The sequence below is a fragment of the Chlorocebus sabaeus genome, chromosome 24 (genome assembly GCF_047675955.1).
Source record: "Chlorocebus sabaeus isolate Y175 chromosome 24, mChlSab1.0.hap1, whole genome shotgun sequence".
In the NCBI taxonomy this organism is placed as follows: domain Eukaryota; kingdom Metazoa; phylum Chordata; class Mammalia; order Primates; family Cercopithecidae; genus Chlorocebus; species Chlorocebus sabaeus.
The window spans coordinates 61,720,612-61,792,700 of NC_132927.1; the positions used below are offsets into that span (position 1 = coordinate 61,720,612).

Sequence of the window (72,089 nt, forward strand, 5' to 3'; positions counted from 1 at the left end):
AAAGGACGCGAGGAAATATATTTAAATCCATGCATTGATCAACTCAAAGGTTAAATATGTTAAGCACTTAACCAAAAGTACGTATTGGACTCTGGTTAATTCAGGGATTTTATTAAATCATTTCAGTTTTTTCTTTGGTATTCAAATATGTTAACAATTGTGATTCTGTAAGAAAGCTACTGGTGTCAAATTATGGGTTTCTGATGCCTGCTTGAATATTGTAAAAGTATCTCAAACTCAGCATGACTAAAGTAACCCACCATCCTCTCAATCTGGTCCACTTCTGTCTTGGAGAAGTCATCATGCCATATTTACTTTGCAGGTCACTCTCCCTCATGTGCTGGCCAATATTGGTCCCCTCATTATTCCTGAAAAAATGTCATGTTTCACATAGAGCAGGCTCTGGAGTCAGACTCTACCTGTGTTTAAATCCCCCACTACCCTCAAGAGCTATGTGCTCTCTGCAAAGTGAGTTGACTTCACATTGCCTCAATTTCGCCATAAATAATAAAAGTACAGGGAGAACTCTGTATTTCATACCACCCCAAAGGAGATACAGAAGTAAGAATCACTTTTTAAATTCTTTAAATCAACAGCAAAATATGTGATGTTGGATATTTTCTGTGACATCAGTGTCTTCTCAAACAGATTAACAGCAGCCCCTTTGTCTTGAGTATTAGCGTAGCCAATGTTCTATATTACAGACTATATGATATATAATTATTAATAAATAGTACACATATTGTTACAGAACGTATTATACTCCAGCCCTTATACGCACAAGTTGGTTTGGATCTAAAGAGCCAGCTCAATAAAACAGTAACCCCTATGAATTATAGAGTCGAGTCAAGAAGCAGATACTTGCGCTATAGGATTCATGGGGCAACCAAAGCACAAAGGCATGAATACAGAGTCTTAGTCACATCGGACCCCCTGTATTTTCTCCGTCTCAGTGCTCTCCCCAGCACTGTGTTAGTTGGCAAAGGTATTAGCCTGAGCAATAGAGCAAGGAACGCATCTTTGTAGTACTTAAAATGGATGCTTTGCCTATAGGTAACATGAGGAACTAGGCTGGTCAGATATTCAGTGGCAGGTGCAGTTGTCCCTGAGTGCAGTTCATAGGGGAGGGAAGAGTCTGTAGGAAGTGAACTTCCCTTGAACTGAGACCCAGTCCTGTTTTCATGTACAATACAGTAAAACAGTAGAATGGATAATGTGGTGGGAAGGAATGCATATTTAAATATGCACATATTTAATTCATATGCATATTTGAATAAGTAAGAGGGGATGTATTATTTCTAACTTACTTAAATTTTCAGAAGACTGAATGAGATGATATTAATACCTCCAAAAAAGGTAAACACTTAATAGATGTTAGCAATTTATTTTCTTTCTTACTTATTACCTGTTAGTGGAAGTCCAAAATCTTTCACACAAGACCTTTCTCCTCCTTGATTTTTCATGAACCAAGATTAGTGGCAAGGGAGAGTCACTCCATCAAGCCAGGTGAAGAGAAAAAGCACTCGATAGTCTAATTAGTTTGCTGCATCTTACTATTCTATTTCGGCCAAATGACAACCCTTCTGAATGCGTGTACTACACAGTGAATATTGCTTTACTGGCATGGTGATAGCAGTCTTGTTTGCCCATATTCCTGTATAGTACTTAGTATTACCTGACACTTCATGCTCCAAGATTATAGAAATGTTAGTGCACATTAAAGATGCTCATTTTTTTTTTCCCCAGAGCTAGACATTTTGCTGAATCCAGAGGACCTTCAAACCGGACTCACATTCTATGGCAAACTATCCCTGCTAAAAAATTAACTGTTTAGGTAGTGTGACTTGATTACTGCTTTGATCTTCTCTCCTTCTAATGAGGAATTTTTCTCTGAGGTCCTTTACAGCAAATTGTCTTTGATGCAGTCCCCACAGGTACTGATGTCTATTGCAGATTGTCAAGATAAATGCAGCAGTTGCTTCAATTCCTCTATATATGCCCTTTGTCACTCTTCTATCAAGAGGTGGAATCTACTTCTCCCTCCTTAGACTTTGCAAGCCCTGTGGCTTGCTTTGGCCAACTGAATATTGTGGAAGCAATGCTTTGTGCCTTCTGAACAAGACTTCAGGAGGCCTTATTTATTCTATTTTGAGACACTTGTGTTTGTTTCTACTACAAGAAGAAGCCTGAGCTTGCAATCTGGATGATGAAATGGTATGTGGACAGAAAGACCCAGCTAACAGGCAGCCCCAAACTCCAAACACGTGTATAAGGCTATACTGACCATCCAGTCAAAGTCATGTCAACAGCTGACTACAGCCACATGAGTGATCCCAAGTGAAACCAGCAAGTAGAACCACCAGCTGATCCCAGCTCAGATTTCTAAGAGAATTAGGAGCAATTAAAATGCTGGTGGTTTTATGCTGCTAAGTTTTTGGGTGCCTTCATCACATAACAATAGATGGCTTATAAATGACCTTGGAATCCTGGGAAGAAAATGCTGAAATTTCTATTCTTTTCATTCAAGGAACCTGCCTGGGCTTCTTGTACAAATTAGTTTCCCCTCTTCAAGAGTTCTCCAGGAGGAATAGCATTCTTATGTCAAATCACACCTATTCTTTTACACTCTTCCTCATGGAAAATATTATACTCTGGAACCTATCTATCCGTGTCTATTTATCTATTTAACGAATATAAAAAGACTACACATGTGCCCATTTTTTCTCATGAGACTATCTCCAACTTGAAGATAGAAGTGATGGCCTTAATTATTAAATTATTTTTAAAACTACTTTTTACTATCACCAATACATCATATAGCTGCATCATAATTTATTACATGATTTTCCTATTATTGGATATTTATTACTACTAAAATTCTATTAAGAGTATATTTTATACACATATTTGTTCACATTCCCAGTCTTTTCTTCAATACAGAATCCTAGAAATACCATTACTAGAGAGTATAAATCTCTTTTTAAGATTTTAGTTACAACTAAAGTTGCTTTCTAGATAGGCTCATAGAATGCATATCCTTATCTAAGGTAGGTCAAAATAGCTATCTCAGCATTTCCTTGCCATTATGGACTATTAACTTTGTAAAAAACTGTTGAATGTTTGATAATAAAAAAATAGTATTTTGATTGCTACTGCCACTTCTTTTCGTTTAGCAATGTTTTCATAATATTTTCTTTTTGGATAATTTCCTTCTACTCTTTTTTTTTTTCTATCTCTTTTTTTAGATGTGATCATTCTCTGTTGCCCAGACTGGAATGCAGTTGTGCTGTGCAATCATAGCTCACTGCAGCCTCAAACTCTTAGGCTTAAGAGATCTTCCTGCGTCAAGCTCCTGAGTAGCTAGGACTACAGGTACAAGACACAACAGCTGGCTAATTTTTAAAACATATTTTTGTAGAGATGAGGTCTCTTGATATTGCCCAGTCTTGGCTTAATCTTTTGTATTCAAGTGATCCTCCTGCCTTGGCCTTTCAAAGTGCTGGGATTACAGATGTGAGCCATCACGCCCAACAAATCTTCTTCTACTCTTTATCTACTTGTGGATTAACCTGGAAAGTACTCATTTTTCACATTACTTTGTTAGAATGTTTGATATTTTAATGATAGTTATGTGAAATTTTTCTTCATATTTTTATATATGAAAAATAACATTTAATATTCATAAGAAAAAATGTTGTGGAACGAATATTTATTCTATTGAAGAGCCCACAAGCTCCTCATTTTATCACACCTTGTCTCTTTGACCAAATAAGTATACAAAGGTGTTTTACAGGGTTGAACACAATTTAAATTTTCTTACGGAAATAAATCTTTACTTACCCAGGTGTAAGCTAGTTTGTAATAATAAAAGACTACGAGCCTGGATTTCCAAAAAAAAAAAAAGAAAAAGAAATACTTATGAGAAGCAAATTACATAAGAGACATTAATCTCAAAGCTTATTAGGCAGTTAAATTTCTTCTAAGTAAAGCTGTTTCTCAGCCTTTAAAAAAAAAAATCTGAAGTAATACTTCACAATCAACTGCTAATGGTATCTTTTGGTGTTAGTAGAATTGATAAAATTACGTTTGGGGGCATAACTTCACTGGAGTCTTTGAAAAGAGATTTTAAGCAGTAAGGTCTCTATACCACCAAAAAAAGTGGTAGGGGTGCTTGCTATATAAATCGTCTTACATACAAGCGTTTTTATTCCTAAGCTTCATTCTGGAGTTCAGATCACAATTTCCACAAGAGAAAAGGAAATCTGGTGTTTCTGACCCACAAAATCCTTGGCATCAGAGGTTGGTGGATGAGAGTGGGTAGGAAGTGGTCCCTTCATGTCTGCAGTTCTTGTTGACTTTCCTAGACCAAACTATCCACCCTTCAACTTTGCATCCCATCCATGCGGATGTCTCAATTGATCTTAAATATTAATATTCAGCTTAAAACTCACAACTATGTTTTCTGTAACCAGTCTTCTTTCTCTTTCTGAGGAAAAAAAAAAAAAGTGACTTCAAGAGGGTGGAGGGTAGTATAAAATTTTTGGTGAATGACCTTCTTGCTTCTTGGAATTTTTATTGCCATGGAAACTACAACCACAATCCTTTCAAAGAGTTCTGGCTTAAGCACAGTCAAAGCCAGATTGTTGCAAGGCCCTTTGGAATAACCAGCACCTTTGCACCCTTTCTATTAGCCTGAGTAAAGTTTGAATCCTGGAACTGGGCTTTGTGGAATAGCACAGTGGACATTTTTCAGCCTGCTGTGTTGCCTCTTGTACTATGCAGAGGAGAGTTTCATTGAAATCTTTGAGGTATGACTTTGTACCTGTACAAATGCCCCACATGTTAGTCACTCAATTTTAAATAGAAGTTTTACCTTTTTAAGAAGATCTGTTTCTCCTGTATAAATTTATCACTTGTATTGAAATTAGAGATGCACAAGATTCATTAATTTTGAAATTGTTCTGCAAGTGTATCCTGATTCCCATGGATGATTTTCATCCTCTGCATTTACTTCATCAAAAAACAAATAGCTTGGAAATTGCACACGTGTTTCAAGAAAAGCCCTGATTTTGCTGCTTTATGACTAGGATCATTCAGGATATGAAATAGGAGGCATGAAACAGCTAGAGTTTAAGATAAATAGATGTAGAACTAACAAACAACAAAATTGTGGCCACTATCCTCAAATAAGCATAGGCTGAGATGTATTCCAGAGAATGCCTATAAAATAATTTTTTAAGTTAAATCCCAAGAAATTCACTTGCTGAATTGGAATGCTGAAATAAAGAGATCCGAAAACAGAAAATTTAAGGTTCTAAGACTTTGCTTGCTCTTTTTATCAATACTGCTTAAAATGCTGCAAGTCTCGTTTCCATTACATTAGATTTCTCAGCACTGAAAGGAGATAAGTTGCCTGCTTAAAACCAAAAAATATAGATAAATTGACTATTTCATACAGGTAAGAGTAATTTAAGCCTAAGACCTAAAGTATGGTACTTGTTTTACTTCAATTGTCTTCTTTCCTGTCTAACATTAGAAAATATTAATATATTGGTAATATTTGACTTTTTAGAATATATACTGCAAAGCAATCGTAATTCCCCCACATATTTTTGTACACATCAACTAATGGACATTCCGATCCCTACATAAGATGAAAACAGCTCTCTAAGTATATAAGTAAATTAATAATGATCAAATTCACCCCTGTTTAATCACTCAATTATCAAGTCACTAAGAAAGGCTGAGGAGTTCAGTAAGATAATAAACATATACCCACCCTCTTGGGAAGCTCCAGGAAAGCTATCATGTGCTAGCATGTTGTATTGAACTAAGAAAGCAGCCTCAGAATAACATAGAATGAAAATCATCTCTTCTTACAGTTCACCAAGTTGAGGTGCAAATTACGGTCACACATTTCTAATATTCCTATGATATGATTTTGAATTATCTACTGGCCCTTTTCACACGTTAGATTCCACTTGTCTAATCTCTGTGATACATACCAAAAACTCCAGGAAGCTTAATCAGCCAAAAGGTCAGTGCAGGTTACTATAAATTCACAGGGAATCAATCAGAAAACTTGTTCTGACTGCCTGAAGACCATCTGCTACCATGCTGGCTTCTGTTGGCTCAGCTTGCTGTTGAAATAGGAAGTTCCATTAACTCATGTAATAGTTGTTGAAGTGTTGTTCCATCTACCCGGTGTGCATATGTGCATGTGCACGTGTGTGTGTATGTAAGTGTGCATGCATATGTCTGTGTATGTAGGAAATTCTAAAGAGTTTTAATTTGTGACTTGACAAGTATTAGAGAATGAGGGAGAGAAGGGGTCAGATTGTGGGTGGCCTTGTGGGCCAGGCTCAGGAGCTCTGACTTTGTTACAGGCAACAGAGAGTTTCAAGTGAGGTATGAAAATCAAATTGAGCTTATATAACTTGCTTTGTTGCAATGTGAAAAACGGACTAACGGCCGGGCGCGGTGGCTCAAGCCTGTAATCCCAGCACTTTGGGAGGCCGAGACGGGCGGATCACAAGGTCAGGAGATCGAGACCATCCTGGCTAACCCGGTGAAACCCCGTCTCTACTAAAAATACAAAAAACTAGCCGGGTGAGGTGGCGGGCGCCTGTAGTCCCAGCTACTCGGGAGGCTGAGGCAGGAGAATGGCGTGAACCCGGGAGGCGGAGCTTGCAATGAGCTGAAATCCGGCCACTGCACTCCAGTCTGGGCAACAGAGCGAGACTCCGTCTCAAAAAAATAAAAAAAATAAAAAAAAAAAAAAAGAGACTAACAGGAGAAATGCTGAAAATACAGATATGAGTAGGAGAGTTTTCCAAATACAAGGGCCTGAACCAAGGCGACTATTAATAGGAAAATGGGAATGTAGATAGTTGTAAGTATTCTTGTGTAACTTAAAATTTCATAAAGCATTTAAGATTTAATTTTAATTCATGCATATGAATCTGAATATCCTCTCTTTCAAAAAACTATATTGTTTTATAAAGAGTTTATGAACTTGCCATTTAACTATTCATTTATCATCTGTTAGTTCATTATTCAAAACTTCATTTTCTGATGAAGATGATCAATAAATATTTGTTGAGGTTTCTAAAGAAGTTAAGCAACATGAACAAACTATCTTGGTTATTAGTTAAAGAGATGGCTATGCCATCATTTTAGGCTGACCTCCATTCTGTTTTTGTTTCACCATTACAAAATTGAGCGGACAAGTCTACACTATGGCCAAATGCATTAACTGAAAGACAGCAATGTTCACTAATAACCCAAGTTATTTTCAGAGATTGAGGATAAGCTTCCAAGGATTATTAACTTAACAGCATGATTATTTTGCATGATTCTAAAGATCCTCTGTAAGTTCATCAAGTCATAATGTTTGAACATTCTAGTGGTCCCTGCATTACTGGCTGACTGAAGAGTTGCAAGAGAATGAAGGAGGTTTTGACTTGTCAGTCATACTCAGTCTTCACTGAGAAATCAGGTGTGTGTGCCAAAGGTCTAAATTTTCTGAATCAAATGACTAAAATGATTAAATTAAAGCCCCACTCAGTTCTGCCTTCCGTGTATTTTTATGCCTAGCCTCTTACTCTGTTAATTCCTAAGAATTGTAAGTGATCATTGTCCCTTCTTCAACAGTATTCCTCTTCTTCAACAAAAAAGAAAATTCATAAAATAAAATCTACATAATTGAATCTTCTAAGGATTATTGGAAAACTACAATAAAGCATTTTGTCAAATGAATGTGCTGAGGTAAAAGAAAATAAATAAACAAATAATAAAATGGATTTATAATGATCGTAGGTTTTCCCCTCCCTTTTAAAAAAATATGACTATGACTTTAACTGATTTTTAATGCATCTTTGTCTTTCTTAAAGAAAATATTTTTAGAGCTATTATGTTTTGTAGCCATGCAGTATTGCAAGGGAAGTTTATATTTAAATAGATTCAATTGGTTGTTGGGTGAAATGATTAGAAAGTCTTGGGAAAATAAATTGTCAAATAATAAGAATTTGTCCATTTCTCATGGAGCATGGGCTTCACTTTCTGACTCTCTGAGAATCCTGCAATTACAGATAGTCATTTAATAAAAATGAGAATCAGTTTGCATGCTCCTCTTTCTAGAAACGCAAATACAATGTACAGGGAAAGAATTTGCTTTCAGCATTTTAAATTAAATTTACCATGAAGTTGTAATATGAGTTACCTCAAGTTATTTTAAATTAATATTTAATATTCTTACTTGGTGTAACAATTTGGTAGTAATATGGGTTTATGAAAAGATAATAGCAAAAATAGAAATAAAATGTTTGGCAGCTGTCTTTCCTCTTGCCTTTTTCTCTGAGTGTGAGTTGTGCTGAGGCCACAACAAGGCCTGCTAAGCCTGTTTTGTGTTTTGTAGCAGGATACCATACACTGGGTAATTTATAAAGAAGAGTGGCTTATTTCTTACAGTTCTGAAGGCTGAGACATACAAGATCAAGGGGTGGCATCTGGTGAGGGCCTTCTTGCTGTGTCATCCCATGGTGGAAGGTGGAAGGACAAGAGAGCACAAGAGAAAGAGGGGGGATGAACTAGCTTTTATAACAATCCCATTTTCTCAATAAGAACCTACCTCTGTGATAATGACATTAATCCATTCTAACCACTTCTTAAAGATTCCACCTGTCAACACTGTCGCATTGGGGATTAAGTTTCCAACACATGAACTTTGGAGAACACATTCAAGCCATAGCACATGCTAATCAGGTGCTAAAGGGAGCTCTCTATTGCCTACATACCAATGTATGGATCCCACATGGTTTGAAAGGATCAAGTCTTTCAGCACTTATCAACTTAAAGATACATCAGTATAAAAATTCTAAAAGAATAAGTTATTTTAGTGGTCATCTGGAAAGCAATATAAACATAGTCAGTTTTCAGTTGGTCTAGAAATAAGAATGTTGATGGGCACATATCTCCTATTCATATGTCCCATTTGTTGCTTGAATCAAGTTACGGACAACTTTTCAGCCTGCGAACATTTAACATAAAAGAATTTCGTTGAAATGCAAAGTTATTTTTATTTTCATAGTGCTATGTTAACATTTTGATACTGAGAATAATGATAGTCCTACCCAATATGTTTGGATACCAGCTAACATCTGTATCTATTTTATTGTATGTTTCAAGATAGGATGAGATAGGAGTTAGATCATTCCTGTACTAAAACGAGACTGCTCATTAGGTCGTCCATGTAAGAAACACCTGGCACAAAGAGCTTTGCCATTTCATGTAGATTCTCCTCCATTTACCCAGGAAGAGCCAGGATAGAATGAGGCACTCATTAGAAATGAATAGTCTCTTAATTCCTCTTTCTACCAGCGACCCTTTCAGTAGAATGAATATTTATTTGGATAAACAGCATGGTGGTCCATATTCCGGTTTTAATCTTTCTTCAGATACTTGTCCCAGAAAGTCTTTTATTTCAAGGTTTTTTACTGTGTTGTTGTCATTTAGTTTGGGGTTGTTTAGATTCATTATTTATCTTACATGCTAGCTATGCCTTTTAGTCCATGGAAGCCATTGAATTTATTTTTATTTTTCTAAAACTTGGCACAATTTCTATAACATAAGAAACACTCAATAAATATGTTTCCATGGTTTTGTTTAGGAGGGAAAAAATGAATATTATGTTTATGTTGCTAATCATAAGCACAGACCTCTCTTGCTGTACATACATATTATCCTGCAATTTAAAAATTGAACTCTTTTTTCTTAGAATGAACATGTAAAGAGAGACAGAGAGTAGGAGCAGAGATACTAGTTAGAAACTGTGTGCTCTGTATATGTGATAAATCTATCCTTAATAAACTAGTAAGTTCTTGTTGTTTTTCTTCTTCACTCTTTTCTCCTCTTCTGTTATCTTTATTACATGAATTAATTCTCCTGAAATAAGTCTATCAAAATGGAAATTTGAGCCAAAATATATGAGCACTATGAAAAATGTGTTCTATCTCTTTCACAAATACACACATACACATATACACACTCTCTCTCTCACTCACAAACAAAACCTTCATGCAATGTTAGAGCTGAATGAAAAGTTAGAGAACATTTTCTGCGGCTTACTCTTCACAGGGGATTATGTACAGAAGGCTCCGATTGGGAATATGCATTATAGAGTCAAACACACCTGGATTTCAGTCTGCAGACATTTGTTACTTAAGTTTCAGTTTCTTTATCGATAAAATTGGCATAATAATACTAATTTATCGGGGTTGTTAAGTATGATAATAAACTGATGTGCTTAAGGTGTGTGTTGCTATATATAGAACATAGCTGCTCAATAATTTTAGCAATTATTTTTTCCTGAATCATATATGAAAATGAGGTGGTATTTTTGCTTATGGTTTTATCATGAATGTGTTTTTATAGACATGCTCTAACTGACTTTAAATTTCACAAAGAATGATTGTCAAAGTCAATACAACTGCAGCCTGTTACATTTTGTCTTTTACAGGTATGTAGTGAACGAGAAGAAATAGTGTGACATTATAAAAGAAGCATTGCAATAGGAAAAACGTGAACTGAGTTTCAAAACTTTGGTCTGACACCCTTTTTGTATAAACTTGAACCCGTCCCCTGGTGGTTTTGGGCCTGAGTTACTTCACCTTATAAAGAATTACATGATCTCACTCACAGGAAGGCAGAAATCTGGGCCAAACCCTTGGTTTTTCCAGTCATTTGCAGATCAGAACTCTATATTCCTATGAATGGCTTTTTCATATGTATTTATCTTACACTTTTTTAACATGAAGTTGTCATGGACTAAGTAGAAAGAAGCTAGACCAGCATACTCCAACAGAAGTTTCTGTAATGAAGAAAATGTTCTTACCAGAAATTAATATGGTACCATTAGATGGTATGGTATCTAATGAATCAGTAATTAATACAGTAGCAATACCAGGGGGATGGCTATTTAGCACTTAAAATATTGATAATATGACTCAGGTACTGAATTTTTAATTGAATTTTAATTAATTTAAATTTAAATATAAAGAGCTACATGTGGCTGGTGGCTAGACCATGCGACAGAACAGACAAGACTATAGGAAGTCCTCAGTTAATGTCCCCAGTGTGTTCTTGGAAACTGCCACATTTTAAGTGAAATGACACAAAACAAAACCATTTTTTTCATCAACCTTATAAAAAAATGACGTTGAAGAAAACGATGTTATTTGAGGACTTGCTGTGTATCTTTTGCTTAAAGTCACAGTTTCTAAGAATCAGTGGATGATGTTAATTGAGGACTTACTGTACAGAAAAGGGTCAAGTCAGATGCACCCTGAAGGCCTAGTTATTGTGTTAAAATAGATTTGGCAGATTATTAAAAGAGTTCATCTGTTTTTAGAATAACAATATACATGAGCTCATGAGAGCAAACATACTTCAAAAGGAATCCACTTACGTGTGACAGAGCCTTGACACGGGAAGTGGTAATATCCTCTACTTAATTTTTAATTGACAAATAAAACTTAAATATATTTATCATGTACATTTTTTGAAATACATATACATTGTAAAATGACTAAATCAAGCTAACACATGTATTACTTCACACTCTTACCATTTTTTTGTGTGTGTGTGTGGTGAGAACAACTAAATTCTACCCTTTTGGCAATGTCAAGAATGTAGTATATTGTCATTAACTGTAGTCACCACGTTGTACAATAATTATTTTTATTCAGTTTCTTCTAAGTATTTCTCTATTGTATTAAAAAGGAGTGCTGCTGACGAAAACCTCGTGCTTAGAAGGCAGTGGGATGGATTCCCACCCTATCTCATCTTGAGTCCTTTCTATTTTTGGGTTATCAAACAGTGCTGAGTGAAGGAGAAGAACAGTCATTTTGTAGAACAGAATTTAGAAATTTGTATTATGTGCTGCCCCAGTTTGTGGCACTGTATAAAATAAAAAACAATTTTGGGTTATAATAGGTCATTTAAGGGAATACTGGAAAAGTAGATCCCTTTTTAGTAATTGGGAAATCCTGTAAAATATCTCAATATTGTCTTTAATATTTTTATCTATTTTACATACCTAATATTTAACAGTTTATTTAAATGAAACCTGAACACCAAATGCAGGATTTGTGTTTGTTCAAGAATTTTCATTCATTTTTCCGCAACTGTTTTTAAAAACTACAAAGCAATCATTTCAGTGTTTCACATTTCACAAAGCACTTCTATGAGCATATGTCATTTGGTTCTCAAAATAAAATAGTCCTACTGCTCAGGTGTCATAGTGGTCCTGGCTTTTTGTCTGTTTGTCTGTCTGTTTCTAAGATAATGAAAGTGAGTTTAAGCCAATTTCAGTGACTCCAGTGGGCTCATAATTGAGTGTTAGAATCAGAACTTCAAATCCTGCGTCTTTGCTACTAAACTGCCCCACTGTCTACCCTAGTTACAGGGCTGATTAGGTGGCTTTTCTCTCATAGAATCAATATGCCACCAAAAGGGAAGTTGCTTTCTTGCCTAATGCTTGTTTTGTTAGTTATACTTTGCCCTGGAGAAATTCTCCCTTTGGAATTTTGCAAGGGATAAAAGCAAGCCCTACATAATGTGATTAATGGTTCTGAAAACCATTTTCCTTTTAAACTGCTTTGTGATCATATATGCTTTAGAATTATTTATTTTTATTTTTATTTAACTTGTTTGGCTTCCTCTTTCCTCCAACACAGATTGCTTAGTGGGGGCCTACACGGTACAGATTTAATTTTAAATGTGTATTTAAAGATACAATTTCAATACAATTTCCAGCACGGGTCTGGCTGAGTTTTCCTTCTTTCAATGTAGAAACTCCAGGAATGCCCGTTGTGCATGACATGAGGGCGGTTTTATTGACAGTTTATGCAGGCAGGGGGAGGTAAGCTCATATAACCTTGTTCCTTACAGAGGTGTAGAAAATCTCTAGCATGATGTAATGGTAAGCACTTGATGTTTTCTTCAGATTTTTCCTCATAAAAGGAACCGTTCTTACTGGAAAACTGTTCCAAACAGATGTTCATAACTCTAGCACTGGTATTGCTTACCCTTAGAGTATGGTAGGTCTTTGAACATTCTTCACAGGGTGCCTTATTCAAGAGTCATGACTTTATGTGCAACGTTTATGTTCACATTACAATAAGACTATTTATGATACTATGGGTTTTGACGTTACTCACAGGGTCCTCAAGTTAGAGAGTCATTAATATGTCGAGCTGTCTTTGAGCTATACACTTTTTTCTTAATATTTTCTTGTTTTTAAATAGCATGCAAAGCAATTATGAGACCAACTAAAACCACAAAATGTGAAAAGGTTAAACATGAGCAGAAATAGTCCCCATTTCCAGGTTATGATATACAAATATATTAACAAATGTCTATGTGTATGTTCAAATAAATATTTTAAAAGTCATGTGTAGATTTACTTAGCTTAAAAATAGACACCAGGAATATGAAAAAGGAGAAGACATTTAAGAAGATACATTATTACAAAACAGTATCCATTGATCCTCTGTGAAATATGTTTGTTTGTTTTGAGATGGAGTCTCACTCTGTCACCCAGGATGGAGTGCAGTGGCGCAATCTTGGCTCACTGCAACCTCCAACTTCCGACTTCAAGCAATTCTCCTGCCTCAGCCTCCTGAACAAAAGGGATTAGAGGCTTGCGCCACCACACCCAACTAATGTTTGTATTTTCGGTGGAGACAGGGTTTCATTATGTTGGCCAGGCTAGTCTTGAACTCCTGACCTCAAATGATCTGCCTGCCTTGGCCTCCCAAAGTGCTGGGATTACAGGCATAAGCCACCATTCCTGGCCTGAAATATGTTTTTTTATGCAATTCTATTATGCTCAGTAATATTCTGACTTGAACATATGCAAACTCAGAACTGTGGAAAGGAACTAACGACAGGGCTATTGGTTGTATGTGGGTTTTTTTTTTGAAAATTAGATGAATAATTGTTGATTCCAGAGGCTTTAGTAAAGATTATATTCAGACAGAAACATTATATTCAGTTTAAATCAAGCAATCGGTTGTCTATGCATGCACTTACACAGTGAATGTAGCAAACAGCAGCTTAAATTGCAAGACTGCAGTGAGTACATGGACCTGGAAGCAGGGATTAGGGCTACTTGACTTCTAGTATGGTTGTTTAGGCACTTCTTGGACGACTAATAAGAATTTCTTTTTCCTTTTAACTTTTATTTTAAGTTCAAGGGTACATGTCCAGATTTGTTACATAGGTAAACTAGTGTCACGGGGGTTTGTTGTACAGATTATTTCATCACCCAGGTATTAAGCCTACTACCTGTTAGTTTTTTTTACTTGTTCTTCTCCCTCCTCCCACCCTCTACCTTCCGAAAGGCCCCAGCGTCTGTTGTTCTCCTCCACGTGTCCATGTGTTCTCATCATTTGGCTCCCACTTATAAGGGAGAACATGCCATATTTGGTTTTCTGTTCCTGTATTAATTTGCTAAGGATGACCTCCAGCTCCAACCAAGTCCCTGCAAAGGACATGATCTTGTTCCTTGTTCATGGCATAGTATTCCACAGTGTATATGAACCACATTTTCTTTATCTAGTCTATCACTGATGAGCATTTAGGTTGATTCCATGTCTTTGCTCTTGTGAACACTGCTGCAACAAACATATGCGTGCATGTGTTTTTACAAGGCCTCTGTTCTCACAGTCAAATATAACCTCTGACGCCTTGAGTCTGGGAACACACTCAAGACAGAGGAGAAGAGAGCAAAAGGAGAGAAAGGATGGGAGGGAGACAAGGGTTGTAAAACTAACTGTTGGGTACTATGCTAGCCAGCGGAATGACAGGACCATTCATATCCAAATCTCGGCATCATATATATATGTGTGTGTGTGTGTGTGTGTGTGTGTGTGTGTGTGTGTGTATCTCCATATAACAAAATTGCGCATGGACCCACTGAATCTAAAATAAAAGCTGAAATTACTTTAAAAAAATAAAAAAGAGGGGAAGGGAGAGGGAGGGAGGAAGGGAAGAAGAAAGAATACAGTGTGCAGTTTAGCATGAATCACGCTACAAAGCAGACAAATTTGTGTCACATAATGCTCATAGTACGCATGGAAGCAGATAATGTTTTTGTTCCCAATTCACTGATGAAGTCAATGAGGTTCTAACAGGTTAAGAACCGTGTCCATGTTACACACATAAAATGCTGTACCAGCTGGTCTATCGGAATCCAAAGTCCACGTGCTGAACTTCACTGGCAGCCTTTGACTTAAAACTGGAGGAGCATAAGGAGAGGTACTGAATATGAAGTGGGACTAAACGGATGGTGGACTGCAGGGTTGGACTAAGAGAACAGTGTGACATAGTATCTCCAAGGTCAGTGGGCAAGAGGGTGTTTACAAAGTTCTTCAAGGGAGGCAGCTGTGGCCAATAAAAAGGGAATTTCAGAGAGAATCATGGGAACCTAGGGTGCTGTGAAAGATTAAAAGACAGAGGAGTCCCACAGAGAGAATTAATGAAAGACCACAAGCACAGCGGGAAGGCCAGGTAGCAAGGACCCTGCTCAGGGTCAGGGTTCAAGGTCAATAGAGTAATGATATGAGCAGCATCAGGGGGTCCTCACATGTGACAAACCCCAGTAAGAGAAATGACGTTTATTTCATCACCTAGAAAAACACTGTCCAAGAAATTTTAGTTCTAAGGAAAATGATCTGTATTTATGCTTCTTAATGCAGAAACCACTAGCCATATATGTACTCGAAGTGTGGCTAGTGCAATTGAGAACGTGACATTTTAATTAAATTGAAATATAAATAGACACATGGAGCTCATGGCTACTGCATTGGGCAGCACAGACTAGAGCTGTAGGATTACAGGGAGAGGCAAAATATAGATTGACCCATAACTGACATCAGATAGTAAGACAGCATTGATATCAAAAACAGAGACTGTTAGGCCTTTTAGCACTTTGTCAGGAACTCGGGTGAGAGTTGGACAGTGTAGGCAAAGCAGCTGTTCCAGGCCTTTTTTCTGCTCTCACTGAAAGCAAATTCTTCTTTCTTTCTTATCAGGAATCTGGCTTGATATATTCTCTTTCATGTATGTTCAAGCTTATTTTCCTCTTCCCTTGCAAGCGTAGTTATGTCTCTCCCACACTAAAAACAACAAAAATTACCAATAATAATAATAATGTAAATACTTCCTCAGCTTTCCTTATCCCTCCAGACACACCTGTCCCTCCCTTCTCCCTCACATTGCCAAGCTTCCTGAAAGGGCACCACATAGAAAAGATTTTCACATCTTTGTCTTTCATTCATTCTCAGCCTACTGATCATGATCCTCTCGCTGAAAACAGGCTCACTTCCCTGAAAATACTAATGTTGACAAATCCAAAGACACTCTTAATTTTTAACCTTAATTGAATCGCGTGTCCGCATTTGCCCATGTTAAACACTCTCAGAAAATCTCTTCTCTGTTGGCTTCAATACCATAATTCTCTCTAGACCTTTTTGTTCATTCTCTTGGTCTCCATGTTTCATCCTTTTTTCTTTGCCAGTTTATTTTTCTACTTTTAAATGATGAGGCTCCATAAGGCTCTTCTTAAAGCTTTTGTTTTCTCCACCAAAAATATTTCCTGGTCCTTCTCATTCATTATAAAAATCTCTCGGGAGGCTGAGGCAGGCAAATCACAAGGTCAGGAGACCAAGACCATCCTGGCTAACAGAGTGAAACCCCGTCTCTATTAAAAATACAAAAAATTAGCCAAGCATGGTGCCACGCACTTGTAGTCCCAGCTGCTCAGGAGACTGAGGCAGGAGAATCATTTGAACCCAGGAGGCAGAGGTTGCAGTGAGCCGAGATCACACCACTGCACTCCAGCCTGGGCGACAGAGTGAGACTCCATCTTAAAAGAAAAAAGAAAAAGAAACAAAAGAAAAGAAAAGAAAAGAAAAGAGAAGAGAAAAGAAAAGAAAAGAAAGGAGGGAGGGAGGGAGGGAGGGAAGGAAGGAGGGAAGGAAGGAAGGAGGGAAGGAAGGGAGGGAAGGGAGGGAGAGAAAAATCTCTAACAATAATATTACTTAATTTTGTGTGACTCACTGGTCCAGGCACTTCATAGGCATTCATTTATTCACTAGTGATAAAGGGGTTATAGCAGATACTGCTATTGTCTTCATTTTAAAGATAACACTGAGACTCAGAGAAGCTAAACAATTTGCTCAAAGTTGAACAGTTGTTAAGTTATGAGGATGGAGATTGAATGTAAGCACTGTAGCTCTAGGGTCCATGTTCTCACCTTCTATACAGTCCTAGCTATATGACGACTCAATTTATTGCTCATTCCATTTTTCTACAGCTCTCATTGGAGCACATTAATTAGTCCATGCATGTCCATCCTGATAACCCAATAAGCAGCAAAAATGCTTTTGATGAGCACGTATGCTGTCTGCCTGTGTGAATGTTCCAGCGCTTGCTCAAACTGAACAAGAACAAAATGGAGCTATTCTCTCCCAGCCCAACCCACCCTTCTGTATCAGGTTAAAAGCATCACCATCTACCTGAGAGCCCAGGTCTAGGATCAGATGTTCATTCTGGACTTCCTTTTCACATCTCACACCATCTTATCTTTCGCACCCCCTGTTTCTTGGCATAGTTCAGGGCTGTATCATTTCTCAGTAGAATTACTCGCATACACTACTATTTGACCAGCATATCCTAAGTGCACCCGAGCCCCCCCAAAACACTCACTTATATAAACAATCTGGTCCTAAAACTCTTGCTAGCATCATGTTTCTAAAACACAAAATAGAATTAACTTTTTTTCTTACTTAAAATTATTTAATAGCTTCCCATTGGACAATTTTAAAAACTCCCAAATGCTTTAGCATGGCAAGTGAACTTCACACATACCTTCCTTGCCTATCTGTGCAGCCTTGCCTCTCGACTCACACCTGTGTGTGGCCTCTTTAGCTTCCACTTTTAGCTCCCTAAAAACTATGTTGCTTCAGTCGCTTCCATCTTCAAATTTGTTGTTCTGCCTAGAAGCCCTTTGCCTCTTTCACACCTTCCTTGCCTCACTCAGTACCTACTAGGACTTTCTCTTCTGTGTTCCTCTCATGCCTTATATTTTAAAGACTTAGCTATTATGTTTCAGTTATACAGTTCCTCTTTTCTTCACTACTTTAAGAAGAGGAACTGTGTAGCTTTTTTTTCCTCTTGCCACCGCATTTTATTGCTTGGATCCTCAATGAATGTTTGATGAACAGCTGAATGAATGTCATTTTCCCTTCTTACATGAGCACTTTGACTATTTATGAGAATGGAGAGGAGTCTCTTGGAAACTGACAATAAGAAATTTAGAATACCTCCTCCATTCCACCCTTTCCATCAGCCCTGAAACTCTCCTCTCTAGGCAGATTTTTCTCACATTTTAAGGAGGGAAATGCCACTCTGGAGGTTCTTTCCCTTTGGTAAAATGCTATTGGCAAGTCTCCTAGAGCAGCAGGGTGGGGCTCTGGGGAAAGGAGGGACCACACGCAAACAGCAATGCTCAGAATTTTCATTCCTGCTTTATCCTCCTTTACTGCACCCACTTCAAGAATGTCCTTAAGTCTGGCAGCAGGTTCTGAGAGAGCTACCAGAAAACATGTAGAAGCTGCAGAAAATGTATAATTTCGCCTGAAAAATACAGTCTCTTTGCATTTTCTAAAGTACATAAGAGTTTAGAAGCTATTTTCTGTTCTTGGGAAGAGCATGGTAGGGAAAAAGTGGGGGTGGTGTTGATCCCCCACAAGTAAGGCAAAAAAAAAATTTTAAGGCACATTTTATTGCAAAATATTGTGTAGCTCCTATGAACAAGGAATGTAAAGTGATGTAGTTATCTCATGGATTGATGCTGTTCCTAATTACCGAGTAGAAACTATTACCAACGCATACCTCTCCTTGTGTGGGCCACATACCCATGGCACCGATTCAGTAATGCTACTACTAGTAATAACTACAACAAGAGCTAATATTATGTGCTTACTATTTGCCAGTCATTGTTTTAAATGCCTCACATAACTAAATGTTTCACATAAGTAAATGCTTAACACATAACTCAATAAATCAAACAATATATAAACACCTTTCCGAGGAAATCATTTAATTTAGGTAGTTTTTAATGTTTATTAGTTTACGAATGGCAAAAGTAAGGCCCAGAGTGGTTGGTTCCTCAAGTTTCTACAGCTAGAGAGTGCAAAAGCTAAAAATCCTGGGCCTATGACCAGCATCTGGGGAGTCAAAAGAACTCCATGACGTGAGGTTTTCAGTACTGAAAATGCTGTTCTACCTTTGAGGACTCTTCTTATAGGGACTGATCCCAAATTCTGAAGCCTCACATAACCACAAATTTTTACCGATCCATTATTGTGTTAATTGCATAGGTGTGCATGACTACCATTTTATATCTAATTATGTATAACTGAATTCCCCAGTATAGAATATCCCTTAAGCTGCCCCAAATAAAGGCAATCTTGTCCTAATATGAAATCATCACCTACATAGCAAACATCTCACTGTGCCTGTGTTAGGCTCTGATTTTAAGAAAAGAAGGGGAATCCACACTGCAGTCCATTAGCCATCCATTAACCAGTTACAAAGCTCCTACTCTGTAGCTGGTACTGTGTTAGGGCCTAGACAGAGAGACGGGAACAGCACTGCAGTCCTGCCTTCAAGTGTGTTTGGTGTCATGAAAGAATCCATTTGTGTTCCTAGACTGAGCTATATTTTCCATTGATTGTCATTTTTGTGTGCTTCTTAAATAGTAAGATTATTCATATTTGCCTTATCTTTGTAAGAAGCACAAGCCATAAATACTCATAAAAAATGGAAAAGAAAGTGATAAAGAGTTGAGCAGATATAGGCATAAGAAACTAATGGTGAAGAAACGAAAGAAAGTTAACTGCAAATATAGGAAGTGTCTGGAGAAACCTAAAGGCAATTGAAGAACAAGAGAGTACACTGGGGTCACACTTGGGCCAGCCAGGTTTCTTTGGAGACAACTGTTTACAATGATGTCCAATTCCTACTTGGATGATCAAGCCAAAATTGGCATGTATCGTATCTCTGGGGAAACGTGAAAGGGTGATGTCTTTAGCACCTAAGCCAGTGAACACCTGGGATATTTAGTCGAGTAACTGGATGTCACTTAACTAGAAAGAACTTTTGGATTCTTTCTCAGAAGACCATTAAGAGAATCAGGCGTTATACTTTGAGAAATGTGACCATGCATCAAATCTACAACCTGAAGGAAGTCAAAACATGTTGACAAAGCAAAGATAATTGCAGGAAGGAGCACTGGAAATAAGACAAAACTAAATTTTAAAAAGTGTTTTCCCAAGTGGATTTGTTTGTTTGCCCATTTTGAATAATGAGCATGCAAAAGATTAGACAAGTGTACTGTGGGCTTTGGTGAAGGCAAAGAAGGCTGAGGACTGCAGGAAAGCCAGGTACTCAGAGCACAGGTAAGGGGAGAGGGAGGCAGATGCTTGTAAATGAAGGCAAACTACATATTATAGAGGCTCACAATCAATTAAATATTTGAGTTTTATAATCACATGAAAACAAACAAAATGTCAGAGGTCTGTTGCCTGATCAGCTTTGGAAGCTTTGAATCGAAAATGGGCAAGGATTTTATGCTCTGCATTCAATTACTGAGTAGAACTCACATTGACCCTCAAAACAAACAGGATATTTCACGGAGATCCAGAAAGCAGAGAGGAAAGGCTCTTGAATTCCATCTGATATTACACTCAGTGTTCAGCTCTATAATTCTCTCCACCAAACAAAAGAGCCAGCTGTGTCAGGGTCATCCAAAATCTGAAGTCCTTTCCTGCTAGAAGCCTCAGGGAAAAAAAAAAATCTATACTAAAAAATTAGTTTATTTTCTATGTAAATAGAATTCAGGTTAGAGGAAAAAGTCCCTTGTTTTTCATTTGTTTATAGACTCCTAATCAATTAAAATATGTATGAATCATTTTCTAGTGGAATTCATATGAGAAAGTAGAGCAAAGGGATGCATTTCAGATATGGGAGATGAGAACAAAGGAAAGGGGGATGAAGAGTAGAAAGGGAAGAAAAGAAAGAAAGGAGGAAAAAGAATAAAGAGGGAGGGGAGAGAAGGAAAGAAAGGAGAAAACTAGGAGGAAATTTCCTCTTTCTGCTGAGATATTTGACATACATTATCAAATGTAGCCTCACAACTCTTCTGAGAGACAGGTTGTACAATTAGACCCAGATTAGAGAGAGGAAAGCAAAGCTTTGAGAAGTTTTGTAAGTCAACGTCTCATATTTAGCAAGAATTGGAGCCAGACATCCACCCAAGTCTATCTGCCGCCAAATCCCATGCTTGTGAGGTCAGCCTAGGATGGAGAGGGGGTGATATTCAAATTAGCTTCATCTACGTCCCATCTATCTGAGATAGATGTGTGGTTACCCAACACTGAGCATACATCGCGCCAAAGGAAGTGACTTTTTTAGTGGAGTAAAATTCGGAAAAACCCATTTTGGCCAAGTATTTTATACACTATATGTAAATAGAGTAAAACATGATTAAAAACAAAATATCCTCTTTTTATCAAATCTTACTCAATTCTCTACTTAAAAATAATCCATTCATTTGAATTCTCACATAAAGAGATAAGAAATGTACAGGACACTGAGGAAGTAGGACAAAGAAGGAAGACATTTTTAAGGGAAAGAATATCACCTACTAACTAAAAATGGAAAACAGAAAAGACTGCATTTCCAGTGGCTTCCTAGACAGGAGTCTATGTTTCCCACTATTTGAGAATGATTAATGAATTGACCTCCTCTGTGCCACTTTGAAAACACACCAAATGTGCTTAGTTTGGCAGAGTAGTAGAGGAAGAACTATTCACACAGAACAAAAAAGGCTGCTGTTTGCCAGTAGCTATTAACTCGTGGCTATATCAACACTTGTGCTGTTAACAATAATCTTATCCAAGAGTCTATTCTTGTAGAACCTCGGGGGTTGAAGAAATATTTTATTGGCAGCATCCCTAATCTTATAAGTAGCAATATGTTTTGACAAAATGAAGCCACACAATTCTCACCTAGTCTTGGGTTTACTTTCTTACGAGAGCATCTGAGGCTGAAAATAAAAAGCATTCACAAACCTCCGCCACCTTCCCCTGCCTTCTGCAAAGAAATAGGCTTTACACTCAAACCTTGAGGTTCCAATTTCTTTTAAATTTTTCAGTACTCACAGTTTCTCTAAACTTATACCTTCTAGGCTTTTGAATCTAACCATCCTACATGGATGCGTTTTTTTAACCTATGTGCACAAGAATACTTTAAGATATAGATGTGGTCTCAAGATTAACATCTATTTTGTGATCAGCTACTGTTGAAATATCTCCTCTGCTGTTATATGCTGGCTCTTAGTTTTGGGAGAAAGCACAAACTGCTACTTAAATTGAGAGTTTTTAGGTATTGAAATAGTGCCCACAGCAGGAAAAGAAAACAATTGGGTGTAGTGGCAAACTAAATTTATAATAGAAAGTGGAAAAAAATAGCCTAGAGCACACATAGGAAAGTTCTACTGGGAATTAATCATTTCTATCTATTGGGTCCAGTATGGAGTATAAAGAAAGGAAGACAAGTGTTATGAACAGACAGCAGTGAGTCCTCAGCAATAAGTCGTTACATGAGCCTAGCAAATTGTTGACTCTATCTTGTGATCTATCTCCATAGCTCCGTGTTCTACTTCTTGAGACTTTTGTTCCACAGATTTATTGAAAGAAAAAAAAAAATCCACTGAGTGTTTATAATTTGCTGAGAAATCTTCTAGATACTGGAGCCACAAAATAGATTGAAAAAGGTTCCCTACCTTCAAGTTCCCTCCCCAGCTAATGTCCTCTGAGTGGAGATAAGGGCAGTATATGAATGAGTGATTTGAGAAGAGTGGGAAGATGGTACAAGTCTGCTGCACAAAAGAGATGCTGGTAATGGCAAGTTTGTACCTTATAAATTATAGTCCCTCAACAATATGGTTGTTGCCACCATCTTCATCCTGACATGTGGTTTGCTGGCATAACACTGGCAGACAATTACCTTCCAGGAGACCTGCCTGCATGACCCCACTATTATTTTAATGTAGGGGCTCCTCATTAATACCTTTCTTTAAAAACAAACAAAAAACAGAAGTGCAAGTTCAGGGTGATGGTGTTGGTGGTCTAGTCCTTGTTCTACTTCATTAATTGTCCATAGTAAAATTACTTAATTTCCACATCCATTTGGGGGTTTTTTTCCCACTTTTCCAGTAAGTGAATTGTACATAATTCTCTTTAAGATTCACTCAGCTTCTAATTACTTGGTTCATCAAAGACAAGCTCATAAATTCACTTTTCTTCAAGCAATACTTTTTCTGAACATTTACTATTTGTACAGCACTCATCTAGATATTCAGAACAGAAAGTCACATGTAAGATCTGCTCCTTTCCCTGAAGTTGTTGAAAATCCAGTGGGAGATACGGTAAATCCACAAAAGAGGTATAACCAAATTAGGCTATGAATACTTACATAAACAAAAGGAGTCATTAATTCTGATGGGGAAAATGGAAAACATTTCCCAAATGTAGCACTTAAGTTGACTATTAAAGAGGTAGAAGTCCACCAGACAAAAAACAAAACAAAAAAAGGTACACTCAACTGATGGAACTTCATGAGTAAAATATTTGGCGGGAAATTAACAATACCTAAAATTTACTGAGCATTTATTAAGTGCCAAAAGTTTCCTATGTATTAACTCTCTTAAATCAGTATCATAACTGTAGAAGGTAGGAACCAATATCTCCACTACAAAAATGAAATATCCAGGCCACAGAGAGGTTAGGTAGTTTATGCAAGATAACAGAGCTAATAAAGATTGAAATTTGACCCCAAACAGTCTGAGTCCATCTGTACTTGAAACCCCCAGCTCATACATGTTCTAGGAACAGGTGGCAGTCTAATATGGCTAAAATACAAAGTGCGATATAGAGGAAGATAAAATTAGGAGAGGATAATTAAGCCAACATATAAGGGCCTTGAATGCTGTGCTAAGAAACATGGACATTCTCATACAGTAGGAGGAAGTGGGTTGGGGATAAGAAAAACTACAGTGAAAAAAGATGTGACAAGTGAAAGCAATGGAAGTTGTCATTGCTAAGGAGACAAGGGGACAACAGGGAGTGATGGGGACTGTAGTGACATAGAGAAGCCTTACATTTGCAGGAGTATGTGGGGACAGCAAATCAGTCCAAAGGGAGAAATGCCAACCTACCATTGCTGGTTGCTCTTTTTCAAGAAAAGCAGTAAATATCATAAGTTGATTCTACAAATTATTAAATGTTGACCAATCAAAAAAATTTTAGACCATGGACTAAACAAAATATGCCTGCTGGCACCCCGATTGAAATGGAGAGACATCTGTGCTTTTAGAAATCATTTCTTCTATTTTATTTTTACCTGGGAAGCAATGTAAGCTTATTAGTGTTTCAGAAAGATAAATCCAGTGGTATTATAGAAAGTTGAATTGAGAGGGAAGGGCCAGTGAGAGATTATTGCAGTAGGAAAAAGATGACAAAGGCTTGAACTAGTGGCAGTGGGAAAAGCAAGGCCGGAAAGAGTTTTCGGAGGATAATTGATCTATTAAATGTGGCTGTGGATGAGAAAGAGTGTATCAACAATAACCAGGACTGTCTAGCTCTGGTGATTAGAAGGAAGGTAATGTATTGATGGAGACACGAGACATAAAAGGAAGAGCACATATCTGGAGGAAAAGAGTAAGTTCAATTTGAGAAGTGTTGAAATAGGGTTTAGGAAGCATTCGAATAGTATCCAGCGCTTCTTGGCTTTTCTACTGAAAAGAATACTCATTCATCAGATTAAGTCAGATCTGATTCACTGATCACAACCGCTTCCTAGAAAATGCTAAGAATTTAAAGCATTGCTAAAAACTGTTTATTCTTGTGAGATTTAAGCACAAAATCAATTATCAACAAGAATGAGTAACAACAGGATTGCAAACAATATTCCTTTTAAAAAACTTGCTCCTCCTTACTTTCCTTTGAGTTTTGATTATGTTCTTCTGCAGGTATGTGACTCCATTACCATGGGCAGCAAATCTATCAAGGGAAATGGTGTTTGGTTAAGAATTTTTTTTTTTCAAAAAATCATATTTGAAACTTTGTAGTTTTGCATTAGTTTTCCTATATGTATACAATCAGGTTTCCAGGAATTTCTATTATTTAATGATCATAATGTACATTTAGTCCTTAGTAGTAACCATAAAGTTTTTGTTCCATTAATCCATTTTAAATGGCTTTGTAATCAAATATTGTATAACCATAGATCTATGAATATTAATTAGAGACTGAATTTAAAAAGTTTTAATTCCTCCAGATTTCTGTGGATTTTGATTTGATGAATTCTTTGGGGTAAGGAAAAATGGTATACATGGGTTATAAGAGGTTTAGGAGTCAGTTAAATGGAGGTGTCTAATCCCACAGATTGTATTACACATGCATGTGTCTTTGGTTTGCCAGCACAATGTATGATTTTTTTAAAGGAGATACAACTTTTCTAATGGGAAACTTCACATACAAAATACTTGGATTTCTAATTGCCTTGACTGATCAAGAATTCTGCCAAGGGTGTGCTAAGTCTCTGTGTGTGTGTGTGCGCGCGCGTGTGTGTGTGTGTGTGTAAAACACCCCCTCTTCTTTTAAACAAGGCTCAACCTATTCTAAAAGAAATTAGAGTATTAGAGTCATATGAACCGAAACATATATTGAGATCAGTGGAACATAAGTAGGTAATATCTCAGGATGAGTATATGTGTGTACCTGTGTAAAGACACGTGTATTTTTGTTCATTCAACAAACAGTTACACTCATCACACTGGAAAGACATTGTGCTAGATGGTGCAGAGAAACTCTAGGGCAAAGACATTTTCTGACTATAAGCAACACACAATCTGAGGACACATAAATAAGTGAGTTTAATATGAAGCAAAAACTGCTGAAAGAGAAGCAGAAGGTAAATGTTATTAGAGGACTCCAATAATTATAAAGTTGATGAGCGACCAAAGAAAGTCTTGTTAACAAAGTGTGGTCTTCTCTTATCTTCCTGTCTTGTTGAGCTATTTCTCATTGACCTAGCCAACATAAACCCAAAAGACTTTTCTCAATCCTTCAACTGAGACACTTTTGAACAATTCCTTTTAAACAGGCAGCTTCAGCCTCTGATCAATAAAACTAGAAGAAACCATTCTAAAATTAATTCTTAAATAATATCAAGCACTATGCTATGGAACAGTATTGCTATTCTCAAACGTAAGAGTCTTGGGGAAATATTCATTATTTTCCCAGATCTTCAATTCTAAGAACACTTTGTGGCTCATAAAGTTTGTTCTTTAGGACTGCTATGTCACTCACCCTGACTGGTACATGGGAGTTCTAACACACTCATAGATATTAATAGGATACCTTTTCTTCCTACACTCCAAACTGCACTATATATGGCTATAGTTAAATTAACATTCAGCCATGACTACTTCAGCCTCCTTTTATAGCCACATCATTAATAGAACTCAGTGTGCATAAGGCTGCTCCAAAAGCTCATGTCCTTTGTGTGACTCTGTATTATTTTACTGAGACCAGATAGACACTTACTAGGAAGGCACTATTGGTAAGCTGGATAGTGACAGCAGTAGGGAGGGATCTTGTAAATTTGTCTTGACCTTTGGTTGCCTGCAGTATGCTCACCCTTTGACCATGTAGAGCAACATCTTCAGGAGTTGGCATTGTACTATACAATGGAAAGATGGGATGTTTTGCTTCTGTAAAGAATAGACATGAGGGATCCTCAAATACCTTAAGATAATAAGATAATACACATATTTTTCAAAACAAAATATATTTTTACAGATGAGGACACAAATGGCATTTAGGTGACTCTCCCAAGGTTACATAGTAAGTGGATTAAAAACTTCAATTCAAATTTCAGAGATCCTGAGTTAAAGCCTAGTGATCTTTTCTTATTCTTGTTCTTTCAGTATTTTATGAAATATGCAAATATTAACCTACTCAATCCTCATAAAAACCCAATGGTGAACTGACTGTTGGTATGGCAGGTGAGAAGTTTTACTCCCCCACTCTCCAGTGAAACCGGTGAAAATTATTTTTAAAGGCAACTATTTAAAATTCTCTGATGCAGACAATTTTATTTCTATTTTTGTATTAATAAGCAAAGAACAGAGCACAGAATGGTTAAGTAAACTGCATAATGTCATGTGGAAAAGCTGAGATTTGAACCTAGTTCGTTGGTTCTAGAGCATAGTCTCAGGGTGAGAATCGAGGTGTGACAGGCACCATATTCTTAATTATGTTTTTCTAGAGGAAAAATGGTATCCACTGGATATAATCGGTTTAGGAGTCAGTTAAATGGAGGTGTCAAATTCCACAGATTGTATTACACATACAGATGTCTTTGGTTAGGCAGCATGATGGATAATTTTTTTAAGGAGATACAACTTTTCCAATGGGAAACATCACACGCAAAATACTTGGATTTCTAATTACCTTGGCTGATTAAGAACTCTTGCAAATCCCGACTCCTCCTCACGAGCACATGGCAGATCTCAGCTGGAGAAGAAGGGCAGCGGCACCACTTGGATGAATGTGTTCACCACTGTATGCTGTCTGGCCTGTATCACAGTATCCAAGTGATTTCTCTAGGCCTTTAATTTCATGTCTTGCCCCACACTAAAATGATGCCTAAATAAAGCTTACTCTGGGAGGAAGATTTATTCCTGGCAGGGGTGGGCAGGGGTTGGGGGGGAATTTGGAGTCCGACTAGCTGGTTGAATACTAGATCTGCCTCTTACTCCTGTGTGACCCTCAGCAAACTAAACCCTAACTTGGATAGCTTCTGCAAAATTCAGTTTTGTCCCCTATAAAATGAAAGGCTAACAGTAGCTGAGTCAGAGAATTCTGCCAGGTAAAACACATAGCAGAGGGCCTGGCATATAGAAAGCTTTTCATAAATAGTATTAAGCACTTCCTAAACATTATTAAGCACTGCATAGTATTAGCTGCTAAGCTGTTATTGTATCTTTTGTAATTTTTGTGATGAAGGGGAAGTGTTTATGAAAATTCCTAAAAGCACATGATAATAAAATTGTACACAATGAAAATATTGAGTCCTAGAATCAATTGATATGGAAAATTATTCAAAGTAGCTTTAGGTAGAGATGAGGAGATGATTAAAAATTAATAATTTAAGTCATAATAGTAGAAGAAGAATAAAAGACAAGTAAATGAAGTATCTAGTAATGATCAAGAGCTGTAGAAATAAAAGGAAGAAAAAGCAAGATTTTTGCAGAAGGAAAGAGAATGTGTACATTGGAATAAAAATTGGGGGGAAGTTTATAGAGGAAAAAGAAAATATATAAGGGAAAGGACAAAATTATCACTAAATAAATCAAAGGAAACTGCTCCAAAAGTCCAAAATAAATGAAACTCAAGTTCAAAACAAAAAAGAAGGAATACTGTGTTTCCATAAGTCTGTGGATTATGAGGAATCATGAAAAGGAAAAAAGAGGTTTGGCACAAAATCTTGAAGGATAAATACAAGCATATCACAATTGAAAAGAAGATAATGAAAACAGATAATTAAAATGCAGAAGCTAGAGTTACAGCTTTTGGAGCTCAAACTAAATAAACTTGTTTTATTGTGAGTCTGGAAATTGGGAAATAGCTGTACTGAGAGTGAGTATATCTGCAACCATCACATTAGCTGACGGGGCATGTAAACATTTCAGAGGTAAATGAACTAACTCTGAGATGGATGATTATGGATGTCAATTGTGGAAAAAGAGAGATTTGATTTTATAGCAAATGCTGCAGCCCCCTCTTCCTCTCAGACAATGGCACCAAGAAATACAAATGGATAGGTTATTTAAGGATATGTCTCCTTTCCTTAAAGAAGAAAAACAGCTGCATTTAAAGAGAATATAAGATTTACTTAGAAAAAAAAATCGAGAGGACTAAAAGTAAATAAAACTAAATAAAGGGTGCAAATATATAGAACCAATCTAAAACAAATATAGAATTTAAAATGTTTACATATATATACCTGCAGAAAGGCTGAAAAATTACTTCTAAAAGATGAGCCACTGGACTGTGAGAGTTTATGTGTAAGAGAAAAAGAAAAGTTCAACTTTTCAAATCATTAATATCTTTCCTAAAAGCTGCATATATTAGAAAATACACTTGGAAGATAATCTTATTCCTACAGAACAGGAAAATGATTCAAATTCTAGAAGAAATATCCAAGGCGTGAAAAATTTTGTTCCTTTGTCAGGACATCGGAGTCTATCGAGAAAGTTCTAGAAGAAGTACTCTGAGAAGAAGAAATGAAGCTCAAACAATTCATAGCCTGAAGATATTTTTAGTTTGAGATACATTTAATGAGAGCAGTCAGGGGAAAACAAGGATGAGGAATTACCGCATAAATCAGAGAGCAAAATGAGGGCCATTTGTATTGATACAGTCAAACTGAAGGAAAGAAAAAAAGGAGGGTAAGGCAAAAATGAAGGCACATGCTGCAAACATCTTACTGTGTTCATGAAGAGAGGAGAGGTTGATAGGTTCAGAGTGCAAATGGATGGCAAAAAATATATATTTATATGGAAAAGAAATTGGATAATTTAACTGTTTCAATTTTAAGAAAAGACATTTAAAGAAAATTGTATGGCTTCCCAACAGAAAAGAAGCCCAAGATGAAAAATCCAGTGATTGAATGTGAGACCTCACTCCACAACCTGGAAACTGGATAACCAGTGAGTTGAAAAAGAGAGGTGTTCTCAGTCCCCGTGGACTGACCCTAAACTGTATACCTTATCTCAGCTAAAAAATCATAAGTAACAGTGACATAACTAACACAATAAAAGAATGCTGTGATCATATTTTTAAAGGATGTTTGAGAAGGTATGAAGAACTAGAAGTGACAAACATCACTGTCCTGATAAAATTGGTTTTCCAGGAAAAGATGCTAGTCTGACAAGAGGCAGGATGTGGCCCATGCAGTCCTGGGCCATAAGGTATTCAGTGGATTGTATTCTGGTGTCATGACAAAGAACATAGCTAAGGCTGTTTTATACCATTTAGGTCAAGAAAAACTTGCAAGGAGATGGTTTGTTAGATAAGTTGGGAACACATATGAATATGTTATATATCAGGTCTAGAGCCATCACCATAGGAAGACGAAAAATAAATTAAAATGATAAGGGACTGAGGTGAAGCTGCTTGTTATGTACTTGTATATGACACCTTCAGAGTTTCTCCAAAGAAAAAACATGTTCGATTTGAAAGAAAGTAAATGTAAAGATGAAAAAACAAAAAGCAAAAAGAAAGAGAGTGAGAGACTAATAAGTCGGATGGGCCCAGATGTATCTTATGTCGCTGAGATCATCCTGGAAATAATGAAAGCAGAAGAGATGAGGAAATTTAAAATATGTGACAAGTACACAACGAAATATGTAGAAAAGTACAATACAATAAAAGGAAAGGAAAGAGACTTATATTGAGACAGCATAAGATGACAGATGATCTCTATGCTTCTTATTATTCAAATTTCACAACAGAATTATAAAATATGTCATCATCTCCATTTTACACATTAGAGAATTGAGAATTAGGCAGGTTAAACAACTTGCCCAAGGTCACGCAGTAAACAAATAGAGAGGTGAAATTCAATTTACTGTCTATCTTACTCGTAAGCTTTTATCTACACACCATTGCTTTTCAAAACAAAGACATAAAAGTGAGAAATAAAGGGAAATACAATTATATTGAAGCTGTATAGTTGAAGGATGGGTGTATTGTCTGTAGAGCACAAGCCTGCAACAAATTTTTTAAAAGGAAGAAAGAAATGTTGGCATGATTTCCACTCACTTGTCAGTTAAAAGAGAATTCTCTACAATATTATGCAAAGGTACGTCTGAGCACATGAATACTCAGTAACTGGGCTGTGCGTTAAATATCCATGCTAAAAGCACAAAGCTGCAATTTTGAGTGAGAGTTCCTGTTAAGAAAATATCCCCTTCTAAAATAATACATAATTAAAGCAGATTAAGTATTACTTGACTTCTCTTTTGCCGCTATTCAAATGTTATCGCACTGCGCATAATTAAACTAGCAGTTATCGTTAAAGTGTTCCATTAGGAAGTTCTAGGTAGGACACACTTGCTGTCTTCACTCAAAGATCACTCTGGGGATTGTTTACCTGGAAAATTTTCATTCCTTGAGGAATCCTGGAAGGGCACACTGACGGATTTATATCAGGGCACCGTACTTTCCTTCTTTCCCCCCGATGAAATAGTGCCTGCACTTTGTCTATAAAGGCACACTGTCTTTTTAATTTCCAGGAGTCACATAATTGAACGATGAGATTAATAAAGTGAAAATTAACATAAATTTTTGTCTATTTTATTGAAAAAAATAAGAAATATGTAAAGTTTTGGCATTACTTTTATAAAAATTTTTTATGCAGATGGGCATGGTGGCTCACGCCTGTAAACCCAGCACTTTGGGAGGCACAGGCAAGTGGATCACCTGAGGTCAGGAGTTTGAGACCAGCCTGACCAACATGGTGAAACCTTGTCTCTACTAAAAATATAAAAATTAGCAGGGCGTGGTGGCGGGCACCTGTAGTGCTATCTACTCAGGAGGCTGAGGCACGAGAATTGCTTAAACCCAGGAGGTGGGGATTGCAGTGAGTTGATTGTGCCACTGCTCACCAGAGTGGGCAACAAAGTGAGATTTTGTTTCAATAAAAAAATTTATACACACCATAAGATGACATTTTGAATGGAATATATTAATGGATTACAGGTAATATTATAGGTAATATTTTTCTGCATTTCCTGATTTTTTACAGTAAAAATTCATGACTTTTTAAAGTTTAGCAGTGTGGATTCAAAAGAAATACATATTTCAGTTCACCCTTAGAGATTAAAATTGAGTTAATTATCACACAGACTGAGGTAAACTTTGTGATTTTTCTGATACAGAATATTTATGTGCCTAACCAGAATGTACAAAAATTTAGATGTCAGTTTATACCCTAAGCAAAAGCTGTTGTAAACCAATTAAGATTATAGTCCAATGAATAAAACTTTAAAAGTTTTGTAGAGCATGATTTCAATTAGTAATAATAATAACAATTGCTATATTTACTGAGATTACTATAGGTCAGGCACTTTTCTAAGTGTTTCCATCACTTAACATGTTTGAATAATCATGTGATATAGATGCTGTAATCGTCCTAGTTTTCACCAATGGAGGGGCTAAGGCAATGCTAAAACTGTTTTAATGACATTCTTGAAAATTGATTATAAGTTTATGAAAATAATGCCTTGTGAATATGTTGAAATAAATCAGCCAAGATTCATGTTTTCATAGATGATCTTAAAAATATTTTTATCGTGCATCTACACGTACGTTTATTGCAGCACTATTTACGATAGCAAAGACTTGGAACCAACACAAATGCCCATCATTGATAGACTGGATAAAGAAAATGTGGCACATATACACCATGGAATACTATGCAGTCATAAAATGAATGAGCTCATGTCCTTTGCAGGGACATGGATGAACCTGGAAGCCATCATTCTCAGTAAACTAACACAGAAACAGAAAACCAAACACTGCATGTTCTCACTCATAAGTGGGAGTTAAACAGTGAGAACACATGGACACAGGGAGGGAAACATAACACACTGAGGCCTGTCGGTGGGTGGAGGGGAAGGGGAGGGAGAGGATTAAGACATCCATGCAGGGCTTAAAACCTAGATGATGGGTTGATGGATGCAGCAAACCACCATGGTACATGTATGCCTATGTAACAAACCGGCACCTTCTGCACATGTACTCAAAACTTAAAGTAAAATAATAAATAAATAAATATGTGAAAAAAATATATTTTTATTCTAAAGGAAGCTAGAAAATATTTCTCCTTTCTTTATTGAAATAAAATAGTTCAGAGCACTCATTGCTCCCAGTCCCCATTCTTCAAAATATGTGCATGGACCACCTGCGTTGGAATCCTCTGGAGAACAAACCCAAATCCCAGAGGCTCAAAAGTCTGCATTCTTAAAATGCTTCCTAGCAATATTTACAACTGCTAAAATATAATGACTTCTGAGTTTGTATGGGAAATCAGAAACTTTTTTAAAAAATCATGAATTTCTGATTTTCACTTTCCAGTTTGACTCAATTGCTTTCTTATGTGTTATTGGAAGTGAGATGTTCACAGCAATTTTTTTTTGCCCCACATATTCTTAGTATTCATCCCAGAATGCCAACGCCTCAACACTTCTTTCTCTACTTCCCCCTTTCTCCCCTCCCACATTCTTGCAATTGCTGAGGAAATCGTGACTGAGGCAGGAAGTGCATCTGCTGACTTGGGCCTAGTATTTCAGTGTCTGAGTTTACTTTATACCTTCCACATCCCATACCTAGTGGCTGTCTACACCATAGTGGAATCGAATATCCCCATGTGGGAAGATTTATTTGTTTCTTCAAAGGATGCAGAAATCAAAAGGGATCCGGTGGGGAAGAAAAAGAGACTAGCTCCTATCTTTCATGGAGCCAACCTTCTGCTGGGAGAGACAAGAAAAAATCCATAAATGAATAGAAAAATAAATAAGTATAATGAAAGTTCAGAGAGCAATAAGACCTATGTAGAAAAAAATGTTATAAGGGCACAATTACAGAGTGACAGATGGAGTAGAAGATGCTAGATTAGAAAGGGAAGGCCTTCTGGAGGAATTGACATTTGAGCTGAAATATGAATGAAGCAGGAAAGTGAGCCATCCAAAAACCTGGGGAAGAGTGTTCCAGACAGACAGAAGAGAAAGTACAAAGGCCTGAGGCACGAGTGGGCTTGGTTTGTTCACAGAAAGCACGAAGGTCAGTGAACATGGCTAGAGCAAGACGCATGAGGGGGAGAGTGGGGTGAGATGAGCAATAAGGTAAGGATTGCCTCACATGTGCCATTGTAGCCCATGGGGCTTGGATTTCATTCTGAGTGTGATAGAGACCATTGGCCAGTCTTGAGCAAGGCTGAGAAATTACTTAATTCACATTTTAAAATATGTGAATATATTTCACGATAGCTGGTGTTTAGAGAATTATTAGAGCCACAGAAACCCTTCAGTAGTATGTTACCGTCTAGGTGAGAGAAGATTGTGGCTTAATTGGAGTAGTCACAGAATAGACGTTGAGACATGGTCAGATTCTGTGTGTACATGTTTGTATTATGCACTTAGAGACCACTGGAGTTGCTAATAGATGAGGAATGTGGGAGATAAAGAGGAGTCACAGATTTCTACAAGGTTTTGGGCCCTAGTATGAAATGTTGACGCTAGGGACTGAGATAGGGAAGACAAGTTGCAGGAAGACTTAAGAGTTCTGCTTTCGATACGATGAATTTGAGCATCAGTTAGCCGGTCAAAGTGAAGAGCCAGTAGGCGGTGCAAGTCTGAACTCGGGGAGAGATGAGAGTAGAGATCCAAACGACAGAGGCATGGGTGTGTAGATGGAATGCAAGTTCATGACTCCGGATGAGATCACCCAGGGAGGAGTGTACACACAAATAGAGAAGAGAAAGACACATGGATTCATGTGGCTCAGTGCCCAGTAGCAAACTTGCTCAAGCCTGTTGTTCTATGACAAAAGGTGTGGTTTTTTAACTGCCTGCAAGTCACAAACAGCATTGATCTGGCAATGGGACCATGATATGTAGAATACAATTGTAAATAAATTGGAATATAAATGTTACCTGTTAATGTCATACCACCTCCTTGAAAAGGCAATTATTTTCCTTTTTGTTGCAATAAAAATTTGTGTGAACGAATATATTAACACCCCACAGTACAGGATTCATTTTTAGCACTGAGTTTCAGTTTATCCTGAGAGGCAGGCAGATTCACTTATAAAAACTGGTGGTACTATTGGGAAGAAAAACTGCCCTTTTGAGTAAGTGCTTTATAAAGGCAATTAAAGCAGAAAGATGTGTTTATGGGCTTTCACCCTTCAAAATGGCTATAGATCAAATTTATTAAAAATGTAATTTGGAAGAGAAGTTGGCAATACAGTAATAAAAATGAAATTAATTTATCTTCAAAGTGTGTGGCGCTTTTAGCCCTAACAAGCCTAAAGACTTTGTCACCCACCTACAAGTAGGAACTGAAAACTGCTTTTCAATTCCAAAGCGTTTTGAACTAGAATGTGGCTGGTGTTTATATGGTCACATGAGAGGTTATTCTAATAGTTCAGGACAGAAAATATTATATCTATTTGTATATTTCCAAAACTTAGTAGGAATAATATTTAGGGTCTACTTTTGAAAAACCAATATAGCAAAGATAGAAAGAATTTGATGATGTAAACAAATCTACTATTAAAACACATGTATCCAAGTGGTTAAAAAAAGGCAGTAATTTTTTGTATGTTTAAGTCAATACGTTTTTTCCTGTTTTGCAAAGACACTTGCTCTTTTTAAATTTTTTTAAAGAAAATAAAAGAATCTGTTTTAGATTTAGCAGGACACTGGAAATATGAGATGTTGTGAAAATTCAGATGATAGTGTTTCTTAATATTGCTCCTACAAAATTACTTTTTAGAGGAATTCATCTTATTTTAAGAGGAAATATATAACCTTTTTTTCATTCAAGAATAATGTTCCAATGTATTGTTTTCTATAACAGAAAGTATCATTTCCAACAGCATTCAAACTATTTCAAAATCCTAAATTGAAACAAATTGAAAGGACCCAACATTGGATAAAGTTGTTTATCAGTAAGGAAGGGGCAGCTTACAGACAGTTTCACTGTATTCAAATAAAGAATGTCCTGTAGTGTTTGTGGGTAGAGAAGAAGAGTCTAGTGAGTAGAGTAGTGAGTGATGAAATAGAGACAATGTGTGGTCCCCCCAGTAAGATTAATTCAACTAACTGTGTAGACAGGAAGGACAATTCTGACTTTACATGGAGGCTCTGCTCATGGTGCCTTATGAGTATGTCTTCTCAGGATCAGCACTGTTCACAAATGTAAATCCCCACGTTTCCTTTCTTGCCTCTTGCCCACATTCTTAAAAGATTACACTTAACTGTCAGAGCTAAAGAGTAGATCTTCATCTTCAATTCATTCAACATGAAAAGATTATTATTAATAGCACACAGAGCAAATAATGATTTCAAAGAGTCCTTGTTATTATGTAAGCCTGCCTACAAGGTGATTTCAGAATAAGAAATGGGAAGTGTTTATTTTAGCAGAAATGTAATGTGCACTTGCCTTTCAAACTCTGTAACATCGTTGTAGTTAAAATAATTGAATGATGGTTAAATGTCTACACTGATTGGATTATCTTGACATTAGCCTGAATTAGTTAGTAAAACAATTATTTTTAAAATCTAAGTAGGTTTTATTATTAATTGTAATTGGAAAGTACCATCCACTTAAAGTATTAATATGCACAGTTCTTCAGTGACATTGATTTAGAAAAAAAAACAAGTTTTTTTCCTCTTCACAATTTATAACCCAAACTACATGTAAATTAAATGCTATATTTTTATTTTGCACAGACCCACCCACCCACCCATACACACACACACACCACACACACACACACACACACACACACACACACATTCTCTATGGTTTTCCTAGTTCAGGAAAGTGATTATAATCAAGCAACAAACAATAGTGGTTCTCCATTTGCTATGCTGAGATTAAAATTAGAGAAAGGACATTTTAAAAGCAACAAATACCACCTAAGTCACTATTCAGCTTCATATTTTTAGCTATAAAAATATAAAATAAAATAAGAAGGTTTTATGAGATCGAATGATTTTCCATCTCTGGGCAAAGGAGAGGAATAACTGATTTGCTTTGTGAGTGTATTTCACCAATGTCTGTATAGAATGTGACAGTTACCGACTGCACAAACTGTATCCTTTCAGAAATGTAATAAATTTAAAGCTTTTTATGAGTCTGTGTGAGCCAAAGACAGGATAGCTGAAAAAATTACATGTTGAAAAGAAGTTTATTTTTACTTCACTGTCTGCCTAATAGTGCAAACCTCATCTTTGCCTGGAGGGAGGTGGTATAGCTATGTAAATGAAGATGGGCTAATGATGTGTTCATATGAAATGGGATGGATCTTCTGTCTTTATTTGTGTGCTATTTTCACATGAAGAATAAATGAGAACAAGATATTGAATACTATAAATTTTGCTCATTTTAGTATAAATATGTCCAAACACATTTGAGATTAAATGGCAGTTACATTTCTTAATTGAATGTCATTTTCTCTTTCTCTTTGATAGATATTATATAAATAGATGCAGAGAGAGCATAGATATAGAGATGTAGATATAGCTAGATCATAGGCAGATAAAACATATATATAGATGAATAGATCATAAACCTACCTACCTATCTATAGCTATATATAAAAAGGAAAGAGAGAAAGAGAGAGACCAAGGTCAGCAAATATCTCTATAAAGGGACAGATAATTAATATTTAAGGCTTTACTGGCCATATGGTCTCCGTCATAACTACTCATGTATTTTTGTGTTGTAGCACAAAAGTCTTAAACAATATGTAAATGAATCAGTGCAGCTGTATTCAAATAAAATGTTATTTATGGACACTGAAAATTAATTTCATATAATTTTTGTGTATCATAAAATATTATTTTTTAAAATAATTTAAAAATATGAAAATTATTCTTAGCTTGAGTTCCAAACAGAAAGAGGCCTCAGGGCAGATTCGGCATGGGCCATAATTTGCAACCCTTAATATATATAATATCCAATTGTTATTTTTAATCTCAAAGAATCCCATGGCTCTTTGTAAAGTTGTCATCTCATTATGATTTGCAAACCTCTCCAGAGTGAATATGAACTCTACACAAGAAAGTGAAAGTTGGTTTTGAAGCAGAGGACTTTTTAAAAGAAAATGCAATCTTACTGCACAAAATGGAACACAGCCAAAACAGAAAAACTCACACCTCTACTTAAAAGAAAGAGCAAAGCAAGACTACATCTCAGCTAAATGTTTCATTATAGGATAAGTTAAGATGTATAATTAGTCAAAATAAGATCCCAGTATTTTCACAGTATTGCAAACACAGTACAATATTAATTTTCACATTATATTTTATATGCAAACAAATTGAGTTTGTCAAAAAAAAAAAAGTGTTGCTTTCCTCACAAAAGCTGTCTTTGATAATAAATAAGAATTCTACTGAAAAACTGAGGCTTTCCATATGTGACAAATTTTAGAAATATGAATAAAAGAGAAATGTAGCATTCTGTCTTAAATACATAATTTTACAGATGAAACTTCCTAAACTAATGCTAAAAAATTTGAATGCTCAACTCTGTCAACTTATGCAAAAGAATGAATGGATACATAAACAAGTGGGGATTTTTTTTGTTTGCTTGTTTTGTTTATTAAGATTTCATTTAGCATCCAGGTCACTGATAGAGTGTAAACAATGGAAATAGTTCCCTCCTCCATTCAATTACAATTCATAATCAGTTGAATTTGTCATGTGGTTCTTTCAAGAGAGTGGTATAAATGTTGCTTCCTATCCAATCTTGATATTCAAAATATTTCTAATCTTTGTTTGTTTTTGATGAAGGGGTTCAGGTGTTTCTGTTAAAGACTTAGACTTGAGAACTGAGCACTAGAACCTACATTCAAAGTGTTTCTCTCATTTATTTCTTTGCCACTAGGAATTAAGAATGGGTCAATGAAATATACCACCCCTTTCTGGAATCTACTTGTTCTGCTACAACCATGGATATCCCCACCTTTCTGTGCCTTTCAGGGTAAAGGGTAATAGAGGAGTTTCAGACTCCCCCCAAAACAAAACAAAAATTGAACAATAAACAACACAAAAAGAACACAAAAAAAATGGGGATACTCTTTCCGCTTTCCTTGTTTTCTCCTGCTACCAAAACAAGCAACAAAAACTACATTGTCTCATTGGATGATGGAGCTAAAATTTTGTAGCAAATCTATAAAAGAAAAGAAGTGGAAATCTACCCAGGAACTACTGTAACACACTGTATACAAAACAACTATTTTGGTTCACATTAGAAAGTCTTATCTGTTTCTTTGAATTCGTAGGCTAGGTATTAATCCATCTTTACAAGAGAAGAAAGCAAAGATCATAGATGACAAGTCTTGCTTTCTCCTAAGTATCTTTGAATCTCTATGTTTGCCATCACAAGTTCTCAGATCAATTAACTATTGTTCATTTCCAAAAAAAAAAATCTGGCTTGGCTTATGAAGATGTGTGTGTGTGTGTGTGTATATATGTGTGTGTGTATATATATATATGTATAAAACAACATAAATATGAATGTGATGAGACAACAAGACCAAGGGAAACTAAATTTGTGTAATTATTGAAGGTAGTAAGCATCTAACAGACATTTTTGTCTGTTATAGGTTAGATTTAAATTTGCCAGTGAAATCAGTCTCTTCATGGGGATTTCCTGCTTGTACTGATGAGCCAAGACTCCTCCTTTTATACTCATTTTCACAGAAATTCTTTGCTAATGCATTGCCTTGCTCGCTCTGTAACATTCATAACCATCTTCAACACCACCTCCAGACTGACTGCAGTTTGACATAAAAAATGGCCTTAGAAAAGGCTCTGGCCAGGAACTTTCATTCCAGCACGGCAGAAATGTAGAGTCTGTTGTGATATAAGTACTATTTATCAGGCTCCTATAAATCTCCTTCGCACAGTCAGCAGAGTCCACGATACAAACTTCCTAGCAAGTCTGCAGGTAAATTCAGATAAAGCAATCACAACTTGGCCTGGGGAGTGGATTCATGCTCTCTAGAATAACAGTTGCATGGTGTGATTCTGCAAGAAGGGTCAAAATACTAGCAATAACAATAATGATAATTCATTCCACAAATACGCATGAAACACCTACTAGCTATTCATCAACATGAATCACAAGACCTTGCAATAATTATATTGCCATTCATTAATTTTTTTTTTAATTGAGATGGAGTTTCACTCTTATTGCCCAGGTTGGAGTGCAGCGGCGTGATCTCGGCTTACTGCAACCTTCAACTCACTGCAACCTCTGCCTCCCAGATTCAAGGGATTCTTCTTCCTCAGCCTCCCGAGTAGCTGGGGTTACAGGCACCCACCAACATGCCAAGCTAATTTTCTGTATTTTCAGTAGAAATGGGGTTTCATCATGTTGGCCAGGTTGGTCTCAAACTCCTGACCTCAGGTGATCCACCTGCCTTGGCCTCTCAAAGTGCAGGGATTACAGGCATGAGCCACCGCACCAGCGCCAGCGGATGAATTTTTAAGTCTGTTGTATGAATGCCTGTGGGGTATTGCCCAAGAATAAGGTGCTTTCCAGAGTCTTTGTCTAAGGGTTTGTGATTAACACTCTTGAACCAACTGTGAATGGCTTAAGAGGCCATGATGATGGCATTGCTATTGATATCGCGGGAAGTCCTGCAGGGAGGTTTCTTCTCCACAGAGGGTATTTCACCATTATCACAGCAGAAATTAGTATCTAAGGAACTCAAGCCATTTCTGACTAAGTGAATGGTAGCCGCAGATGGAGCTGAGGCCATAAGGGCCAGATGCCCTTGGGCCTTACCATGTCAGTGCCTGTAGGACTAATTTTCAACTTGCAGTGTTGTTTCTCTTTGCCTGAGGCTCTTCTCTAGTCATAAGATCTCACTCTGCCTGTTTCAGTACTAGAGAAATAAAGAGTCCCCAGGAGCAACCTTCAGCCAGTGACTGACTGGGAGTTGGTGTAAAATGCCCCAGTTGCCCCACCCTTGAGGTGGGATGTTGCAGATCCACTTACGATGCTTTGGGTCCCAGAGAACCCATCTGGATAGAATTGCAATCTCTCATTGGAAACTTGCTTAGAAAGAAAGTTTTCTGGACTTTCTGAGGCCTTCCCCTCCTCCCCATTCTATTTCTTCATTATCAGCATTTCCAGGAACCACATACCAAATAAATAACTTGCACTTGAATCTCCATCTCTGGGTTTGCCTTACTCCACAATGAACCCACTAAGCAGATTTCTTAAAATATCTTCTGAGAGTAAGAATGAGTGGCATTTCTCTTTTACATATTATTGGTATGTGGGAAAAAAAAAAAAAAAAAAAAGCTTTTAAAAAAGAGCTTGAAATTAATTTTTTTTTCTAAGAAAATAAAATAAAAGAAGTGCTTGCATATCTAACCAGTGTCCTTAAATCAGATATGCACACCTCGGGGATAATGTTAAAAATTGAGAAACTGAGAAAGCTAGAGTGAGTTCTGATAAAACATTTATGAAGTGCCCTAATCCAGTCAGTCATCTTGCTGTTAGCCAACACTTTTTTATTCTTTATATACAAAAAGGGTCTTCATCGATATTTATGTGGCCTAAAGGTTCCACCCGATATTTATGAAGTCTATTTGACGCAGTAAAGTAGCATGGTATCAGGACCATGGTTTGAATTCCACTCTGAACCCTTCTTCTTCTTAATACTACATTTTGAAATTATTCCCTATACCTCAAATGAGAATTTGACTATCTACCACCCCTCAAAATGGCTCATGTTAAAAGAAGTGCTAGTTATAAAAATATATGGCACTCATTAAATGTCTAAATCTTTCTGATGTATGGATCATCAAATAATTATCATTGCTCCAGCGCATTGAGATTTCTATTACCCCTCTAATTTTTCAAAATGGTAGACAGTCGTTGGCTTCTGCAATTTCACATGTGATACTTGTCACTGATGTGCTGATTCTGGTACTAACATAAGTTAAGAAAATCAGAAAGTTTTAAACATTTCGATAAGCTGTTTGAATCAATAAGAAATATGTAAAATTTTTTAAAATAGACAATTGTTTATTACCCATGCTCCTGGTATTCACCTCATCCCTGGTTCAACACTGTAACACACCTGCCCAAGTAGGAGGCCATAGCCCTGTGCCTCGATCAGTTTCAACCACCATCTGCTTCAGACTTAAACCTAACTCAGCCACTCAAGCAATTACTGGAAAAACAAAACAAAACAAAATAAAAACAAACACACAAGAAGAAAGACACACATCATACGGGCCTTTCTAGATTATCAAGAAGACAGTAACTTCCAATTCTGGAATGATGCATTTGCATGGATTAAAGACATTTTAATTGCCACTTTTGCTTTGCCTGAAAGTATTTCATTTGTGCTTACAAACAGAATCAGAATGGTAGGGTAGAGAGTTTGGAGGGACCAGTAGCTTATACCTGTGAACGATAATGTTCAGGAACAATGAACTGTGAAAGAAATTATAATGTATGGACAAGAAAATGTATTGCTCTTACATAAGGCATGCCATTTCACAACAGCTTTCCGTCTGGTTCGTTTATATTTTTAAATATTGCATTAATTTGTATTAACTCATAGTCTCTTTGGGGTTTTATTTTCTAAGGAAGAGAGTACATCCTTAACTGAGAAAGCAGATATGGAGCCCTGAAATCTTTTAACCTGAATTCAAACACCAGGATGTATATATCCATTTATTCACTAAACATTTATAAAGTGAGCACTAGCTTTTAGCTGGGCAGGTTTATAGATGCTGGGTATACCCAATCACCTACATCATGACACATAAATTGTCAAAAATTCAATAAAGATACTAAACTCAAAGTAGAAGTAGTAGGTAAGGCGTGGCCAGAAGAAAAGAGTGATCAATTCTCTCTGAGTACACGGAAAATTTCACAGAGGAGGTCATACTTGTACTCAAGACTAGAAGGAAATGGAGATAGATGTTTGTTAGATAGTGAAGAGCCAAGAGGGCATCTCAGTCAGAGGAAAGAGTGTGCTCAGAGAAATGAAACAGCCAAGTGCATTCAAGCACCAGACATTTCATTAGGACTCAAGTAAATGTGTAATGAAAATGGCCAGAAGCAAGATTGGAGAGATTGGCAGGAACCAGAAGGTGGAGACCTGAGTAGCTGGAATTTTATTTTGGAAGCAACGGGAGCCCAGGAAGATACTGGGGAGGGGTGAACAGAGGAATAACAGCACAGCATACATTATTTAGAAGGATTTCCTCAAGACCAATGGGAAACTAAAAGTAAAATTCATGCAATATGTTTTAGGCCTCAGGGTTGGGAGTGACAAGCACATCTACCACCTACACACCCTGCTCTCAGACACGCAAGATGTGATCATAAATATTTCTGTTATTACATACAAGTGATGGCGGGAGGTGAGTGATGGTGATGGGAAGAAGAGCCACAGAAGATGAGAATGGCTGGTGTTCTCGTCAGATATGCCACAGCCTGGCAAACATCTGTCTCTGGGCCCGTCCTCTATTTTATTATCCACTACTTACTTTTCTGAAACATCCTACTTCCTTCCCTAACTCAGAAGTATATTTAAAAAAAACTTTTCATCTGCAGAAATATCTATCCATAGGAAAGATAATTTTTTTTTCTTTTTTCTTTTTTTGAGACAGAGACTCCCTCTGTTGCTCAGGCTGGAGTGCAGTGGCACGATCTCGGCTCACTGCAACCTCCGCCTCCTGGGTACAAGTGATTCTCCTGCCTCAGCCTCCCAAGTGGCTAGGGTTACAAGCATGCACTGACATGCCCAGCTAATTTTTGTATTTTTTGTAGACACTGGGTTTTGCCACGTTGGCCAGGCTGGTCTGGAGCTCCTGGCCTCAAGTGATCTGCCCACCTGGGCCTCCCAAAGTGCTGGGACTACAGGCTTGAGCCATCATGCCCAGCAAGACAAGGGCTTTTTAACATCCACTTAGATGTATACACATGACAAAGTTATCCACACAAGATGCTGTATGGTGAAAATACATCTTTAGGGGACTGTGTGTGTGTGTGTGTGTGTGTTTAATTTCTAGATGTCAAACACTTCAGTAAATTGGCCTATGCAAACCACATATATATCCACTGCCTCCAGTATGATTAAACCTGGGGAATAAAAGATTCTGAGATTCCCAGGCTCTGCATCTGTCACTAATAATTATAAATAATACACATGATGCTAGAATGTGCATTATGCTTTCAATCTGGTTTTACATCTGAAATGTTTCTTACATAAACTGCCACATTGTCCAATGATCAGAAATTATAGTAAATCAAATTCAGTACCAAACTCTTTTACCTTTTCTAATGGCAGAAGGAAATGTCTTCCTCACCCTGAACATCAAATACATCCACGATGACCTGCCTGTAATAATGTCATCAAAAGTGCACGGATCACACCAGAAAACACATGAAATGAATTTTCATCTATGGTATTGCTTCCAGATAAAACTATCATGAAAAAAAAAATAGTTTTTCAGTGGCTGCAAAAGAGAATATGGAAAAGATATTTACCCCAGCATCTATTTCTCCTTATCCTTCATCATCTCTCTGACTGCCTGTTTAATTGTCAACCTGTCTCTTGAGTTTCATACCTTTCCCAAATGTGTTCTCCCCCTCTGCCTTATCTCTTCAAAGCCATCAGTCACACAGCAGATTTGTAATGAACTTGCTCTCTGCCAAGGCAAAAAAAAAAAGGTGACATCATTTTCAAAAAGGGGGAGATCAGCACTTTAATCTCAGTGAGATAGAAAATAGAACAAAGAAAATGCCTGGCAGGAGTAAAAGGGGGAAAGGATGGGGATGGAGAGCAGGCTTTCTTTGTTTCCCCATGCTTTATACAATGAGCTTAGAAATTTGGAAACCATTTGTTTTCCACTCTCATCATATCCTGCTGGCCATTTATGGTCTTGTCCAGAATAATTACTGGAAAAGGAGCACGGCATTCTCTCTCTCTGCTTGTATGAGTTTGGTGGGATGGGTTGAGGGTAGAATCCTTAAATGTTTATTACAGAGTTTTGACATGGTGGCAGCATTTCAAAATTTTCTTGTGAAGTAGCTAACTCATGCATCTGGTCAAACAGGTGTATTCTAGCTGTGTACAAATTAAAGCTGAAATAAGAATGCAGAGTTATGATGGTGGAAGAAAGACGGAGCAAGCATATTGTTTTAAAGCGCTGAAGATCCTATCAGACTTAAATTATAGATTTATGTATCAAAGGTAATGTGGAAATCAGCACTGAAGTCTCAGAGGCTAAGACATTAAAACAGCTGTTTACAATATCTTGGGATATATAATCAGAATGATTTTATAAAAAACATAATTCTCCAAATTAATCAAGCTGAAGAGAAATGTGGGTTCTCTCCATTTACTTGTGGGGAATGTGCTGGAGATTGTCAAACGTGTACCATTTGTAAGATAAATGTGATGAATCACCCTAGATAAAACGATAGCAAAAGCTTTATTTGTAAAGTGAAGCTGGTGTAGCTTAGACCTGTGTGTTGGGCATGAACCTCCCAGGTCACAAGCTCAGATGTGCCAAGAATGTAGCTTTACTACTTGATCTCTGTCCTGGAATCATCACTGTTTCTCTTATCAAAAATCCTAACCTGAAGTCAGTTCTTGGTAAACTCATTCAGTTCCAGATTTTGCTCTTGCTCCTATTTCCCTGTATTGATTCAAATTCCATGAATTTTTCACAGTGTCCAGGTCCTGGCCCAGTCCCACCTGTATAATCCTTCATCTACTAAGGTATGCACCACCCTGTCGGGTTTCCTGTCTTAGCACCTCTCATCTTGCCCCACCCAAGCATCTAATTTCCTGTGGTATCACTGGTTGACATTTCAGAGGTAACCCTGGGTCACTGGCATCACTATCATGAAGTATTTTTAGCTCCTGTGGCCATTTCTCAGCCACTTTCACATCCCTCAGCATGGTGGAAACCATAAGAAACTTCTGGATGCTCTTCTGTTCCACTTTCTGGTTTCAAGTCTGGGGAATGGAAATTTGAAGACCATTATAGGACTATTCAGTCTTCCTAGATTGAACAGACCACACTTTCTACTTGTGGCTGCCATATCACTCAGGCAGGACAGGAGGTGAAGGCAGTGGAGTCTAACAGGCTTTCGCCTCCCAATTTCCATCCAAGAAAGTAAGGCCCTGACCCATAAATGAGTGGTTAGCTCTAGGTCCCAACCATCAATCTGGGATGCAGTCCAGAGAGGGAAGATGTAGCAGAGCTTGTAGCCCTTTCTCAGATACTCCCTATAACCATTTCACTCAACTGCTCTCCTTGATGACGCTCCTCTTTTCTCCCAACCCAGATGCATAGTGCCTCTTCTGTAATTGGGAAAACAAAGGGAGAAAGTTTACCTCCAGTCTGCTACTTAAAACTTGTGTCATCAAGCCCATGGTTTTTAATATTCAAAACTTCAGACTTTCAAACAAAAATTAAAATTTTCTTCCATAAAAATTGTCTCTATAGTATTTTGAGATTATATTTTAAAATTTAAAAAACCGAGTTTTGATCTTTTAAAAAAACTGAGTTTTGATATTTTAAAAAAGGTCTGTACATTTTTAGTACAGATACAATTTTCAAGAAATACATTTTCTATCTGCAGTTGGTTGTGTCCACGGATGAAGAATCCATGAATACAGACAGCCAACTATACTATATACTGAGGTCCTCAAGACTCAGTAGGTAAATCCACACAACGGAGTCAAAATATGTAACTAAGAGATTTCATCCATTGGTTCAACAGTATCTTATGGACCTATGCCATTCTAGGAAGGGTTTTGTCTAAACAGAGTCCAGCTGAAGCTCTAAGAGCCTCTTAGGGATTGGTACTAAGAGAATCCAAAGTTATACTGTAGTTAATGGTGGGCACTCGAGTTAAAAGACCATGTGAAATTCGACCAAGTGGACACAAGATGAGTCCATAGAACACATGGACACAGCTGGAGTTGAGGAGAGGAAATAGGAAGAGTGACACGGATCAAGAGAAAGCAAATACTAAGAGCTGCGGAAATCATGACTGAAAAATAGAAGTGAGAGACTGAATTACTGGCTCCTTAACTGCAATTGCATTTGCTCTCTGGATCCCCATCCTTCTCTTATTTTTCTCCACATTCTATCAGTAACCAACATATGATGTATTATGACATAGTATATCATATATTGTGTTTGTTTATGTACTATTTTCATACATTCACACACACACACACACACACACACACACACGCACAAAGATTATAGAATCCATAGAGAAGGAATGTTTTAGTTTGTTTTGTTCACTGGTGTTTCCCTTGCTCCTTAAAGAGGTGATAGAAATTTCAATAAATGCTTGTTGAAGGAAAAAAGAAAGAGAAAAGAAAGCAAGAAAAGAATGAGGTGGAAGGGAAGAAAGAGAGCAAGAGAATGAATGAAAATTGCTTGATCGTTAATTCTCCAGACTCAAGAGTACTACTGCCTGTACTTCCTGCTTGTGGATTCTATGATGTTCCCTGTTTTCCTTTCACTTGCTTCCTTTACTTGACTTGAACTAGTTTAAATGTGTTTCTCTTTTGTGGAGCAAAACAAACCCTCACAACAATAGGTCTAGTGAGAAATCCTAGTCAGTTTGCAGACCCTTTTCTTTATTTCAGGCAGAGAAACAAACATTCTCATCTTTAAGTTATCTTTAAACCTCATTATTAAAGCTGACCATGTGGTAGTCATAAGCTTGTTGAAAGAGCATGACCAAGAGTGTTGATTCACAAGGGGAGATGGTTTTAAAAATAATAGTAAAAAAAGAATGAAAAAATACATCCATTATATCCACAGGGATCACAGGGATTTTGCTCATAGCTGCCTGCAAAGTAGTATATTGGGCTTCTAGATAGAGTTATATAGAATGAAATTGACTAAGGAAAGAAGTGACTCCCACTCATAGAGTTAGAAAATACACAGCCTTTGCAAAAAGTACAAAGGAGGATTCATAGACTCTGGAGTAGTTTGATGTTCCCACAAAAACCGTGTGTCTCATATAGGAACTTGAGAAGATGGAAAACTCAGTTCACAGCAAGCCATAAAAACAGAAGACTAAGTGAATTCATCTTGTAATTTGTTGTATTATCTCAAGATTTATATAAAGCAGTTCTACCTAATGCACAAATCTTTTTTAGTTTTGTTCTCTTTCCCTTTTTCCCTTCTCTGTTTTAAACTTTCTATGATAGGTGGTCTTGGAAAGTGCTGAATTAAGACTTGGCAAAGTAAAGTCCTATATATTTGGCTGGTCCTTCGGTTCTAAGAGTCTCACAAACTAGCATCTCACATATGTGTGAGAGACTAAAGATCAAAGTAGCAGTAACACATACTCACAGATATACTTACAAATGAGAGACTTACATACACAGAGATACAAACACACATATACACTACTACCTTTTTGTACTTTAATGTGATTTAGTTTGGGAAAGCACTGCTTCTGTACCTAAACAAATTCTTCTTTTTAGCAAAATGCTTATCTCCAAGCAGGACACAAAACCAAATAAATCCAAGGTGGGATTTATTTTATAATAAGGGGCAGGAATTATCTATTGAGTGAGTTTCAATAACATTTGACAACACGTTTGACATCAAAGTATATTAGCGAATGTTTAGTCCGTTTTCACACTGCTGATAAAAACATACCCAGGACTGGGCAATTTACAAAAGAAAAAGGTTTATTGGACTTTCAGTTCCACATGGCTAGAGAGACCTCACAATCATGGCAGAAGGTGAGGAGGAGCAAATCACACCTTACGTGGATGGCAGCAGGCAAAGAGAGAGCTTGTTCAGATAAGTTCCTGTTTTTAAAACCATCAGATCTCATGAGACCCATTCACTTATCACGAGGACAGCATGGGAAAGACCCACCCCCATGGTTCAATCATCTTCCCCTGGGTCACTCCCACAACATGTGGGAATTATGGGAGCTACAAGGTGAGATTTGGGTGAGGACACAGAGCCAAACCATACCAGGGAGCAATAATACTTTCACAGAGCTTTGCAGTTTACAACGTGGATTTAAAACTATTATTCATTCACTCCATAGTTATGTATTTATGTATTATGTATTATTTATTTATTTTTTTAATTTTTTGAGACAGAGTCTCATGCTGTTGCCCAGGCTGGAGTGCAGTGACGCCATCTCAGCTCCCTGCAACCTCCACCTCCCGGGTTCAAGTGATTCTCATGCATCAGCCGCCCAAGTAGCTGGGATTACAGGCGTGCACCAATATGCCCAGCTGATTTTTGTATTTTTAGTAGAGACAGGGTCTTGCCATGTTGGCCAGGCTGATGTTGAACTGCTGACCTCAAGTAATCTGCTTGCCTTGGCCTCCCAAAGTGCTGGGATTACAGGCATGAGCCACTGTGCCCAGCCCATAACTATTTATTGACCACCTATTATGTTCCGGGCACTGTTCTAGGCTGTTGGAATAGAGCGCAGGCAAAAATTTCTGTCCTCATGGAGATTATATTCTAGAAAATTGTGTCATTTAAAACCCATAATAATTCTGTTATATACTTTCTTTTGGGGGAAATGTGACTGTATTAGCCTGTTTTCCCACTGTCATAAAGAAATACTTGAGACTGGGTAGTTTATAAAGAACAGAGGTTTAATTGACTCACAGCTCACAGTTCTGCATGGCTGGGAGGCCTCAGGAAACTTATAATCATGACAGAAGGCAAAGGAGAAATATATGCCTTCTTCACAAGCCTGCAGGAGAAAGGGCAGGGGAAAGTGCCATTTATAAAACCATCAAATGTCATGAGAATTCACTGACTGTCACAAGAACACCATGGGGATCCAATCATCTCCCACCAGGTCCCTCCCTCAACACCAGGAGATTACAATTCATATTACAGTTCAAGATGAGATTTGGGTGGTGAGACAGAGATAAACCATATTAGTGACTTAAACCTAACTTTCCACTTGAACATGCTGCTTCTTTCAGAAACATCTAACCAGTACAAAAAGAATAAGGCAACGAACCTCAGTGAATTCTCTATACTAGGAAACAAACAAGTACACTAATACGTTTAGTAAATTGATCAATGGTTTGGGGAGCTATACCATGAATTCGACTAGTAAACTCAGACATTTTAAGAAGGTACTCAAGAAAGAGACAAGTAATAGTAATTCTTTATTGTATCTATCGAAAGCATAGAATGTGGCTTTGCATATACTGCCAAGTAGTTGTAATTAATTTTGTTTGGCTCTGCTCTAAATTAAAACTGAGATATATCACATAAGAAGAAATTTCTGTTTTCCATTACAATTATAACCCAGTTAGTGCCCACTTGAGCGCAAACATGTTTTCTTAACTAAAGTGATTAATATTAGAGCTTTCATTTCCTTTAATAAACCTTGATACTTTCCACTGAATTTAGTTTTAAACATTTTTCAAATATTATCAGATTCAATTCATATTTCAACAGATCAAATGAAGTAGAAAGACTCAGCCTATCCCTAAATTATTTTTACCCATGACATAGAAAAAATCAATATCTCTTACAGTTGGCTCATCTTGAGAGATTCATTTGTAGTTTTCTGAATACTTCTGTAAGTAAGCTATTCAAGCATGACTATATATATACACACTCATATATGTACTATACAGATATATATACACACAGATGTGTATATATGTATATATATACACACAGATGTGTATATATGTATATATATACACACAGATGTATATGTATGTATATATATTAATATATACACACAGTTATATATATATATGCATTTTGTACTTTAATGTGATTTAGTTTGGGAAAGCACTGCTTCTGTATCTATGAAATTTCTTTAATTTCTTTGAATACCCACACACTTGTGTGTGTGTATATATGTGTGTGTATGTATATCTGTATGGTGTGTATATATATGTGTGTGTGTGGATATATATATAGAGAGAGAGTCAGTGCAGTAGGTATGGTAGTCTTAAACTCGTATGGTGTTAGACTTTATTTGAACTTTACGAGAAGATAAGCCAGTTTGATTGTGTTGAGGTCAGTCATTCGCAACATGGTTAACTTCTGGCTCCCCTTCTCCTCTCTAATGTTTTCCAACATTTACTATGCTTTTATTTGTAATGCTGAACTCTTTTTTTTTTTTTTTTTTTTTTTTTTTTGCGACGGAGTCTCGCTTTGTCACCCAGGCTGGAGTGCAGTGGCTGGATCTCAGCTCACTGCAAGTTCCGCCTCCCAGGTTCACGCTATTCTCCTGCCTCAGCCTCCTGAGTAGCTGGGACTACAGGTGCCCGCCACCTCGCCCGGCTAGTTTTTTGTATTTTTTAGTAGAGACGGGGTTTCACCGTGTTAGCCAGGATGGTCTCAATCTCCTGACCTCGTGATCCACCTGTCTCAGCCTCCCAAAGTGCTGGGATTACAGGCTTGAGCCACCGCGCCCAGCCAATGCTGAAATCTTTACTTTGGTTACAGTTGCCAGATTAGTATTAAGTCTTTTAGTTTCTAACAATGCAAGAACATACACAAGGAATGTGTTTAAAAAGAAAAAAAAAGTGTGACTATAGACTAAACCTGGGTGGGGGCGGAGGGCTGGAGGAGAAAGATAGGCTTTAAAAAATATGCAAATAAAAGTTAAAAACAGGAAGGCCCCCAAGTCACTGACAATCTACATATTCATTTAAAGTTACATGATAAAGTTTAAGTCAAATATTTTGTAGGAAAAAAAAATCCTTCATTTTAATTTTCTTGACATTTTAAGTTAAAGAGTATAAACCTTCCTCCAATCCAATAATATTCTTGGGCACTGTAACCTGAGAGAATTTTTCTTCAAATCACAGGATTCTAAGTGATAGATAATATGTAATCTTAAGATACATGTATATACACACACACATATGTCAATGTAATCTTAAGATGTATGTATACACACACACACGTATGTCAATATAGATCTTGAGAAGAAAATGTGCACAACCACAATTATTAGAAAGATAGATCTAACTTTTAATTACTCTAATATTCTATAATCTTAAATCCACCATTTGAGATTAGTTTACACATAATAAAAGGCTTTCCAGATCATGAGGTCAGGAGATCAAGATCAAAACCATCCTGGCTAACACAGTGAAACCCCATCTCTACCAAAAATACAAAAAATTAGCCAGGCATGGTGGCATGCACCTGTAATCGCAGGTACTCGGGAGGCTAAGGCAGGAGAATTGCTTGAACCAGGGAGGTGGAGGTTGCAGTGAGCCAAGATCACACCACTGCACTCCAGCCTGGGTGACAGAGCAAGACTCCTTCTCAAAAATAAAAAAATAAAAAAAAAATAAAAAAGGCTTTCCTAGGTTTGCAATATTTGCTATCCCCTGAGCAGAACGTGGGATCACTTATTAGTCTGGGTCTTGTCAGGGGAAAAAAAATCCACTAGTTATTTTAACGGAAAAAGTTGTTATAAAGCATGGACAAACAAGTATTACAGAAGCGAAAGACACAAGAGGGACACTGTGGATTCACATAGGTAGTTACTGGAAGGAGCAACCGTCTCCTTTAGGGTTCATGAATAATGGGATGAGGGTGGTATTATTAAAATTTAGAAGTTTAGAGAAGAGTCTTGCAGAGCCTGAACCTAGAATTCTGGTGGCGGGGTCCCTGCTAGTTGGTACTAACACATCAGGGGTTCAAAAAAGGGACCTCCGTGGAGTTAGGACCTAGATTAACTGGCTTTAATAAAGTTGAGGAGGCTTTAAGAGGCTATTTCTAGCATGTGGATAAACTATAAATGGGGAGCAATTGCAGCTTTTGGAATCTACTTTTGACGTCAGTGAGAAGAGCTATTTCAAGGATGACCCCAATAAGGACAGCAGATAAGAGCAGAAAGCACTCACTCCCTGTTACTGGGGAAGGTGCCCTCTACTTGAAGAGCCGTGAGAGTCCTCTGAAGGAGGTCCATGCCTCCTCCTGCCTTCCAGTCTCCTTTTAAGTCTGACTATTGTCAGAGCCTAACAGAAGATAGCTGGCAAAGAAGTGTGGTTTTCTCCAGAATACAAGAGGGTTTAAAGCTGAGAAAGGCAACCGCTTAATAACTGTGCAGAAGGAAAACAACCTGTATTAAGTTGCCTGTCACTTACCATTACTGTTTGCAAAGCTGTACCTGTAGTTCCACAACAGAGTAAACAATACTGGTAATTGCTAGCAATTAATAGGATTTACTATATGCTAGGTTTTTGACTACATATTTACTATATGCTGGGTGCTACATATGTGTTATTTAATTGTCGAAACATATCTAATGAGATGGAAGCCATCGTGAAAAATGAATAGAGTTATCCAAATTGAATATAACTACAAATTTTAAGATAGAAGTTTCCTTAAGTCATTCTTTGGTCTAGTCTTTGTCTACAAGTACATGATTTTGTTGTTGTTGTTGTTGTTGTTGAGACGGAGTCTCTGTCACCCAGGCTGGAGTGCAGTGATGCAATCTGGGCTCACTGCAACCTCCACCTCCCAGGTTCAAGTGATTCTCCTGCCTATGCCTCCTGAGTAGCTGGGATTACAGGCACGCACCACCACGCCCAGCTAATTTTTGTATTTTTTAGTATAGACAGGGTTTCATCATATTGGTCAGGCTGGTCTTGAACTCCTGACCTCATGATCCACCTGCCTCAGCCTCCCAAAGTGCTTGGATTACAGGCATGAGCCACTGCACCCGGTCAAGCACATCATTTTAAAACCACACTATCCTACTTAGGAGTTCTCTAAATCACCTGTAACAAGCAGAAAAGACAGAGGAGGTTTCCCTTGATAGGGCTATGTGCCTCAGCTTATATGAGCATCATAGCCTTTTCTCTTAGCCACATTTTAAGAAAAGGTGGTAATATCAAAGAGGGAATAGGAGCATGCTAGAAATATGAATTGGTTGACTTTAGAAGCACTTTGATTAAAATATTTTTTAATTCAAACCATAATGATACAGTTAATAAATTTTCTCAGTTGAAAATGAAGAAAAGAAAAATAATTCAACTCCTAGAGAGGCCATTAAGAGCCAGAGCAGCCAGGCGAGATTAGAAAGACAAAATGAGAAAATAAACTAGTAGTTAGCAAGGTAGTAATAGCTGCTAATAGAAAACAATTGTATTATTATAACTATTATATAATCATATATATAATAACTATAACTATTGTTTGTTGTTTCACCTCTGTGCCAAGCATTTTGCTTGATAAATGCACAGAGAATTACAGACATATGCAACTTCCCTCAATGACATTATGACATAGGCATTGCTCATAGTTTTGAACATAGGGAAACCAAGACTTAGCCAGAAAAATGGTGGAATACAATTTACTCAGATTTATCTGATTCTAAAGATTTCATTTGTTCTACTTCCCACATGACCAAATATTAATGGGTGATAACACCCACTGACAAGGAGAAGGACTACTTCAATTTCTCCACTGAATTCCTTTTCCCTTTAACCCAAGGTTGCACATGTGCCCATGATAACATATAGCAAAGAGACTGAAGCAAAACCTCAGCTATTCTATACAATGTTCCTACTTTCACCCCGTCTTTCATCTCAATTACAGTTAAGGTGACTTTTATCTTCTTTCAAGGATAAGAAACTTCACGTCTTCAAGGTATGGCAACACTACATGAAAGCAGACAACCAGCACTCAGGGAAATGATCTATTTGGTGTGCAAGTAATATAAAATGCTTATAGCTTTATTGCAATTGACAGTAGGGCGTAGAGATTGTAACCCTGTTTATGTTCAAATCCTGGTTCTTCTACTTACTAGTTTAATGGTATTACACCAGTTATTTCACTACACCAAGCTACACCGAGCTACAGGTTCTTCATATATAAAGAGAGGGATTATAAGTATCCTCTCTAACAAGGGCATGAGGCTCTACTAGGGAAAGACATGAAAAGCAGTTTGAATAGTGCATGGAAAATAGTAAATGCCACAAATGTTACCTCTCGTTAGTGGCAACAGGACATAAACAGACTCTTCTCAAAAGAAGATATACATGCAGCCAAGAAACATCTGAAAAAAGGATCAACATCACCGATCATTACAGAGTAATGATACACACTGTCACATTTTATTTTGCCCTATAACAACTCTTTGTGAAACAGGCCTAATATTTATGAATCCTTGAAATCAGGTGTCTACAAAGGTGTTCCTGATATGGAAAATGCAATCAGATTTCATCTTGCACACTTCTCTCATACTGGGATTTTAGAAACCTAAGCCATTTATATCATATGCTGCTCTCCCAGGCCCAGTCTGAATTACATGCTCTCATGGAAAGCATCTGCAGTCCATGACCCGTCCACCATCGTCCACCATCGTCCACCATCGTCCACCATCGTCCACCATCATCCACCATCATCCTGGTACAACACTGTTTTGAAAGTACCTGTACTTCAGAAAACCAAGCACCGCATGTTCTCACTCATAGGTGAGAGTTGAACAATGAGAACACATGGACACGGGGCGAGGAACATCACACACTGGGGCCTGTTGAGAGGTGGGAACCTGGGGGAGGGATAGCATTAGGAGAAATACCTAATGTAAATGACGAGTTGATGGGTGCAGCAAACCAATATGGCACAGGTATACCTATGTAACAAACCTGCACGTTGTGCACATGTACCCTAGAACATAAAGTATATATATTATCTTTTTAAAAAGAAAGTACCTGTACTTGACATTATGTTATAAAGTGAATAATTTTATAATGAGAGTTTCCTAGCATTTCTGGTAGTGAACCACATTGTGTAAATTCAAAGCAGCCCCTTCAGGAATCCTCCCTAACTCATTTTATGAGGCCAACATCATCCTGATACCAAAGCCTGGCAGAGACACAACAAAAAAAGAGAATTTTAGACCAATGTCCCTGATGAACATCGATGCAAAAATCCTCAATAAAATACTGGCAAACCGGATTCAGCAGCACATCAAAAAGCTTATCCACCACAATCAAGTGAGCTTCATCCCTTGGATGCAAGGCTGGTTCAACATACGCAAATCAATAAACGTAATCCAGCATATAAACAGAACCAAAGACAAAAACCACATGATTATCTCAATAGATGCAGAAAAGGCCTTTGACAAAATTCAACAGCCCTTCATGCTAAAAACGCTCAATAAATTCGGTATTGATGGAACGTATCTCAAAATAATAAGAGCTATTTATGACAAACCCACAGCCAATATCATACTGAATGGGCAAAAACTGGAAAAATTCCCTTTGAAAACTGGTACAAGACAGGGATGCCCTCTTTCACCACTCCTATTCAACATAATGTTGAAAGTTCTGGCTAGGGCAATCAGGCAAGAGAAAGAAATAAAGGGTATTCAGTTAGGAAAAGAAGTCAAATTGTCCCTGTTTGTAGATGACATGATTGTATATTTAGAAAACCCCATTGTCTCAGCCCAAAATCTCCTTAAGCTGATAAGAAACTTCAGCAAAGTCTCAGGATACAAAATTAATGTGCAAAAATCACAAGCATTCTTATACACCAGTAACAGGCAAACAGAGAGCCAAATCATGAATGAACTTCCATTCACAATTGCTTCAAAGAGAATAAAATACCTAGGAATCCAACTTACAAGGGACGTAAAGGACCTCTTCAAGGAGAACTACAAACCACTGCTCAGTGAAAGAAAAGAGGACACAAACAAATGGAAGAACATACCATGCTCTTGGATAGGAAGAATCAATATCGTGAAAATGGCCACACTGCCCAAAGTAATTTATAGATTCAACGCCATCCCCATCAAGCTACCAATGAGTTTCTTCACAGAATTGGAAAAAATTGCTTTAAAGTTCATATGGAACCAAAAAAGAGCCTGCATTGCCAAGACAATCCTAAGTCAAAAGAACAAAGCTGGAGGCGTCACGCTACCTGACTTCAAACTATACTACAAGGCTACAGTAACCAAAACAGCATGGTACTGATACCAAAACAGAGATATAGACCAATGGAACAGAACAGAGTACTCAGAAATAATACCACACATCTACAGCCATCTGATCTTTGACAAACCTGACAAAAACAAGAAATAGGGAAAGGATTCCCTATTTAATAAATGGTGCTGGGAAAATTGGCTAGCCATAAGTAGAAAGCTGAAACTGGATCCTTTCCTTACTCCTTATACGAAAATTAATTCAAGATGGATTAGAGACTTAAATGTTAGACCTAACACCAAAAAACCCTAGAAAAAAACCTAAGTAATACCATTCAGGACATAGGCATGGGCAAGGACTTCATGTCTAAAACACCAAAAGCAATGGCGACAAAAGCCAAAATTGACAAATGGGATCTAATTAAACTAAAGAGCTTCTGCACAGCAAAAGAAACTACCATCAGAGTGAACAGGCAACCTACAGAATGGGAGAAAATTTTTGCAATCACTCATCTGACAAAGGGCTAATATCCAGAACCTACAAAGAACTCAAACAAATTTACAAGAAAAAAACAAACCACCTCATCAAAAAGTGGGCAAAGGCTATGAACAGACATTTCTCAAAAGAAGACATTCATACAGCCAACAGACACATGAAAAAATGCTCATCATCACTGGCCATCAGAGAAATGCAAATCAAAACCACAATGAGAGATCATCTCACACCAGTTAGAATGGCAATCATTCAAAAGTCAGGAAACAACAGGTGCTGGAGAGGATGTGGAGAAATAGGAACACTTTTACACTGTTGGTGGGATTGTAAATAATACCACACATTATGTGGTATTATAATAATGTGTGGTAAATAGTACCACACATTATGTGGTATTGTAAATAATACCACACATTAGCTCAACCATTATGGAAAACAGTATGGTGATTCCTCAAGGGTCTAGAACTAGAAGTACCATATGACCCAGCCATCCCATTACTGAGTATATACCCAAAGGATTATAAATCATGCTGCTATAAAGACCCATGCACACATATGTTTATTGCGGCACTATTCACAATAGCAAAGACTTGGAATCAACCCAAATGTCCATCAGTGGCAGACTGGATTAAGAAAATGTGGCACATACACACCATGGAATACTATGCAGCCATAAAAAAGGATGAGTTTGTGTCCTTTGTAGGGACATGGACGCAGCGGGAAGCCATCATTCTCAGCAAACTATCGCAAGAACAGAAAATCAAACACCGCATGTTCTCACTCATAGGTGGGAACTGAACAATGAGATCACTTGGACTCGGGAAGGGGAACATCACACACTGGGGCCTATCATGGGGAGGGGGGAGGGGGGAGAGATTGCATTGGGAGTTATACCTGATGTAAATGACGAGTTGATTGGTGTTGACAAGTTGATGGGTGCAGCACACCAACATGGCACAAGTATACACATGTAACAAACCTGCACGCTATGTACATGTACCCTAGAACTTAAAGTATAATAAAAAAAAAAAAAAATCCTCTTCACACATGACTCTTACAAACTCAAATATGTTCAGCATGGGCTTTTTTTAAGGCTTTATTTCTTTTCAACTTTAAGTTCAAGGGTACATGTGCAGGATGTGGTTTGTGGCATAAGTAAATGTGTGCCATGGTGGCTTGCTACACAGAGCATCCCATCACCTAGGTATTTAGTCCAGCATCCATTAGCTATTCTTCCTAATGGTCTCCCTCCTCGCAACCCCTCTGCCCCCAGTGTGTGTGGTTCCCTCCCTCTGTCCATGTGTTCTTATAATTCAGCTCCCACTGACTTATAAGTGAGAACATGCGGTGTTTGGTGTTCTGTTCCTGCATTGGTTTGCTGAGGATAATGGCTTGCAATTCCACTGATGTTCCTGCAAAGGACATGACCTCATTCCTTTTTATAACTGCATAGTGTTCCATGTCGTATATGGACCACATTTTCTTTGTCTAATCTATCACTGACAGGCACATAAGCTGATTCCATGTCTTTGCTATTGTGAATAGTGCTGCAATGAATATATAAGTGCATGTATCTTTATAACAGAATGATTTATATTCTTTCGGGTGTATATCCAGTAATGGGATTGCTGGGTCAAATGGTATTTCTGCCTTTAGGTATTTGAGAAATCACCCACTGTCTCCTACAATGATTGAACTCCTACACTCCTACTAACAATGTAAAAGTGTTCTTTTTTCTCCACAGCCTCACCAGTATCTGTTGTTTTTTTTAACTTTTTAATAATAGCTATTCTGGCTGGCATGAGATGATATTTCATTGTGGTTTTGATTTGCATTTCTGTAATGGTCAGCAATGTTGAGCTTTTTTTCACGTTGTTGGCCACATGTATGTCTACTTTTGAGAAGTGTCTGTTGATGTCTTTTGCCCACTTTTTAATGGGGTTGTGTTTTTGCAAATTTGTTTAAGTTGAAGGCTTAAAAAAAAAACCCCTTTTATTTTACTTTGTCATTGCACTATCCTTATTATTTTAGTCTAGTAGTTAAAAACTTTTAGTTGCAAATAAAAGAGTGACAAACCATTAATTTAAATAAACAATAAGGGTATGTAACTGTCTTGCATGACAAGAAAGTAGAGGTACACGTCCCCAGGATGGGCTCATGACACAGGGAAGTCATCAAAGAGCCCGCCAGCTTCCGTTCCTCTTCCTTGCTATTCTGTGTGTGTTCTTCTCAGCCTCAGAAACTGGACCTGTATGAATGGAACCTCGTATACACAAGGCACTCAATACGCTTAAGTATTTTAGAATTATATAAAATCTGAATGTAAAAAGACAACTAAGTAACAATTTAGTGGGAAATGTACAAAGAAGTATTAACTCTGGTCTCTTCTCTCGCATAAATCAGCAATATGACTTGGAGAAAGTCATCTAACCTTTCTAAGCCTCGATCTCCTCTGCAAAATGAGTACAAATGTTCCTAAATCATTAAATGGGTTTGACACCGTTACATTGCAAACATTTAGTAAATGAACAAACTAAAAACATAATGAATGTGTGAAGAAATACGTAGAAATATATGCTTAAATATAATTAGACAGCTCTTAGCTTAGAAAGTTTAAATTGATGGCATCTCAACAGAGAAAAGGTAGGATTTGCCTAATGCAATCATGGATATTTGCCCTTCCTGTATGCTGATGAGACTTGGCTGATCCAGGCATGCCTATGTGTGAATAAGCCTTACTGTTGAATCTGTCTCCAGCTCACCTAAATCTGTCTGAAAGGTAGATAAAGCCAGACAGCTGAGTCACTCTCTAACAATTGCCAACTCGTGATAGCTTTCCAAAGCCAGACAATCTCCCTGTTTGGTCAGCCTTCTTTCCCCCACACACCCCCCCCGCAATGATTATCATATAGTACACGTATTATTGTCAATCTATTGTGTCATAAAACAGTAATTCCAAATGCTGGGAAGGTGAATGATTTCTTGGAGAAGTTAACTTTAAGGTTGAGGCTGGAACACAGACCCAGTTATTACACAGAGGAGGTGGAAGGTACAGGAGACCAAAAAGCTCAGAAACAACCACAAAAGTGTATAGTCACTGCTGGGTTTCTTGTGTGAAAATTATGATCATATATGTACATATAGGTTTTTATTCACAGTTCCTAGCTCATAACTCCCATTTTCCATTTTCCACTGTCATTGTCTTGTTACAACGTTGGGGGTACTTTAGGTTTCAGAAGCACAATGTTTCTCTCTCACTTTCTCTTGTCCTCCTTTCACTTGCCCAAGGCAAGATTCTCATCTGATTGTGGATCATAAGACCTCACCCCAGAGAGGGTCCTACTGCATATCCTGGGGAAGAGTACACCGCACAGACAGGCTAAGAAGAATCTGAACAGACAGGTCTTGCTGGATTTAGAGCCTATCCTTTGTGTACAGTTACATTTCCACATGATCATTCATGCTTCAGTGATACACAACCAGCGAAGTCTCCAAAAAAGGTCCAAAGAACAGGGTTCTGGGAGCTTCTGGCAAGCTGAACACATGGCGGCCATCAGAAAGGTGAAGAACTCATCTGCATGCCCGGAGGGTGGCACGCCCCAAGTCCACGGGGACAGAAGCTCCTGCACTTGGGACCCTTCTAGTCCTCACCATAGGCGTCTCATCATCTGGCTGTTTATTTGTATCCTTTAAAATAGCCTTTGTAATAATGGGTAAACATAAGGAAGTGTTTCCCTGAATTCTGTGAGCTGCTCTAGCCAGTTAAGTGAACTCAATTAACTGAACTCAAAGAAGGGGTCATGGGAATCCCAACTTGAAGCCAGTTGGTCAGGATTTCTGGAGGCTGGGACTGGTGACTGAGAGGAAGGAAGGGGGTGGTCCTGTGGGACTGAGTCCTCAATCTGTGGGATCTGACACCATCTCTGGGTGGATAGTGTCTACCCTACGGAACTGAATTAGAGGACCTGCTGCTTGGTGTATGGGAAGAAACCCCCATAACTTTGGTCACAGAAGGCTTCTCTGTTGATGATTGTTGTGGTGATGTGAAAGCAGAGGGAAAACGTAGTGTGAGAGAGTTTTTCCCTGAAACAGTTGTCATTTAACTGTGAGCCAAAGAGAAAAACTAAGACTCCACCGTGAGAGACCAAGCCACACATAGCCAGAATCACACTAACATTTGCCCTGATTTTCTCATGCACAGTTTCTCCCACTATGGCCTACTCATCTTTTCTTGGAGACAAATGTAGGTTCACTTTCCCCAGGGCCTGGCCATAAAACCCAGCTGCCAGAAATGTGCTGGCTGATGTTTTTTCTAGCATTACTTGTCTGCTACTTACTTGGGTCTGTCAGATCTGGAATAAGAAAGAAAATTAGAGGACCCATATTTTGAAGATCCAGGCTGTAAGAATTGTTAAAAACCATCTACCAATAATACTGGTCAAGCCACGTATTTGTATGAGTTAGATTTCTATGCAAGGATATTTTTATCTGTTACTACCATCTTCATTTTGGATATTGCGACTTTGTTTTTATAATGTGGGCCAAAAGGTATTGTTTTAATAGAGCTTCTTTTTGTGGGGGGAGGAACAGAGTTTCACTCTTGTCACCCAGGCTGGAGTGCAATGGTACAATCTCGGTTCACTGCAACCTCCACTTCCCAGGTTCAAGTGATTCTCCCGCCTCAGCATCCCAAGTAGCTGGAATTACAGATGCATCCCACCACGCTTGGCTAATTTTTGGTTTTTTTGTTTTCATTTTTTTAATAGAGATGGGGTTTCACCATGTTAGCCAGGCTGGTCTCGAACTCCTGGCCTCAGGTGATCCGCCTCTTTAGGACTTACGAAAATATAGCCAACCAAGGGCTTCCTATAGGTAACAATTAATGTTTTATCAAATCTACCTGAAGATCTAGTGGCTGTAAGATACTATTAAGGCCTATAGATTACTTAGCTTATCTAGATCATAATAATACTTAAAAATAGAATTGCTAGCCATATTAAATAAAATAAAATGATAGTTCCCTTTGAGGTTTTATACAAGCATGTGGGATGGTGGAAATTGTTTTAAAGATTGGCAGACTGTAAAAGGAACCTGGAAGTTTTCTCAAGTGCATGGCTCTAAGGGTTAACCATAATTCAGTATTTACTTGCACACTTGTAGAAAATTAGCTCGCTGTTTGTTTCATGTGATGAGTTGTTCATACTACATAGTATATCAAACTGACATCATAACTAAACAGAGACGTTGGGCAGTTATCATAAAAAGAACAATGAGAATCTAAGCATAGGAGTTAGGTTTCCCCAACAAATGAGTTATTCCGCACAATGCGAAATTAGTCATTACTGCTTTCTGGTTGGAGACACTTTGCTCTCAATTTAAAATGTCATCATTCTCCAAATCATATTTATTATAATTGTGGGTGAGATTCAGTTTGTTGCAATGAGAGCCTATTCTATCATTCTGTTATTTTTAAAACCTTAGGAATTTCACGCTTCCCCAAGTGAAGGACTGATGTGTGGTGCTAGAACCATTCCTCTGATGGCAAAGCCATTCCAGCAACATTCTTAACATGCTTGAGGCTGATGGCATGCCCAGACAAATGTTCCACTGTTCCCTATTTATTCCATTTCTGAATCTCTTATTTCCTGGCATCAAGTAGTAATCAAGCTCCCCACCAGTCCTCTAAGAAATAAAATAAAAGCAATGGAAAACCCCATGGAAATATATGTTAATACAGGACTGGAGAAAGAAAAGCATGTTAATGAGTGGAACTCCAAAGAGGAGCCGAAGTCATTCATTTAAAATGGGAATCAGATGACCTCTTTAAACCTTCTAGTGGGAAGGGAGGGTGGGGGGTGGATTTTGACTTAGGCTTTATATAAAGAACTTCAAATTCATATATTGAAGATATCCCCAAATGCTGTTCTACCTTGTTATGGACCCTATGGTGCTCCCCAATATTCATATGTCAAACTCCTAAGCCCCAATGTGACTCTATTTGGAGATAAGGTCTAAAAGAAGATAATTTAGGTCAAATGAGGTCATAAAGATAGGGCCTTAATCCAATAGAACTTATGTTAATATTAACATAAGAAGAGGAAGAGACACTAGGAATGCACTTACACAGAGGAAAGCTTGTGTAAAGACAGTGGGAAGGTGGTCATTTGCAAGCCAGGAAGAGAGGCCTCACTAGAAACCAATGCTGCTGGCACCTTGATCTTTGACTTCCAGCCTCCAGAACTGTGAGAAAATAAATTTCTGTTGCTTAAGCCATCCAGTCTGTGGTATTCTCTTGTGGTGACCAGAGCACACTAACATATAGCTGTGGTCACAGAAGATGAGCTGACATATTAAATGATATTTGTCCTTTTTATTTTTTTGAGACGGAATTTCGCTCTGTCACCCAGGCTGGAGTTCTGTCACCCAGGCTGGTATGCAGTGGTGCAATCTTGGCTCACTGCAAGCTCCGCCTCCTGGGTTCATGCTATTCTCCTGCCTCAGCCTCCCAAGTAGCTGGGACTACAGGCGTCCACCACCATGGCCACCACGTCTAGCTAATTTTTTTGTATTTTTAGTAGAGACGGGGTTTCACCGTGTTAGCCAGGATGGTCTCCATCTCCTGACCTCGTGATCCATCCACCTCGGCCTCCCAAAGTGCTGGGATTACAGGCGTGAGTCACCCTGCCCGGCCAATGTTTGTCAGTTTTTAAATGCTTGTTCTTTTATGAAACCACATTGCTCAATGCCAGTAATAACAATAATTGCAATTTATTGAACTTTCCATGAGCACTGTTCTAGGTATTTTAATTTCTTAAAGTAAGTCTTATTGTTACCTCTACTTTGCATATAAGAAAAGGAATCAGGGACAGTTTAAGTAACTGATCCCAAAAGCCCCAAATGTTGTAACTAGCAAAGTGAGCTATAAAATAACATCTTTATAAATCCTGTTAGTATCAGGGGAAAAATACAAGCAAATAACTGCACGTGTGTGCTTAAAAGTATTTCTTTAACAAGTGTGGAAATTTTAAATTTTTCACAATTTAATAAAAGCCTTTTGGTATTATTTATTTTTTCATATATTAGAAGTCTCAGAAAAGGAAACAAAAGGGGCATTTTTAGGAAGATCATTATACTGAGTTGTGTTCATTAAGTATATTCACCTAAACATGGGGGGAATCATTTGTCTTTGAAAACAATTGTAGGAGTACATAGTTAAAGGATTATTTTTTGGTAAATCGCTAATAAATAATTAATCACTTTTTCATTTATTTACTGATTTTTATATATCTCTGCTTTAAAGTTTAGTGCAAAATGTTTCTTTTGGATCTCACAAGGGGATTAAAGACCAACAGATTTTCAGGAGGTAAGAAAGCTACCATAATCTTATTTTTAACTTGTCAGTAAGTAAAAATCTAACTAATGTTGATCTTTCTCTGACAACAGTTGCTTGGAAGGTTTCATCTCTTTGATTAATATTTAAACACTAAGGCTTCCAAAGCAAATTTTACGAGCTGAAATTACTAAAGCTACATTAAATACCGAAACATGTTACTACTTTATTTTTTACATGAGCTAAAAAGAACAGCCATTAGGAATAAGCAACGGCAGGAAGGAGGAATTTTGTTTTCAATTTGTTTTCTTCATTGGCTATTAGAAATTTATAGGATGAAAGGTAAAAGTATGGTGGTATTGTTTATTTGTTTTGGAGCTAGACTGTCCGGATTTCAATGCTGGGTTCCTCTTCTTACTGGATGAGTGACATTAGGCAAGTTACTTTCTCTTCTATTGTCTCAGTTTCCTCATCTGTGAAGTGGGATAATAACAATATTTCTCAGGACTTTTACACACCATCAGTGAGTTACAACATGCAAAGAACAGTGCCTGGCACACAGTATTTCATACATGCTAGCAATTAATATTTCCAATAAATATAGCAGTTAAGTCATGGTTCTATGATATTCACCCATTCACTCAACAAATATTCATTCATTCAACAGACATTTATTAAGTGTATGTCATGCCAAAGAACTGGTCATAAAGATTTATTTTTTGGTTTTTAGGGTTTTTTTAGGTGGGGAAGGGAGACAGAGACTTGCTCTGTAGCTGAAGTTACAGTGCAGTGGCACCATCTCAGCTCACTGAAACCTCCACCTCCTGGGTTCAAGTAATCCTCCTGCCTCAGCTTCCCAAGTAGCTGGGATTACAGGCATGCGCCACCCACACCTGGCTAATTTTTGTATTTTTAGTAGAGACAGGGTTTCACCCTGTTGGCCAGGCTGGTCTCGAACTCCTGGCCTCAAGTGATCTGTCCCCCTAGGCCTCCCAAAATTCTGGGATTACAGGTTTGAGCCACCATGCCCAGCCAATATTTAAATAATTCGTAAGATCTTTGGTCCAGAAGCTAGCATTCTAGTAGAGCAGACAGACATATAAATGGTTGACAGGTGCTGACTATTAAACCATCTAATGGAAACACAGAACTGGGAAGTTGAAATAAATTTGGAGAAAACACTTTGGAAGGCATATTGCTGGAGCTGAGTTGTGCAACTTTGATGACTCAGAGTTAGAAGAGGAAACAGAGGCAGTCATGCCTAGCAGGGGATACCGCATAGCAAGGACATAATAGCCCAAGGAGTTTGGGAAACAAAATATAGTTGTGGGTTCCTTATAAAGTGTGCTTAAGGAGGTTGTGAGTAAATCAAGTTAAAATTGATCCCATAACTTCTCACAATTCCTGTTTTCTGCAACACTGTGGTAGTTCCTTTCTTCTGAGATCATTGATTTAACTCTGACTGCAGGAAAGAAAAAAACCATAAGACTTTTGCCCAATTGTCCGTATTGGGTCAACATTTCAATAAATAACCAGGTCACAGCCATCTTGGTCTAAGAGCTATGATTAATTAGATGTCATCCAAAATACACTAATATTGGCAGAGACTAATTTTACCTGCAGCTGAAAATATGTTAATATGCGGCTCAAAGATGGCAAGACAAGTGTTAGTCCAGAAAGTATTACAATATATTTAAAATTTTAAAGTTCAATATTAAATAGTCCTATAAATTGCAATAAAACGTCACATCTGATTTAAACATACACATTTTCTAAATTATGGAGATGAGAAATTGCAAACTAGGTGTAAAAGCAGCTTCAATTAACGACTGCTATTTATGGTCCAGCCTATTCTTTTGATGCATACAGATTATTGAGCTCATGGTACACAAAAGCCTAAAAACTGCAGGAAGATTTGAGATGAGAGAAATATTTAGTCATACCAGTTTTATTGGAGGTCATCAAGGCCATCTCTTTAGGTGGGCCTAGATCAACAACATTAAAATGAATAATTTACTCAGCTCTGACTTGAAGCCGACTGACTGTTTTATGCCTAAGGAAAAATAATGTGGGCCTTTGTAACTCTTTAGCCTGATTGCTTGTAATGCTCATTGATCTGATGACAAACAATGCATAAATCTGTTCTTTAGCAACAGATGCAACGAAGGTGTCGATTAAAAATGACCGAGCAGAAATTGGAACATGATTACCAAATCCATAGAGCCCAACATCATTCATTGACTTATACATAATTACCTCATTGAGAAGAATGAACTCAATGAATAACTCTTTCAAAAATTGAATTTTAAGGGGCATTTTATGAGATACTTGTGAGACTATTTTTTTCTGAGACAAAAAGATAAGTTTCTAATAGCCCTGAGGATTCAACTCATGCCCCTTCTAATTTTTCTTTCTTTCCTTAATGAAGAAGATCATAGAGTCAAATTTCATTTGCCTAGCGCTGTACACTAAATTGGTTTCCATCTAATACTCCTTAAATGTTAAAGGAGCTCAATTCAACAGAGCAAGCTTGCATTCTTATGAGGGATATCAAACACACTCATCACACTATTCAAGAACAAAGGCTTACAGCAGATTAGATCTGTTAGATGACTTATATAGTCAATAATTGTTTTCTAGAAATCATCAAAGAATAAAGGATTCTCCTCTTTTACAAAAGAGGAAGCTGAGGCATAAAGCAGTTCAGCAGTTACAGCACTTGTTCAGAGTCAAAGTCATTATTAGTAAGTGCCAAATCCCCCAGTCAATCCCCAAGAATTGTTGTTAGTGCAGTTTACCAAATATTTACGATCTCTGCCTCCAGGCACATGGTATCGTTGCACTTCCTGTCTCCCCTGTGATTGGGAGGGACCGTGGGTCTAGCAGTAGCCAATCAGTACCAAGCACAGTGACATGTGCACCTTTCTGGATAAAGCATGTAAGTGCTATAGCAAGACTCTCCAGAGTTCTCTCTCCTTCTGCCCTTGCAATTGGCAAGTTTCCAGCTCGTGGCTTCTCTGAAAGCCAGAATGCCAGAGTGAGGTGAAGCAGAACAGTCTCCAGCCAGACCATGATGCAGCACTGGAACATTGAAACAACCTTTGTTGTTTATAGCCTCTGGGATTGGGGGTTTGTTGGCTTCCATGGCACAGTCTCACTTACTCTGAGAAATGAGGACCACAAGTGTACTCTCCCCCACAATGGAGCACAGATACAACTTTATAAGAGAGATGAGACAAGATTTGGGCCTTCAAGAATGGGAGAGTTTTGAAATTCTACACATAAACCAGGTGTAGAAACTAAATTCACTTGATCTTTTGGGAAGATCATGAAGAAAATGTCTTACAAGTTCAAGGGAAGCATCAGGAAGTAACTGGAACTTAGGAAATAATGATCTATGGTGTGGAAATAGGAAAATGAGAACTTAGTTGACATATCTCTTCTCAATACAAAAGGGGCTGCTTGCAGATAACTGTGTATTTTTATAACCATAATAACATTGTTGGAAATGTTATACAATTCTAGTAAATCCCCAAAGCCCAGGATGAGAAGATATTGTTACAATCTCTTATCTAATTATTTACATGTTTCTGAAATACTACTTTTGATAATAAACCAAATATATGTGCTGCATTAGGAGCCCTCATTGGACTACAAACCCTCTGAAGGATTATTTGGATGGGACAACACTAGTTTTTTTTTAAAAAAAAAAAAAAAAAAGGAAAAAAAAGGAAAAAAAAAAAAAAGAAAGAATCTCATTCTGACATGTATCCAGCAAAGGCTCTCAACGGGAAGCCCTCACAGCATTTCTGTTAAACTTTCCACACCCATTCAGGGGCCTGAATGTCTTTGCACTGGCTGCTGGGAACAAATGAAGAGGCATATGCCAGGAATGATGAGCGCTGGTAAGGCTGCTTTGTTGAGGGTACACAGGGACCTCCTCAATTCCAGACTGAACCTGATCCAGTATTTTTTGTTGTTGTTGTTTTGTTTTTTTTGTTGTTGTTTTGTTTTGTTTGTTTGTTTGAGATGAAGTCTTGCTCTGTCACCCAGGCTGGAGTGCAGTGGCACAATCTCGGCTCGCTGCAAGCTCCACCTCCCGGGTTCACGCCATTCTCCTGCCTCAGCCTCCTAAGTAGCTGGGACTACAGGGGCCCACCACCAGCCCGGCTAATTTTTTTTTATTTTTAGTAGAGACAGGGTTTCACCTTGTTAGCCAGGATGGTCTCGATCTCCTGATGTCATGATCCGCCCGCCTTGGCCTCCCAAAGTGCTGGGATTACAGCCATGAGCCACCGCGCTCGGCCCTGATAAAGTTTTTGGATAGTATGAAAATGAATATGGCAAATGTGGCCAGAGGGGGAAACAATTAAAAATAGAAATGGCATCACCAACTTGCCTGGTGAATGCTGTATATTAGCAGAGGAGAAGGATTAGACTCTTGCTCTTCTTGCAACCAGTTCTATCATGCTCTAACTACAGTGATGCTGATTCTCATTCTGGCAAAAGCTGAAGGCATCCCTTTTACAGTGAAATCTTCCCCTGTAGCACTAGGATGGGTTGAGTCCCCTTGACTAGGGCTGCTATTAAACCCTAAACATTGCACTGTCAGTGTGTTTGGCGTACTGCTTTGTAATTTCTGTTTATGCCTGCGTTGGACTCTTCCACAAGACTGAGACTTCTGAGGACAGAGACCACGTAATGGTCACTATTTATATCCCCAGCACCCAAGACAAAGGCAGACACAAAGTATCTTGAAGCAAGTTTTTAAAATAAAAAGAATGAAAGAATAAATAAATTATTTGAAGCTAAATGAGACATCTACTGAGAAGGTAACACAACCTCCATTGTTTTACAAACATGTCAGTAGACGTCCCATCACTTTGCAGTGTGAGATTATTGCAAATATCCAGCTTTGTAGTGTCAGATTCAGTTTCAGATATTACATTTTGAGCTATGTACATGTCACTTGCCCCCTGTTCATCTCATTTTATAGCAGGATATTATTCGATTGGTGCAAAAGTAATCAGTTGTTGCCATTACTTTTAGTGGCAAAACCATTAAATGAATGCAAATGGATTCAAATCATTTCTTTTAATGGCTAAAACCATGATTACCTTTGTGCCAACTTATCATCTTTGGTTTTCATATGAAAAACTAAAGCTCAGAGTTTTTATGTGCCATAGGAGAAACCATTTTTTAGGAGGCAAAAACGTATGCTTTCTTATTGGGTGCATGTATTATAATATTAGGAAGTCTGAGGATTCTGAAGCATGAGTAATATTGCTGTAATGCTTGTAATTTCAAATTATTCAAAATAACATTATTCACATGAACTCCTACAGCAAACATATTCTCATGATGGAAATATCTAAAGTGGAATTTTGTACTAGTGTGTACTATTGTATCTAAGAGAAAAACTGGAAAATAGACTATGTGAATTCAAATCCCAGTTCTACGCTACCTGTAACAATACCTCTAGGTCTCAATTTTTCTCATTTGTAATACTAGGAGAGTATTACTTACCTCATATGCTTGTTGGAAGGATCGAATAATTGAATAGCTAGAAAGAGATTAGAACAATGGTTGCCACATACACAACGTTGAATAGATAGTAGTGATTATTGGCATCCTCACTGGAAACATTTGAGTTGACTTTTAAGCCATTGTCTCTTATAAATATTTTATTTTTCTACATTTCATTATTATAAGATCAGAGATTGTGATTTTAGCATAGAAGACCCTTTGTGATCTGGAAGGCCTTGCAAGAACTGGCAGTTCTTTACCTGGTCTCTGAGCCCTACCCACCTTGCACCTGCTCTTCAGCTATACTGAAATGTCCACATGCCCTAAAAGGAAGGGAGATTTCTAGGGTCTCCACCCTCTGCACAGTGGCTCATTCTGCGTAGGACATAGTCTCTCTTCACTTATCATTCTTTTGCTTGGAAAATTCCTCCCACTACTTTAGGTTGAAGTAAACGATCATCCTCTCTGAGAAGATCCCCATGCACTCCCTTGCAACCAAACCCTTCTAAGAGTCCCATCTAAGTATTCCTATAGCCCTTGTACCTACTCATATGACCACCTTGATTACCTGCTCTGAGTCTGCCCCTGTGTCTGATGCCTCCCCTGCTGGACAACAAACTACCCACACACAGGCAGGAGCTGAGTTTTTTACCTTTTTATGTGTCACATCTGGCACCATATCTGGAACATCAGGGCCTTTAGTAAGTCAGTGTTGAATGAATAAATGCATGAGAAATATCTTTCAAGTGGATTGGAACATCTGTACCAGACTGCTTAGAGCCATCCTTCCCAAGCATTTTCCAATCAGGGCAATCAGAGTACAATAGGGAAAAGGACAGGGAGGGAGCTTGTCCACCTGAGGCTAATGCCACAGGCCCTGACAGCCTGGAGAACTGGAGGAGCACCCATTCATCACACCCACGTAAGGAGGGTCCCCCTTCTGAGCTAAGAAGCTCTAGTTTAGAGCACAGAATATGACAGTTGAAATCTCAAGCTCTTACTTGTTCAGCCATCTTTACTGTCTTCCTGGGGCACTCTTAATGAATTAAAGGTGAGATTACCCTTTAATAACGGAAGCTGGTGTGCTTGATACAAAGGTTAGAGTAATCAGAAGACACAGAGTCTAATATCCTCTTTGCCACTCACAAAATAGCATTGGCATACCCTTGTCAAGTAACAGATTTCTTACTTATAAAAGGGATGGCTAATGCTTCCCCTGGCTACCCCATGGAACCATTGTCAAGATAACAACATATGATACAGGTAAACACAATTCAAGATAAAGGTTTTATCTCAAAGATTTATACAGATATTGAGATCTATATAAATAAATATGGTAATGGATTGCAAACCTATACTCCTAGTTTGTGACATGATGGCATTCATTGTAAATAGGTTGACTTTGTAATTTATCTTTTAAACCAGGATATAAATGAGAGAGAAACAGGGTGCTATTTAGAAATACAACAGGCGATTGTCAAGATTTTTTCAGGCAAATCATTGCCCAAATTGTAATCAGTATTCTAGAAAATGCCAGAATTTGAAATGTTTCATGAAGATTTTGGACTGTGCAGCATAGGAATCTTCTTTTTTATATTTAGAGCAGTTCTCACCTTTCAGAGGGAGCAATGCAAGATCTTTGTGTTGTGCTGCCCCTCTGCAGCTGAGGCATAGGCACAGGTCATTGACTATTCCAATCAGACATTCTTTGGCCAAACTAGGGACACACAGAAGCAGAAGCTGCTCCATATCCTTGCATACAATTGTGGTGGTAACTATAGTAACTACGTTCAGTTTTCCCAGGCAGAAATGATGGTGGCTTT

General features: G+C 37.7%; 1 long non-coding RNA gene across 1 annotated transcript; it reads left to right on the plus strand.

Moving 5' to 3' along the window:
• The first annotated feature begins 12,898 nt into the window (after nt 1–12,898).
• Nucleotides 12,899–39,268, plus strand: LOC119618990 (uncharacterized). The gene is made up of 3 exons (XR_012090911.1): nt 12,899–12,919; nt 27,122–27,255; nt 38,879–39,268. It is a non-coding gene; the product is annotated as an uncharacterized lncRNA (long non-coding RNA).
• Nucleotides 39,269–72,089: the final 32,821 nt, after the last annotated feature.